Source organism: Prosopis cineraria, unplaced genomic scaffold (assembly GCF_029017545.1).
Source record: "Prosopis cineraria cultivar Desert tree isolate PC_DT_omini unplaced genomic scaffold, ASM2901754v1 PC4, whole genome shotgun sequence".
Classification (NCBI taxonomy): Eukaryota; Viridiplantae; Streptophyta; class Magnoliopsida; order Fabales; family Fabaceae; genus Prosopis; species Prosopis cineraria.
In genome coordinates, this window is record NW_026555335.1 from 36,095,731 (window position 1) to 36,167,819 (window position 72,089).

Sequence of the window (72,089 nt, forward strand, 5' to 3'; positions counted from 1 at the left end):
ACAAAAATATAAAATTATTAATATGAATTTGTTTCAAATTTGTGTAGAAAAGAAGGCCTTATAGAGGAAAGGATAATGCCCATTTGATATGTTAGAATTGAAACATGAGGAATGAGAGTGAAAATAAAATTTTTATATTGCTTGATTGCTTTGCAGGAACTCAATTTCGTCCAAAATTAGAAAACTCACTTTCAAGTTCTATCATATTTCATTACAATTCAATTTTATCTCTCTCACTTCAATAATTTTTTTTAAAAATTTTAAATTTATATATTTTATTCACATTTTACTATTAATCTTTACATTTTTTTAATGTTTTAAATCCTTATACCAACCTAAATATTTTTTTATCTCAATTTCACCTCTATTTCTACTCTCATTTTTATTTTTACTTTTATCAAAAACTCGCCCTTATGCCAAACAAGGTATGAAGTGTTGGGGGAACATTTGCAAATTATATTGTTTTGAATTTCTGATCCATTATGAATTATATTATATCCAATTCTTCTCAAATATAATTCGAAACTGATGATATGTATCATGTGGAATTTTAAAAAGAAAGTTTTGCAATTAACCAATGGAGGAATTAGGTTAAATAGAAACAGTTAGTCCCTTATAATTTAATAAATTAAGGTTCGAATATTCTCAAAAAGAAATGTCATGTTTAGTACCCAACTTGATGTTAAATAAGATTGTCTCAAACAAAAAGGCAAATGTAAACAAGTTAAAAAATGTTGCAATAACCATCTATGTTATTTAATGGATATGTTTTTTTAAAAGTGATTAACTTATAAATAGTGATAAAATTTAATGAACATGACTTGTATTTTTATTTTTGATTAAGTTAATGAAATATTTATTTTAAGAATAAAATACACTGACCTCTCATCTAGATTATTTAAACACCATCTTTATTCTTAAAATTTAAAAAAAATTAATCTTTTAATTATTTAACTTTTAACTCACCTGTAACTCAGTTCCACAACTATAACTCGTTATAACTCAATTCCTCAGCTATGACTCGATACAATTCAATTCCTCAACTTTTATCTCATCTATAACTCGGTTCTTATTTTTTAATTTCCTTATCAAATAAAAAGAATAAAAAATGTTCATATTTTGCTCTAAAATACTCTCCTTTTGCTCTTTGATGTGGGATCTAAACTAACATAAAAAAATAGAGCTAACAAAAGTTGAGGGATTGGATTAAAAGTGAGTTAAAAGTTAAGAAACTGAATCATAAGTGAATTATAACTGAAGGACTGAGTTGCAGTAGATCATAGTTAAGGAATTGAGTTATAAGTAAATTAAAAGTTACAAGATTAAAAAATTATTTTTTAAAAAAATCTATATCAGCATATCTTGAAATAAAAAAATCAACATAACAAAAAAAAATTATTCCATTTTAATATTTTATTTGTATTTATTCGATTGTCATTTGGCAGTTAAATAATATATTTTGGATCAAAATACTCCTTTTTAACATAATGATTTTTAAATCAGGCCAAAAAAAAATTATTTTTAAAAACATTCCAGTTACAAAGCATATTTTTAAATAAATTTAATCATGCTTTAAATACTTTAGCTATGTAAACTTATTTATATCATAGTTTTTAAACTTTTAAATACATAAATTACCTAAAATAATATTTCCAGCACAAATTTGAAAAACTTGATGAATTATAAACTAAATATTATAAGGGATAAATCAATCAACAAAATTTAAAATTATTTTACTTTCAATTTATTAATTTAATATAATATTATATATATATATATATATATATATTTTTATTGCTCACAGTTGGTATCCTCCTATTTAAGTATGGGGGAAAGAGTGAAACTTATTAGATTAGGGAGGGGAATTAATAAGTTTTATTTTTAACATAATTTTAATTAATAAAGTTAAGTGCAAGAAAATTAATTATAAAATATTATTGACGTTTTTTTAAAATTGAATTAAAAGGTAGGTTTTGAAATCAAATAGAGGATCTTACTCAATCGATGATTGTAATTTGTTGAGTCAACGGTTTCATTTATGTGAGATCACGTAAACCAGGCACCCACATGCACAAGCTAGCGTTTCATAATTCACGCATTAAACAGGCAAGTCGGCATTCTATTGTATAGTATATTTTATGTTCATAATACAGTAATCTAATTTGTAAGATTCTTCTTAAAAACTTTTTAGAGTCCTTAATATAAAACTCTTACAAATTTTTATTTACTCCGTATTTATTTTTCAGTTTAAAATATGTTGGCACATTTTTATAGAAGTGAAAATATAAGACAACTCAACTCATGTGGTTTGGATGGAAAATAATTTGAGTTAAATTCAATTTATTTTTATGTAGATCGAGAAAATATAAATAATGTGGGATGGTAAATTAAATGGGTCAACATACTATGGCACCTAACTTTTTTTGCTTTCATTGATTACAAGAATTGTTTTATACCTAAAAGAACACATGGCACTGTACCATGCAACTTAAATTGTCTTCTTCAAGTTCCTGCTTAAGGATATGCCCATATTTAATATTGGATAAAGAGTAAAAATATTTACAAAGTAATCAATCATAGACATTCAATATATTAAAGTGACAAAAAGGATAAAAATACTTATAACGTTATATGGATAGGTCAGTGGTGGAGCCAGGACCCCATGTCGAGAGGAGTAGGTTAATTTTAAAAAATAATAATTCAAAAAAAATATTTAACATTTTTTTAAAATAATCATATATTTTATAATTGTCCCCAACTTATTGTTAAATGCTATTAAAAATATTTCCTTCCATATAAGTCACTAATTTATGATATTATTTATATATATAAATATATAATAATTAACTAGAGATTTGAAAAATTTAAATAAATAAGTATATTCTTTTCTAAAAATCATGTTGGAATTTTGAACTTAGTAAATTCATAATTGAACTTGAGTTAAAATATTCACCAAAAAAGGATCTAGTTTTTAAGGGGTTTAAAATTTTGTGGCTAAAGAAGGTAAAATAGTAAAATATTTACTATTCATTTGTAATTTCTTTCAAGTTGAGGGGTGCATATGCCCCCCTCAAGTACATGTGGCTTCGCCACTGGATGGATGCAAAAGTAATCAAATCATTAACTTTGATCTAACATCGTTAATTTTGACCGTTGAATGCCGAATGTACTTGCCATGTGTCAATTTTTGCTGACGTGGACTTGAAAAGGAGCAAAAATACTTACGAAGTCATTGGTCAGGAGCAAAAATACACATAATGTTACCAGAGTTGGTGCAAAAGTGACCAATACATTCAATTTCTTAAATGTTGATCGTTTAGTTGACACCTAAGCAGAAGTTAATTATTTTTCACTGATATAAACAAAAAAATTCCAAGATGAATTTTTACAGATGTTGATCGACCATTGTATGAATACCTAAAATGTTACTTTAGTAAGTATAATAGTGATCAATTCGTCAACCATATGGTTTCTTTCCATCACTACGTATTTTGCCTCCTTTCTTTCTCCCTCTTCGTTCATTTTTCTTGTCTATAAAACCTGAAATTTAACATAGTGAGATAGATTGTTCAAAATCAAAGATCGAGATTGAGCACATCTAGTTTAAGGATATTATCACAACCTTAAACAATTGCATTCATAATATATTTCAAAATTTTTAAATGATTTTCGCCACTGCTGCAAAGAAATAAGCAATTTAATTTGATATTCAGTCAAGAAGACATTTTCTCACATGAGATTCATATAATAACCGATTAACTTCTAGAGAATTTTATCTAGGAATATTTTTTATCTACACCGGTGAAAAAATAGTCAACTTGTGCTTCGATGTCAGCTAAACGGTCAATATTTAAGGAATTCGATGGATTGATCACTTTTGCATCAATTTTGATAACGTTATGAATATTTTTACTCATAGCCTATAATTTTGTGAGTATTTTTTCTCTTTTTTTAGTCTACGCCAACAAAAATTAACACGTGGCATGTACAGTCAGCATTTAACGGTCAAAATTGACGGTTTACTTGCTTTTGTACCCATCTATGTTACGTTATGAGTATTTTTATCATTTTCATCACTTTAAGATACTGGGTGCCCGTAGCTAACTATTTTATGAGTATTTTTACCTCTTTACCCTTTAATATTTGATCATACGTTAAATAATATTGTCTCGAATAAGATGACATTTATAAACAATAAAAAAAATCTCATTATAATGTAATTATCTATATCAACAAAACAAAAACTGTATTATAACAAAAATATAAATTCATCATCATAATTCAAAATCTACTAAAATGATCAAAATAAATAAATAAATGAGCAATGTCATGCCCATTGAAGATCATGCCACCTCACCAAAAAAAAAAAAAAGAAAGAAAGAAAGAACTCAATCAAACACAGAAGGAGGGAGGTTGGTGATGATGGACTTTCCCTTCTTCCCTTATAAACTTTTGCTTTTCTATTGTTTAAATTAGTATGTGGCCCGTACGATGCACAAAACCTACAAAAAAATAAAAATAATTTAAATAAATAATAATAATTAAAAAATTAAAAATCTAAAATGATATTATGTGAAAATAATTTTTTTACTAATGTTTAAGTAACTTGAAGGAATCAATACAACAAACAATGTTTAAAGATAAATTTAAAAAGAGACAATAAAGTAAAACACATATTTCTAATATCAAAAATCCATTTCTTTCTTTTCATTTATGGCAAAATATGTAGATTTTTTTATTTGTTTTTCTATCTTAATGAGCAAAATACAAAGCTAACAATCACTTGGATAACATGTAAATCAACAAAATAAGCACATGAACAATGTTTGTAAAAATAATATGATCCATGACCAAAATACAAAGCTAACATTCACTTGAATAACATGTAAATCAACAAAATAAGCACATGAACAGGGTTTGTAAGGATAATATGATTCAAGCCCAAATCTTCAAACTCATAGTTGAATGAAAACAAAACCAAAGTGATAGAACAAGATAGACTCATGCTCATGTGATGCAGAGCTTGAGCACTTTCTCTGCCATTTTTATCTCCACCTTCAATGCATCAACAACAACTATAATTAGGAAATTTTCATATAGATTTTAGAGGAAAATGGTGAAAATTCACAATAAAGCTTGAGAAATTATGACTTTGGCATCTTTGGTTCAGTCTTTACGGTAGAGGATGAGATCTCATAACAAACTTTACTTACAGTAAAGCAAAGTCACTGAGAGTAAAAAATAAATATTATTTGATAAAATTAGATAATTTTGAGAATTCAAATAAATTTTTTTACCTTTGAACATGTTGAAGATGGCTGGTATGGTCACAAAAAGGAAGGCATGTAGCCCGTAACCTTCAAACTGTAAGAGTTATAAAATAAAGATGGTAGTTATAAATTTATGATTTGCACAATAAGTAAAAATTAGTGCAACCGACCCATATTAGTAAAAATTGAACACCATTTAACACCTCGTTCTGCAACCATCTTATCCTATATAACTACACTACCCACGTTAGATATGTTAGTGTTAATTAAAAAATTTAAATTCAATTTTAAATTTAAAGCAAATGTGGCTTGACAAGTTGAGATAATGTAGAGATTTTTAGAGATAAGGTAGTTTTATATTTATTTTAAATTATGAGTAGAATCAAAATTAAAATTATGCTAATATTTTGAAAAATTAAATTTTAAATTATGAGTAATTTTGTGAAATTTCAAAATATAAATTAAAATTTCACAAAAAATTTTAAAATAAAAAATTTTAAAATTAAAATTTAAAATTATGGGCAAGACGTTTGTCTGTTTGGATAATGGATAGTTTTTTTGGAGATGAGAAGGATATACATAATTTCGTTGTTATTTTATATTAGAAAATAAAAATTTTAAATAAATAAATTAATGAGAAGTTGAGGTAGTGTAGATATATTAGAGAGGTCAGGTAATTTTATTTATATTTAAGAATTAAAAATTGAATAAAGCAAAATTATATCAAAAACACATGTCATTGAGAGGATGCTACTCGTGGTTCTACTAATATTTGTAAAATTTAAATATAAATTCAATTGTAATTTCAACCAATGTTTAAAATTAAAATCTCAAATTTTCAATAATTTTTGAAATGAAAATTTTAAAATTAAAATTTATAATTATGAGTAAGATGTTGTAAAGTTTGGATGATGGAAGGATTTTTCAAGACGAGGAAGGTATAAATAATTTTTTATTATTTTGAAGTTAGAAATTTTGATATTATAAATAAATTAATTAATAAGGAGTTAGGATAATATAGAGATATTTTGGGAAGGTAGTTTTATTTATGTTTAAAAGTTAAAAAGTAAATAAATCAAAATTGCATGAGGGACACGTGTCATCTCCAGGACACTAGTTGCAGTTCTTCTTTTATATATATATATATATATATAGATAAGGTAATAAGAAGTTGGGATAGTGTAAAAATATTTGGAGGTGAGGTAATTTTATTTATTTTTTAAAATTTAGAATTAATATAAATAAATTCACTCGAAGAACTTAAGGTACTGGGGAGATATTTAAAGGTGAGATAGTTTTGTCTATTTTTAAAAATTAAAAAAATAAATAAATAATATACTTAAGAACACATGTCATCATTAAATCTGTGTGTGTGTGTGTGTGTGTGTGTGTGTGTGTGTGTGTGTGTGTGTGTGTGTGTGTGTGTGTGAAGCTTTATCCAACTGATTGAAGAAGTTCAATAAGATTATTCTAAGGTTTCCAATTTGAATACTAAGGCATACAGTTACGTTAAATAATTATATCAAAGATATTTCCTATATATTTGTGAGGCCATCTATGTACTCGGAGGAAGTTCAAACCCGCGTTGATAGACACTACTAGCATAGACTTTTGAAAGTTTCCTGAATTTCAAAAGTGCCCACGAATTTCAAAATTCTCCTAAAATTCCAAAGCATGTCTTAAATTTTTGAATTGATCCTCTGTTTCGAAAGCTCCCCTTGGTTTGAACTTTGACTTTTGCAAACTTCGAACGTTATATTTCAATATTCTTTCTCTGATCCTTTTTCCATCAGCCCATGTGAACTTCGAAAGTCCTCACAAATTTTGAATTCCTCTATTTATTCTGGAAATATTTTGAATTTGGACTGAACTTTAAAATTTCTCTCAGCCTTTCATTTTCCAAATTTTGTGAATTTTGAAAGTACCTATGAATTTCGAAATTACTCCTTTGTTGCCAAATTCTGAAGCTTACGAACTCATTTGACTTGTGATCTCTGTTTTTAGTCTCAAATCTGGATTTAATTTCTCACTCGTTTAACTTGTGATTTCTTCGAGCTTTTCTATTTAATCTATATTATTCAAAATCACGAGAAGTTTGTATATTTTGAAAGTGTTCCTTTGAGTTGAAAATAAACAAATATTTTTCTCCTCACAAATTTAAAAAATATTCATTACTTTTGAAATTGTCTCAATGGTAATAATGCCATCATAACATTAAATGTATATTTTGCTTTTCAATTGTTTTATACTCCCTCCATTCTAAATTATAAAATACTTTTAAAAAAAATCTCACATATCAATAAAATTCATTAAATAAACTTTATAATTTATCTTTTTAAAATAAAAATATAATTTTTAAAAATACCACTCATTTAATATCCCATCAATAAAAGAATATTAAAGAGAGAGAATATATGAGAAGGATAATATTAAAAAATATCATTAATAAAAATTTATTTTAATTAATGTGTTTTATATTTTAAAATGTTAAATTTTTATGAAAAATATTTTATAATTTAAGATGGAGAGAGTAATTTAAAATGTATAAGACAGTCAACAAAATTTCTTTACTCTATCTTTTCTAGGGTAACTCAAGACCATTGGCATTGATTATCATCGGATAAAGCAACACAATTCACAACATATAACACTATTAAATATAAATAGTACATACAATTCTTTTCATTTTAAATTATAAAATAATTAAAAATAAAATTATATATAATAATAAAGCTCAACAATAATATTTTACAAACTTATTTTTTTAAAATAAAATTATAAACTTTAAAAATATTTTTCATTTAATATAAATTTATATCTATATACTTAATTATTATATTACAATCATTTTAATTATTTCCTCAATTAAATGGTATTATTAAAAAATGTTATTACTAAAATTTTTTTTATTAAGTTATTTTATATTTTTGAATAATTAAATATATTTAAAATAATTTATTTATAATTTAGAATGGACATAGTAACTTTTTAGAATTTTACATGAGCATGTAATGCCTTTTTTTGTTGTTTTATAATGTAATATATTCACCCTTTCCATTTTTTTGGGGGAGACGGGGGACCATACAAAATGATTACTGCAGTGGGACCGAAAGATAGACGGGTTCCTCCGCGCCGCAGGGCCATGAGACATCAATAGGCACTGAAAAATGGCGGCAAGCTATCAATAGGGTTTTTGAATGAAATATCAAGCAAAATTACAATTTTTTTTTAAACTTTTTTATTGCATCCATGTAATTTTTTTTATTAAAAGAAATTACATTTAAAACACACTCTGATTACAAACACTTCTCCCGAAGAAATTCCTACTTTGATTCATCACAATATTTAAGACATGTTTGGACATTAAATATAAATATATTTTATAATAGAAATTTTAATTTATTGTATCATGAAGGACTAACTTCTTTTATTACACTCAACCCTATTATTTATTTTTATATCACTTCCATCCTAAACTATAGAGTATTTTAAAAAAAATTATTTCAAAATATAAGATATTTTAAGTAGATTAAAGTTTTATTAAGTATATCAATTTCAATATAATCATTTCTCTTTCTATAATTAATTTTTATCTCTTCTCTTTTCAATATATTAAATGATGGGTATTTTTATAAATTTATATTTTTTTTTTGAAAAGATAAGGTTGTTAAGTATATTTAATGAGGTTTATTGATATATGAAATTTTGTCTAAAAGTGTCTTATAATTTAAGACGGGAGAGTATTTTTTATTAGTAAAAAAGTGAGGTAAAAAATGAGGGAAATTTGGGCATAACACAATTGATAATAAAATACAAGGAAAAATTTCATTCAAGACCTATTCACCACACTTAATGAAAAAAAGGCCCTTTAAACTCTAAAAATTCACTTTAGACCAAGGGTACTAAGGTAAAATTAAAATGCAAAGTAAAAGACCTCATTATCTTGCATCCCCTCTAATTCTCTTCTAGCTTAATATTTGTTTTATTTCAAGTTGTTTATTGACTTATAGGAGTTATTTATGTCATTATTAAATCTTGATTTTATTGCAAGCGTTGTAATCATAGTAAAATAAGTTGTTCATTACCCATACTGAAATTATTTATTTTTTATAAGAGTTAGTTGTGTTATAATATATACCTTGACATTACCACTATTCACCACAATACAATCACCATGACAATTAGAAAGCATTAAACTTACCTAAGCTAGTTAAAATTTCAAAAAGGTGTAAGTAAATAGCTTAGAAAATACTTTTCAAAATCTCTAAAATCTCACAAACCCTTCAAAATAGTCATTTGAACTTAAACTTAATGTTTAAAAACATCATAAGAAGCAAGGAAGCAAAGCAAAAGGCAAACCACAAAAACCAAAAAAAAAAAAAACTAAACTAATCTAAAAAGGTCAATTTTGCACGTTCTAGAACATGCCAGTTTATTATTACTTTCCAAAAACCCTTTTTTACTTTGTAAAGCATATGTAAAATGTAAATTATCTAATATATACTCATATTTGTAAACAACTTAACAAGTTAATAAATAATATAAATTATTCAGTTATCTCAACCAATTTGTCACTAAAAGAGTTACTTGTGATATAAATTTGCTGTTACCACCTTTTAAATCTTAGTAAGGTTTCACACACCTTAATTTACAATAATAAATATCATATATTAATTTCTTAACCTAATATAAGTAATTTTTAGCTAAAATTCACCCCAATTCACCTCTCTCAACCTATAACCCTCATAGTTACTCAAAATTACAACTAGTTTACACCATCTTCTCTAATCTTCACTTAGCATAATCACAACATATCTCACTTTAACAAGTCTCAAAACCCTAAAATTAAACCAGGGCTTGGGCCAACTCCCCTCTCTAATCCTTATACTTTCTAAAATCACTTGCCCCAAGTCTAAGGAACTTAGGTCAAGCTATTACACATGCAATACTTAAAATATGAATTCTTATCTTTTCTAACTCATATAAAAACTTTCTCATTGCAAAACCTCTTGAAACCAAGGTGTAGAGGTAAAAGAGAGGGAAGATAAGCTTACCTAGGTGCTTGATAGTCAAAACCAACTCCTAAGGTTACTTCACTTCTTACCCTAGCAGCCCTTTTTCTTTCTTCCCTTGATCTTTCCCAAAAACTAAAGTTCTCTTATGAACTCGACACTTGAATCATGACTTATTAATCTGATTTAAGTGTCATGTATGTGCCACAGTACAACATGCACATGTAGCAACTTACGGCACAATAAACACAATCTAATTTTTACTCGCCTGTCTTAACTTAATCCATTATCATCTTCGCCCTAACCCATCTTTAAAGATGTCTAATGATTCAAAACACCAATTAGTAATCTAGAAACATAATTAGTTTAAATAATTTACTCATTCACTAATTCTACCCTTAATTAGCACTTAAGTTCTGAATTAGAAACCTAGGATGTTACATGTGCCATTATTGAACCTTAATTTTATTCTAAATGTTGTGATCATGGTAAAATGAGTTGCTCATTACCTATACTGAAATTGTTCATTTTCTTATATGAAGTTGTTTACTGACCTACATGAATTGTTTGTGTCATTACTAAACCTTGATTTTATTCCAAGTGTTATAATCATGGTAAAACGAGTAGTTCATTTCTCTAAATCAAATTATTCATTGATCTACAAGAGTAGTTTGTATCATTACTGAATCTTGATTTTATTCCAAGCATTATAATCATGATAAAATAAGTTGTGTATTTCCTAATGTCAAGTTGTTCATTGACTTCTAAGAGTTATTTGTGACATCACAACAAGTCATCGAGGAGATTTCTCTCTAAACCCCAAAAAATTTCAATGAAATTGATTCTATTGATCGTCAAAGAAACAATAGTCAACTTTAAACACGCACAGCAATGCAATTTAAGCTCTCAAGTTGATATTCTGACAAAATTGACAATAGCAATCCATAATAGCTAAAGGATTAACTCTTACGTATAATTAATTACAACCAAGGATTATTCATCATAATTACAAATCTTAGAACACAAAATCTCCAAATTTCTTGAAGATTTGGATCTATCACAAGAACTTTTTGATAGCTTGTTGCAAGAAGTCTTTGATAGAAGGTCACAAGAAGTCTTTGATAGTGGGTCACAAGAAGTCTTTGATGATTAAAGCAGCAATGCGATCACCATGAAGATGATAAAGTAGGATTAAAGGGTGAAGGGAGGCAGGGTTTTTGATGTTCAAGATTAAGAGAGGGTCCCATAATGATGGATCTCTCTACAACTTCTTTGCAAAGTATGAATTAGAGTGAGAGAATGTTTTGAGAGAGAGAGAGTATGAAGGAAAAGTGAGTTTGAAGATTTAAAAAAAAATTGAAAGAAAGTAGTTCTTGTTATTTTCTTCAACATTTTAATTTCACTTCACTAATCATGAAGTGAAGTTTCAAAATTTAAGGGGCATTTGTTCTAAATTATATTTGATCAAGGGATCTTAAATGAATTTTTTCCAAAATACAATATGCATATATTGCATTTTCCAAATATAGACCCTATGTTTCAATAAACAAAATTAAAACCTTGACATTTTTTTTACTATGCATCAAATTATCATCAATAATAATATCAATATAAAATTTAAAATTTATATTAAATTATACTATTTATAAATATTAGATATTGAGACCCATTCTATATTATGATACGGTAATTTAAAATTCAACAATGCGGATCTTATAAGTTCTATTTTGTTTGTGTCTTTATGTGTGTGTGTGTTTTAAATGTTTGTATAAGTTTTTTGGCAAAATTTTTTATATAAGTTGAGTTTGTGAATTTATGTGATTAAATTTGGTCTCAAAATTTTTCAAGGATTATAATTTACTCTATCCAACCTATAAGGTATAATAAGTATCTTGAACCCTAAACTATTACTCGAACTCTTAAAATGAGTAAAAACTTCTCTCAACTTATAAATTTTAAGCAAACTATCCCCACGGTTTATCCATGTCCATGTGCAACGTTGATCATTATATAACCCAATTGACATGCCACGTGTCAAGAGGGGATTAGTTTCGCATCAGCTTTTAACTGGGCCCCTAAAGTCAAAAGTAATGATGACTATATAAGAATTAATGATGTTATGGTCTAAGATACTTATTTTAAGAGTTTAGAATTCAAGATGTTATTCGAGTAACAGTTTAGGATTCAAAATGCTCATTAACCCAAACTACAACATAAGCCATTATTAATTAATTAATATTTTTTAAGTTGGTTAAAAATCTTGATTTTCACATCTTTCTAATTGTGCCCTATGATAAAATAAGTATAACACTTGGCTTATTTAATACACTTTCATTAATTGCTTGAATATAATATAATTAAGGTTATAATTAGAAGAATGTGTAAAAATCATCAAATGTTCTATATTTTTAATCAAGCAGGGCTTTTAAAAAATAACTTATATTGTGGCTCGGATGGAGCATTCATTAATATTTTCACATAGCAGTGGTATTTTGAATTATGAATTTTCTTGCTCATATTTTCAATAAATTTTCACATCATTGTTTGGATTAAGCAGAGTAGCATTGTGTCATGAATATAATAAAGGGCAAAGGGATAAAAATATTTAAGAAGTCATTGAGTAAGAGCATTCAATAATCTAAAGTGAGGAAAAGCAAGAGTGTCCACAAAATTATTTTTTTGATGCATTTGTGACTAAATTGTTAAAAGTCAACAACATCGACCGTTAAATTATAGATATGAAATTTAATGATTTGGTCACAAATGTAAAAAAAAAAAATTCATGGACATTAGTGTAGTTTTCCTCACTTTAGATTATTAGATGTTCCTAGCCGATAACTTCTTGAGTATTTTTACTTCTTTATCCTATAACCAATCCCATTTAATAAGGAAACTTTTCTTTTCTTTTTCTTTTTGGAAAATATCATCTAACAACCCTTGGAGGTTTTTATGTTAAAGAAAAAATTTAAAAACTTGAAACTTCACTACATCTTAAGGTACTTATATGAAAATAAGATTTTATGAGAAAAGAAATAATTACCCCTATGATTTTATGATACATAAATAAGTATTTATTCAAGTTTTGACAAGTAACTATATGTAATTAACAACAATCCATTTAGAAATGAATAAGTTGCAAAAACTAATATTACATGTTTAATTGTATAAGTATTGATTTGCATAAATAAACATCCGTTCATATTTTGACAAGTAATTGCACGTAATTAACAACTCCTCATTCATAATTAATTAGTGACTACAATTGATAGTACATGTTTAATTATACAAGTGTTGATCTTACATAAATAAACATCTATTCAGGTTTTGACAAATAATCATATATAATTAACAACAAATCATTAAATTATTAAATTTTAGGGATATCTAGATATTTTCTTATAAAATTTTATTTTTAAAGAGGTACCACAAGAGTGTAATGATATTGCAAATTTTTAAAGTAATTTTTTATATATAAAAACTCTCAAGGAATCTTTAGATAATATTTTTCCTTTTTATGGACATTGTTAAAAAATAATACTGTTGTATATTTTCAAAATCAATACAATTTTTTTAAAAATTAAACTAACATGAAAATTTGTAATGATAATAATATTTATAAAATGAAAGCCATCATAGAAGGTGCCTTAACAAAGTGCATACATGCAAAGAAATTTGCCTAATTTTGGTTGACCTGTTGTCTATCGTTTACACGCTTCGAAAAGGGAAAAAAAAATCTGGTAATTATGAAGAGGAAGAATAAATAGGAGAGGGACCGGAAGCTGCTAAGAACACGTGCTGGTGTCCAGAGTGATGACGTGGCCCAATAAGACGGAGGGTGTATCCACCGCCATCAATCCCTTCGAACTGTCGCTGTTACTGTTTCATCACTGCAAGAAGATCATTTCTATACACAATTAACTAATCTATTGAAAATATAATTTAGTTAAAAGCTTTTTATAATATTGGATGGAGAGTCTGTTATTTTACAAATAATTAAGTAATTTATCGGAGATGTAATGGATTAAAAGTGCCTTATTAAACGGATGAAATATGCAATTTTACATACAATTAATTAATTTATTACTGGTGTTATTTGGCTGAACATATTTTTATAGAGTAATATTGAACGAAAGAGTAATTAATATTTCATGAAGACTTATTATAAAGGTCATTCATCTCTTTTAATTTTTTTTAAAACACAATCTTTGTTCTTATATAGTTTTATCGTATTTGATTTTTAGTTCCTGTAATTTTTTTATAATATTTTTAGTCTCTGTAATTTTAAAAAAATTAGGTGACTTTTATTTTTTATATTTCTATAATTTTTTAATAATTTTATTTTTATTTATAAAATTAAAAATACTGAAAAAAATATCAGAATTATTACTTAATAAAATTATAGGTACTAAAGATTATATATTTTTAAAATTTTTATAATAAATATAATAAATGTTTGTGAGTAATTAAGACGAATGAGGGAGGTGGTGTGAGTGGAAATTATTAGTAGAATTTTCATGATAAGCAATTAGGAGGATCATCAATGAGAGGACACCACACGTGCACATTCACGCGCAGCAAATTATTGAAGGCTCTGTGGGACCTACTTCAGTATAATGAGACGGGCCCCACATTTTGGTCCATTAAGTTCCAAAGCAAAGAGCCACCCCTTTTTTCCTTCTAAAACTTTTTAACTTTCCAATCAAAAATATAAAAATAACAATTCAACTGGCACTTTTTTTTGCATGATAAATTAAAATTTTAAAAATAATTAACTTTATTTTTTGTGTGCATTTTATAGTATCTGAAAAATAATTCATATCGTTCATACCCGTAGAATAATTTTACCGAAAATAAATAAATTACAGAAGTTTGTCTAACAACCTGTTCATCACTTCATTAAATGAAATAAATGAATTAAGAAATTCATGAAGACAGTTATTTTTCAGAATTTAGAATATTTAAAAAAATAAACATTACTAAGCAAGACAATTGTGGTGTTGAGACATATTTTCAAATTGATGCAAATGTAGGGGTGAATCTGTAATTATGAAAAGAGAAGAGAAGAAGAGGAAGTGTGAGTTAGATGAAAGAGTTAATGAAAGAGGTATGATTATGATCCGTTGCTTTTGTGATGGTTGTGAAAAAAAGCAAGAAGAAAGAGCCTTCGCTTGGTGGGACTCACACTCTTTTTGGTCTTTCTTTGGTTCAAAAGTACAATCTCTCTCAATTTGAATGCCACCCGCACGAAGGCTATCATCCTTTTTTACACGGGACAATTAGGTCTCACACAAAAAATTATAATTTCTTTTGATAATAGATTCTGAATATTGATTTTGATCGTTATAAATTTAGGAACTTCAATTATAAATAAAACAATTAAAATTTCAATGCAACTCTCAGCTGGTGATTCTTTAAATCAATATTTATAATTTATTTTATATATATTTTTTAAAAAAACTAATTATTATTGATCGATGGCTATTTTCTAATTATTAATTTTAAGAGTGTTCAATTATTCCGGTAGCTTAGTAAACATGGTTTTGTTTAGTATAGCTTAGGGCATGAACGAGGTGTTGTCCACCTGGCTTGGCTTGGCTTGGCTTGGTTTTTGCGCTCATGTGTTTTTATATATATATATATATATATATATATATATTTTATATCTGTTCGATATATATATATATATGTGAATATATATATATAACAAGCAATAAATTGGCTTTGTGATTATTATGAAGAATTTTTCAGATTTCAATCTTTCAAATTTATTTTAATTTTAGTTTATTTTTTAACTTAAATTAGGCAAAAATAGTGTATAATTAGTGAGCATTCGAGATTTTATAAAGTATTACACGTGATCCTAATATTATTTCTGAAATAATTTTTTTTTGCTTAACATTTAATTTTTAAAATGATCTTATCAAAATATTTGGTATCGAGACAAATTCGATCTTAGGTGTTCAATATGTTAGAATTTTAATATTATATATTACCTGTAGAGTACTATAACAATACATAATTTCAAATTTCCCACCGAAAAGTTAGGGCAGGTGTAGGATAGGCTTTTGTTATTCTTTTGGAGAGACGAATTCAATAAAGTGGGACCCCGTTGCAGCTATATTTAGAATTTAGAACCTAACTTTTGGAAAAAAAATTTCGTGAGCCGAATTATCTGAATTATTTTATCTAAATTTTCAACCTTTTTTTTTATACCTTAGAATCTTTGAGAAATCTCAGTTCTATTGAAATCCTTATAATTGTAGCCACACATGTGTGCTAAATTAATCTTCAAGGACTTCCCCTTTTGCTATGACCAAATTTGGCAGATATACTTAATCCTTTGTTGCAGGAAAGCAAAGGTACAACAAAATCAAGTCATGATTAGGTCATTATGTTTGATTTATTGATCAACATTTTAGACTTGATACCATAGAAAAATAAGACAAAAAAGACAAATTAATACATTGTTTTTATGTGTATTTTGTCCCATATGATCTATGTGATATATTTTTTATTTTATTATTTATATATTTAAAGAACAACAAATGTATTTTTATAATTTTTGGTTTTCATGAATTTACAGGGCAACTGCATGATAAAGAGTAGGTTGGAACAAACGAGTGAAGAAAATGGGAGAGAAAAATTTAAGAAGCAAAAGAAAAAAGAGAGAGAATAATATCAATATCATCATGAACATATCCATATATAATCAATCATCATCATTAAATAAATTTTTTAAGGAGATCTATGAGTTATAAATAATGGTCTAACTTAATGAACGAGATTTATATTAAGTTTTGTATTTAGTTGTTTGTATCATTTTTCAAATATTAATGGATTGATTTTGTAATGTCAATAGATTCAACGCTCTAGAAATTTCATGAGCTAGTATTGAACTTTTTTTCTGATAGATAATGTTACAAATACTTACTCGTGACAAACAAACAACTAACTAATTCACATAAAAAATTAAGACGTCACTACAGTCAATTGGGGATTGCATTGAGAAAACACTTTAACGCACAAACAAGCTACTACTTAGTATAAATCATTTTTAATTATCTAACCAAAATTAAGTAAAGATAGCTAAATTATTGATATTGTCTAATTTTTTAATTTACTTTTATCTAAATGCATTTTTTCTTTAATTTTTTTTCTCTACTCATAAAAAATATCATTCTCTTACTCATTTGAGATATAAGCTAATATAAAAAATTAACAAAAGTTAAAAGATTAATTTGTGAGTGATTTAAAAGTTGAGTAATTGAGTCATAGATAAGTCATAATTAAAAAATGAGTCACATCAAATTATAGTTGATAAATTAAATCACATTAAGTCATAATTAAAAAATTAAGTTATAAATAATTTAAAAATTAGATAAATAAAAGATTAGTTTTTTTTATTATTATTTAATAAACTAGGAGAATGACTAGTTTTAAATCTGTGGTACAACATATTTGCACTCCACCTAACCATGGATTTGACATTATGGATGGGCACAAAAGAATCAACCAGGTGCTGGCGTGTTGCTGCAGGAGAAGGTTGGAACCTGAGGTCTTAAATGTCAAGATGATAATAATAATAATAATCATTAAAAAAAAACCTAATTTTTACTGTGTATGAGAGACTATGAACGCATCATTCCCAATGCCTCAGTAGAAATTCAGGCTTTTTTATTGCAGGCTCTGCTTCTGCCGTGTAGCTTAAGTGTAGTGTTGGGCTTAAATATGCTTATGTATCTCTATTTATCCACCTGTCTTCTTGTTTCTTTGTTAGTTGGGACCATCGCACATTAAACTTCCACAAAGCCACTTCAATTATTAACCTCATATTACCCAAAAAAAAAAAAAATTGTTCACCTCATCTCGTTTCCTTCAGCTCCACCCAACCCCTTGTTGCCACATTTACTTCCACTGTAGCTGTTGTCGCTTACTTTCTCTTTTATCTAAATTATTCATACTGATAAAAATATCTATTTTCTTACTTGCATGAAAAAAAATACATGCATTTCCCTTTTTGTCTTTACCTTTTTATTATGAAAAGTGAAAGTGAAAAGAAGTGTTTAGTTAAATTATATTCCTTGATGGTGTATTGATTAATATAAGGATAGATTTAAAAAAAATAATTTCAAAAATTACCAAGCGTTTTATGTTCTAGACTGAAAAAAAAAACAGTCTCATTACAACCTTTTTTCAGGGTCCTAGCCACTGTCCTGTGATTCAGATTAACGTTTCGTTTGAGAGCAATTCACTAAAATAATTGAAAAATAGATATTCAATATTTTTTTATTTTCTTTTTCATATTTTCAGTTCCGGCGCTTCAAATGTAGAAGGAAAATGGGCATAAAATGAGGAAGCGGTGGAATGAGATTGGATGAGATCGGTTTCGGCCGTGTTAGGCAAATGGAGACAGTTTTTGGAGATTGGACTTTAAAAGAAATCTTGTCATATGTTTGAGAATATATGGTCATGATATGATGTAACATGTTGATACGGTTAAAGATTTTGGTATTATTCGAAGATCTAACGTAGACACGCTCAAACAAGGATGGGTTCTGGTGACATTTGAGTAAATTGTTTACCACAGCTCATAACTTATACTTGATCATGCCAAATGGTTTGTCTTATTCTTCTTTCCCAGGTGATTCCTCTTTGGCTTGAATTTTCAAGATGGATTTGATTCTACCTCAAATCAACGTAGGCAAGAGGGAACTGGCTAAGGTTCTTTCTTTCTTTCATAGTTTGCTCTGGAGATGTCTAAGGTTTTCTGGTTTCTGCGTTTGTTTGTTTGTTTATACAAAAGTATATCCTTCGGCCCAAGAAGAAAAAGACAGGCCACAGCTTGCAATTTGAGATCCACATTTTGCCATGGGCTTTGAGAGGTTAAAAAATGCTTTGACCCTTTTGCCCCACAGTCCGTTTGAATAAAGAAAAGCATTTTTCCCCCTTCATCTATTAAAAAAAAAAAATCTTGTTTTACGGTCAACATTAAATTTAGGCATTTCTCAAAGAGCATTTTATTAAAAGAAGAAAAGGTGTAACATTCCTTCTTTTTCTGTGCAGGAAAAAAAATGGAACATAATGGAGACTACTCATTTATCTTTTCCTTCATTCTTTCACAGGGGGCTGCACGCTACAGACGTGTCCTTCCCTCAACTCAAGAGATACATTTAAAAAAAAAACAAATAAATAAGATTTAGCATCTATAAATAAATAATAATGGTGGGATTCCATTTTGAGAGTAATGAAAATAAAAATGAATCAGCTGATCCAGAGTTTAATCCCCTTCTTCTCTCGACCTGTTGCTAACTGCTGATGACTATACCTTTTCATCAGGTTCGGATGAAACTGGAACTGCACTATAATCTGGTGATTTGGTGGTGGGAATTGACAAGCTACGACGCTCCTTCCCTCCAGGCTTGGAAGAGGCATTTCCATACCAGATCATTCCCAGAATTGCAACTATCATGCCTAGAACTACTTGAAGATTGAGACCCTCCTTTCCAAACAGAAGGAACCCCAAGATGAGGACCAGAATAGTTTTCATGTGGCCAAGGACTTGAAATGACACCGCTGTAAACCGGCCGATGCAGATGAATTGGCTGAGGTTTGTCCCTACAGCGATACAGCATGACAGAGTGATGAAGAACTGCAGGCCACAAGAACAGTTCAAACTTTAGGAGCAATGGCAAGATAGATCTGGCTAAATTATTGAAACTTCACAGGACGCCTCAAAAGAAAGTGCCAAAAGTTCAAAGGAATTGATTGTGAAAGTGAACTAAAGCTAACAAAAGGTACAAGATATCAGTGAAAGCAAAAGACATTTTGTATGGAACTTCATAGAAAATAATTCAGGGGATCCAAATTGAAATAGACCGGGCACATTTTTGTTAACCCTATATACCCATGTAAACGGAAAAGGAAAGTGAGGAAAACTTACAGTGGATGCCAAACCATAGTTGTAAGCATCAACTCGTTTATTTGTCAGCCAGTAGTCCACAAAGGGACCTAATAACAGCAGACTTGATGCCTGTGCTGGCGCAGTATGGCCCAACAAGTTAAACGATCCAAGAGAATACTTCCTCTGAAGAAAATGTACATACTGCATAAAACAAATGAAAAGAATCAGCTTCCATCAACCTAGATTATGATGCCAAATGAATGATAAAGTTGCCAATGAAATGAGCTACAAGCTACACAGAAATTGTATCTGGGGATCCTTTCTAGTCAAAACCCATATGTTGAAGAAGAAATTTCATATAGATATTTTAAACTTACTTAAAACTTCAGTGCACAAATTTTTAAACCATAATATTAAATAAATTCTAATGTAAGTTTTAGCATGTGGTTATGAACATGCATGTCAAGATGCTACATGAACCTAAAATTTTGCTTCCACCAACTCTATAAACATGAATTTTATTTTCATCCAATGCATATCTCGTAAGATTCTTAATATAATTAAGTGTTACTTACGTATTGCTGCAGTGCGGTGCTCCAAACTGCCACTACAGCAGCTACAAAACCCTTAGCATTGACGCTTACATCAGTGACTGTACAGACAGCAACACCAAGGAGAACCAATAAAATGCTAAGCTTTGTGTCCCTTGAATACCGCACATTGTCCAAGACAACTTCCAGAAAACAAGATACTGGAATCATACTCAGCTTAGCGATCTGTACAATTCAATCAGAAGGCAATAAATATTTTAAGTTCTGAAATCTGTCAGATTATCCAAAACTTATAGTTCACCCAAGTTACCTGATAGAATCCAACAGAGTTCCACATCAAACTCACATTCATTCCAACAATGGAGAAATTTGCAAATAAAACAAATTTGATAAGATCGGGTAATGGAAGACTAGAGGTCTGGATATATCCCAGCCACTTAAGAAAGGTTGTCAACAGAGTTGTCATGGCAAAATGCAGGCCAGTCAACGTAGTAGCTGCAAAATAGCATTACATAAAATGAAAGATTAGGAATGGTGCAGAAGTCTAGAACTTATAATCAATTTGTTGTCCTCATCAGTAGAAACCATGATTCATGCTTCAAAGAAACGATTTTGTATAATCATACATCTCTTCTTTTCACCGCAGTTTATGCCTTTTGTGCTTGTGTGTGTCATCAATAATATTTTTGTCCTTAATCTCAAAAGCAAAACCATACAATTGAATAATTGCTTTAGTATGGATTTCCAAGTGAAACCTTTAACATGTCTCTCACATCAAACAAAATTTTATAGAAGCTTTGCTTATACTCACAAGCCACATGTAAAATCTGATAAAACAGACTTCTGAGCAGTACACATTAATTTGGAAACTGAAAGCACAAATTATTGATGTTTGATTCAGCTTGACACTCAGTCTATCTTTTCCGCTTAAGCAGCATTGTTGTTTACTAGCATTATTCATACATTGTCCTCTGTTCAACTACCATTAAGAAATATTGCATGTTTATTCCAGATTATTGGGAAAAATTGTATTGGGGCCAGGGATTCAAGGCTAGACACATCAATTCATTTTAATTTGAAGCAGTACTTTCATTTGCACCGAAAGGGTAAAATCAAAACTGAGGAATAAGAACTCTAGAGTCTATGCGTAGTTTGCCATACATTTTTATGATCCTTCTTAGTCCATTTCTATGCTTCATCACATTTCCAATTCCAATTAGTTGCTTTATGTAGTTAGGATATTGCACAACAGCGTCTCACCCACAAGTGTCAACCAAGCCCAGCAGGCTAAAGTTTAACCAAATAAAAGAGGTTAATTGCTAAGACAGAGGTGAAATTCAAACTCAAAACCAGCATTGCCTATTGGATGTTTTATGCCAGAAACAAGCATATTTTATCCGAATAACACATTGATAAGAAGCATGCAACATGTGAGGACAGCCATGATCCATCAAATATTCAAAAGAGGAATTAAAAATGGAAAGAGTTGTAATGGGAACATACCAAAAGTAAAACCGTATTTAGCCATCAGGGCTTTATTCACCATGATTATTCCTACAGACGTGACCACATTGAAAAACCATGACGCTGCATCAATGGCAGCCTTCCTTTCACCCTTGCTTGCGGAAGACATGATGAACTGGAGACTCTAATATGTAATGTGGATTCTTCACTCGTTTGTCTTCATGCAAGGTATACCCCTAAGCTTTAAACCCGATGGCCTTATCTGTATTAAAAAGAAGATATTAGAGTTGATAATTCTATTAGTAATATTCTCTCACTAATCCGCTGCAAATTAGCCATGTTAAAATTCCACTAATTGTCAACAAAACGTAAAATTAAGCAATAAGTCCTGTACATGATCAAGGTAAATAAACTATAATAGCCCATCGGACCATGTTGTTTTTGTCTCATATTCAACGAGGCTGGAACGTTAAGAAAACGGAAAAAAAAAAGTAGAAGAAATATATGAAATCTGATCCGCCATCCTTCATTGCCAATTCCATGCAGAGGTTAAACAAAACCATATGCTAATATTGTTTTGGATCAAGAGGATGAGGGAGGGAGAGAAATAGTTTGTGGCCACAAGCACCAGGTCATCACCATTAGATACCGAATGATCATTAACTGCAACATGTAGTTCTAATAGAGCATCCTAACATTAGCTGAATCTTCATAGTTTAAAGATAATTATAAAATGAAAAAGAAGAGGAGGAGAAGCGATGAAATCAAAGCGGGACTGCACGATCCCCATCAGATCCAGTAATCCTATGTACAGTGAAGAACAGTAGATTCCAAAAGTCAGAACTCAAAACCATCAAATCGTCATGATTCTCCGCTCGGAAATGACTTACAGAAAAGCAACTCCCAAACTGAATTCTAACACGGATCCATAAAACCGCAACCAAGAAATACGGAAACAACACACCATTAACAAAAAAAAAAAAACTCAAAGCACATGAAACTTGCTAAATACGGCGTTCTCACAAGAAAAACAGATCGAATCAAGAAGCCAATGAAACGCGTACCTCTCAGAGATAAGGCAGACTGTAACGTGAAAGCAATGGACGAAGCAGATATCAAAGATGAAGGAGGTAGGCAGTAACAGAGAAGAGAGAGAGGCAAACGATTCCTCAGAGGGAGAGAGGGAGAGAATCTCGAGCTGAAAGGTTTTGGAAGTGTGGTTGTTGGAGCGATCGATTGAGGGATTGATGGTTGGATTTATAATGGGGAAGAAGTGGCCGGTTTTACAAGGCGTCCAGATTCAGAGATCGCGAGAACTAGGGACGAAGGTGTGCGCGTCGCGTTGGGTTGGGTTGGGGAAGAAAGCAGAAAATTGAACACACCACACTCAGTAAACGGAATGTCACGACGAAAAGTCGTTACACAACTCACAACTCAAATAAACATTCCATGTTTTTTGAATTTTTTTTTTTGCCAACTGAAAACGGATTTCCAAATAATTAAACAAATTCTATATTACTATATTGTATTTTTCTTTTGTAAAAGCGCCTCTTATTAATATGATTCTCTCTTCTCCCTTCCTTGTTATCTTCCCTTCTTTTTCTTTTTTTAATCATTAGATTAAGATTTAAACCGTTGATATTGTATCTCCTTTAAAATTATTATTAAATTAAGATATTAAATTATAAAGATATAAATAATAAAGTTTGAAACTGTTGAAGTTTAATATAAAAAAATAAAAAATACAATAAAAACAAAACAAAAACAATATTTTATAAGAAATGATTGTAATAATCTTGATTTAATGGTTGAACATTAAAAAGAAGAGAACAGAATGGGAAGGGAAGATGAGAGAATCTTCGCCCCATTAATGTATGAGCATATCTTTAGTATTTTGGCAAAAAAAAAAAATAAAGTTTTTTGGCAAAAAATAAAATATGATAATTGGATAAATTTTATATGAGAAATTTTTTTACCAACAATTTTGTATGAGAAATTGAACATTAAAATTCAAGTAATGAGAAAGTAGAGATGGAAAATAAAATAAAATAAAAATACTCATGATGGGATAAAGAGATGTAAAAAACCAATTTGAGGAGAACTATTTATATAAAAAGAATTTTCATTACTCGTTGATTATAGATACTTAAATAATGAATATAACATCTTAATTGAGAGAAATCTGCCATTCACTGTCACTATCTCAGAGAGATTAATCTCTAGTATTGCTAGAGTATATATTTTTTCAAAATGAAATAATGTTGTCTGTGCGAGATTTTATTGATACATAGATAGATCATATACATTATTTCTGGCTTTTTAATAAGGTTAATAAATAAAAATTACTTCCATGTTATAACAAATATAAAATTTATTGATAGATTCAATAAAAAATTCTTATTTTGGACAATAAAATTTTTAAAAGTCGACTGTTTTATAATCAGAACATATCATTATTCTTGAAATCAAAAGCGACAGTCAATTTTAATAACTCTGCGAATATTTTTCTTTTTTCAAAAAAAGAAAGTTTGGAAGTTCAAATCCTGTTTTGAGAATTATCGATTTAATGTACAATTGTGTTATGAATAAGAATTTTTCAATAAGAAAACATATGCGTGTAATAAAAAATGTTTGTCTAATCTTTTTAAAATATAATTAATTAAATTATAATTATAACTTGTATAAAATTTGGTGATGAGTCAGTAATTTTCTTAACAATTTTTTATTATTGAGATATTAAATTTGAAATTTAATGCAAGTTTCCTAATATTAACACGTGGATCCATTGAATTCAATGAACATTTTGATGTTATTCTTTACTCTCGTGCAGTCTGAGAAAATGATTGCCCAGCTGGAATGGAAAACTCAACTTGCTAAGGCCTTTTTTTTTTTTTTTTTTATAAAAACTTGCTAAGGTTTTTAAATGTGCATTTATGAGCGTCCTTTTCTTTCGCCATTAAAGCCTTAAAATGTCAATATTAGGTCATTTTCTGATTTCCCTTGCCTTTCCTTCGAGTCCACGTGCTCTTTATTATCAAAAAGAAAAATTTCTTTTTCAAAAAATATATATTAAGTAGCTTAAGTGAGTTTTTCCTATAATTGATAATGAATTTCGAGGAAAAAAAATGAATTTTATGGTGGTGTCAATCATGAAATTATGTTGTTGGTTTTGAAATTTTAGATGCAGTGACATAGTCGGGTAGCTCAAGGAAAACTATATGGCGTCAATAATAAATTGACTGAGGCTCTGTAAATTATTCATTTGTAGTGATGGTGTGAATTTCCTTTACAAAAGGATTTTGTTAAGGAAAAAACTAAAGTACCTTCTTTTTTTATATACTTTAAAAAAATTAAGGTTCACGGAGCTCATTAAGTCTCAGCAAATTTTAAATTAAAAACAATTGTAAATATATTTACGAATTACTTCTTTATTTTAAATTATAAGATGTTTTTAGATAAATTTTCATATATTAATAAATCTCATTAAATACACCTAATAATCTTATCTTTTTAAAACAAAATATAAACTTTCAAAAACATCCATCATTTAATATATTAAAAGAGAAGGGACGAAAATTAATTACAGAGATAGAAAGGACAATATTAAAATTAGCGCATTTAATGAAACCTTAATCTATTCAAAGTTTCTTATATTTTGAGATAAAGAAACTTCTTAAAAAAGCATTTTATAATTTGAGACGGAGGGAGTATTTTTTTATATATGATATGTACTCTTTCTGTTAAAAATATAAAAATTTTTAAACTGAATTTCATCTCCAATAAAATAGTTTCCTACTTTTAAACAAACTCTATTTTTTCATATTTACCCTTATTAAATATCCTACAACAACTATAAAGTCATATTAATAGGGTACTTTTTTAAAAAATAATGATTACGCTTCAAAAAAATTAAATATTTACATTTTTTAATATCAAATTTCTTAAAAAATCTTATATTTTGAACGGAAAGAGTATGTATTACCAAATTATCATGATGGCACTAGAATTACTTTTTAGTATAGAATAATACAAAAGGAGAGATTAGTTAATAATACATAGCTTATTAGAGTATAGCTAAAAATTACTTAAAGTGAGCTAGGAAGAGTTGTGATGTTATCACGCAGATATATCTTTAATGGGCAAGTCGATCAGCATAATTGTTAGTTATTTTAAGCATGCTGTAGGAATTTATTATCCTTAGGTACTGATTAATATATTAGTTGTGAAAAAAAAATAAATCTTGGATTATTTCGTCTCACGTGCCCCATGAGTCATGATCTTAATTATCGACCTATAGTTATATTCATTCTGTTTTGCCCACCAATTCCTAGTTAGGTTTAGATAAGTGAATTTTTTTTTTGTATGCACGTTTATACTACTACCAACTTTTGTTTGACCTTTTTCATGTGATATACCGTAAATTAAGCCATATGTTAGCTTCTTATAGGTTACTGCAATTATTAAATAACATAGAGTAAACTACACTTGCATTTTTTTTTGTTTTGTTTAAAATTACTCATACCTCTCTCATAATTTTCAAAGCTTACGTTTTAATTTAATTTCTAATACCATTAGGAATATTTTGTTAAAAATTTTAAAATCTTATTTTTTATTTGTAAGTATGTCAAAATTTAACATTATTATATTACCCTATATTATATTTTATCTACTCTTTCTCTCTCCCTAATTTAAAGAACTTTAAACAATTAAGCATGACAATATTTAAATAAAGATTTTTAAAATTTGTACTGAAGTTATAAAAATTAAAGAAGATAGACATAAATTGTATTTATCATTTATCTTATATTATATTAAAAATTTACTTAATTAATTTTTTATGTGCACGTTAAAAATATTATGTTTTATCACATTATGTATTTACATTAAAAAATTATTAAATAAATATTTTTTCATAACAAAAGAAATTAAAATATGAATAAAAAAGGTTAACAATACAATCACAATTTTTTTTATTAGAAAACTATAATGGTTTTTTAGATATGTGTGTGTGTTTGTTTTAGAGATGGGTATTTTGGTCCAATATATACATGACTTAATGATCAATTATAATTATTTGGATAAGAAGGCAATCTTAAAGTAGAAAGAAGATTTTTGTCGTTATATTATTAATTTTAGGAGAATTTGTATAAGTTTTTAAAGAAAATTTTTGCATGGATCCAATGTACCAGATCGTCAACCGCCTATCAAGTAAAATTACCTAGTTTAATTAAATAAAATTTTAGTTTTGATTATTTTTGATAATTTTATTTTTTGGAATAGAATGCCACTTCAACTTATTACCTTTTCTCTCTTTCATATAATCAATGGTCTAATTAAATTATATTTATAACATGTAAATTTATATTTTTTTTGCATAATGTATGGATAATTGATGTACAGGCCAAACAAAATTTTCTCATTTTTAATATAGAAGGAAGGTACTTCATATTTGTAATTGTAATTAAGATCAAAAAATAGGAATGTCGATATATTTTGTTCATCATTATAAGGCACACGAATATTGATGATCTCTAAGTTTAAGTATTTAATATATTAAATAAATGGATTTATCGTCAATTCATTCCTATTCTAACCTTTTTTATGGTTAACGTAATTATATAGCTATATGTTTGCTTCTTATAAGTTCATGTAATTATTAAATCATATAAGGAAATAAATAATGATGATGTTGAAAGCTAGAGACCGTCGTCCATATTTCCAACCGGGAATGAGTGCATATAAGGTATAAGCTTATCATTGCTTCCTGAGAATATTCTTAGAAATTTTGTTCAAGAGTCCATTAAAAAAAATAGCACAAAGTTATTATTAATTCATCCATAGATCTTCAAAATTATCATTATACTTATAATTTTTTACAAAGAAATATTTATGTAAAAAGTAATAATGTGTCACTTAAGTTTTGATATTCAATTTAATCTCTAGAACAATTATAATACTTAAGATCCTATAATAAAATTTATTTTTATTCTGAAGGCCATGGAAGCCCCATTATGTCAAGGCTGAAATTTATCATCATCTCAGTTTCAGTGTTGATCTTTTTTGCTACTGAGAAAGCCAGTTTTATTTTTTATTTTTTAATGTTTTGGCCGAAGTAGAAAGATCACCCATTAATCAGTCAATATCATACCTAAAATTATTTTGATGCGACATTATTTATTTATTTTTGGCCAATTGATCCGACATTATTGACAAGGACTAAAATTAATTGCATCCGCTAATCTCGTTAATATTATTGATGTATTCTCGTTTTCGTCAATTCCTAAATTCATTAACATTCCTGTCTCAGGAAAATGGGAAACAAACATAAAATACTTATAAAATGCTCCCCTCATCTTAAATTATAAGATATTTTTAAATAAAATTTCACATATCAATAAATCTTATTAAATACATTTAACAACCTTATTTTTCCAAAAAAAAATAAACTTCTCAAAATACCCATCATTTAATATATTAAAAAGAGAAGTGAAGAAAATTAGCCATAGAGAGAGAAAGGGTAATATCAAAATTGATATGTTTAATAAAATCTTAATTTGCTCAAAGTGTCTTATATTTTGGGACGAAAAAACTTTTTTAAAAATATCATATAATTTGAGATGGAGAGTATATTACAAGCTGTGCAATTTACAACAATTAATGAACAACACGTGTCTTTCTTATGATTTGACGAAATATTTTAATTTCTTTCTATTTTTTTTTTGTCTTCCATCAAACTCCATATAACTTTATTTGCTTAATATAATTGTGCATAGGCATGTCCTCCCATGCCAAGGAGGATGTATCTTTGAGTCCCAAAGAGGCAATTGTGCAAGGTGCGTGGATTTTCTTCCTATAAAAAAAAGTGTAAATATGGGTGGTTGGATATTATTGGGTAATTATTAAATACCAAAAAAAAAAGTTTGCTTAGTACATTCATGAAAAAATTGTTATACTTTTCAAAATTATTCTTACTAAAAGTCAAATGCTATATATATTTTTTCAGATGAATTAACTGCTCGTAATATTTAATTGTATATAAGGGTCAAATTTGAAGGAAAAAATAAATGCTGTAGAATATAGACAATACCAAATTGGACTTACATTGTATGCCTAGAAAAGCTTAGAAAAAAAGAGTTACATTGTGGATGGTAGGAGTTTTTACTTTGTTAGAATGATAAATATTTATGATCTATGAATATTCCATGGTTTTAAAAAAGGACTTCATGATAAACCATTCAAATTTCAAGATCCCAAAGTTTCGTGTTTAATTTGGTTCGAATAGAATTAATTCATCTTTTCTCAATATACGTATTCTTGCTTTAAGGCACATGGAAGTAACCTAATTGTAGGGATAGCACAAGGAAAGTACATATATTTCTCATCTTGAAGCAAACCGTACACGTGGATACTTAGTTTTGGATCTATTGTGTGTGTATTTTTTTTTTTTATTACAGTGGCTTATTAAACATGCCACATTGTGTTGCTGATTAATTAATTAATTGCTAGCTAGAGCGTTAAGCTTCAGTCATTAAAAGTTTTCCTCAGCTTAATTTTCCTCCTCAATAATTAAAATAAAATCTACGTGTGGCTGATTTTAAAAAACAACTACAAAGACACTTACCATTACACATAAAGAGATTCTCACCTGGCTTACCTAGGACTAATACTTTATGTAAATTAAATAACTCAGTTAAAATTAGGTAAAGATATTAAAATTTTAAAATTACTCCTAGTGATATCACCCAAAAAAAATTCTAGTGAAATTTATAAATGGAAGAGGTTGTTTAGTTAGTTAAAAATTTGTTTAGCTAGCTAGTTAACAAATCAATGTTTTAAATAAAGAGAAATTCTTATTATATGTTTAAAGTGTTTTTTTAATTAAATCAATATATATATTTATTTATTTATTTCATAATAAATTATTATTATATTATTATTATTAATATATTAAAATTTATTCATTTTGATTTGACTAAATAAAATATACTCCCTCTATTAAAAAATGTAAGGCATATTTAATTAAACCTCATCCCTAATAAAGTAGTTACTTGTCTTCAAACTAACTTTATATTTTTATATTTATCCTTATTTAATTGGTATTTTACTTTAAAATAATATAAAATAATTTATTCAATAGGAGGCACTTTAAAAAAAACAAAAATTATATCTTAAAAAATTAAAAATATTTTATATTTTTAAATATTTAACTCTTTAAAAATATTTTATTTTAAATAAAGTATTAAATATATAAAGATAAACCTAGACAAGTTCATCTCTTGAATAAAAGGACTTATATTAAATGCACGTTTGGTTGGAGGAGAAGGGATAGGGAGAAGGAGAGATTTAAATTGGTCCGATTTTAAAAAATTAGGGGAGTTGAGGTTAAAGGCTTTTAATTAATTTTTAATATTCTTTTATAAAATATTTTTTTGATAAAATTACCTTTATCGATAAAGTTGATAATATAACAAGGTAACAAGGACATAAATTTATATCTTGAAGTACTATGGTTCTAAAAGTGTCTCATAAATTAAAATAATTTTTTTACTAAAGTTTTACAACCCTTACTTATCTATTTTTTTTATGAACTCATTAGAATCTCTCCTTAATCTCTACCGAATATCGATGAGCGTGTAGTTTAATTGGTAAAAAAGTTGAATTAACTTTTGATAGTTTGCATACATATTTTTTAATAAAGACAAGAAGACTTATTAATTAACAATATCATCAAGGTTGATTAAGATTATCCACACCCTTGTGACTTTTTGACTTCTTGGTCTATATATTCACTTTTTTGTTGCAGCCGATACGCCGTAGGTCTAATATTGAACTTCAAAGAAACACTTCTAATAAAAAATAATATAATCTTTAATCTGTCTCAGATTTGTAATAAACTATCAAAACTATGTCGCATTAAATATCTATGAAAGCCACTGTTAAATTCCCGGAGGCTAGACGTCTAATACATCTCCACGTCACATGTCAGATGTCGCGTTTAATTTTTTTTTTTGGGTAAATACAAGAAATAACAGAGAGTTTCTGTCCAAGGTATCAAAAATAAAAAAAATAAAAAAATGGATAGACCTCTCTCAATTGCATACACATAAAATATAAGGTCTGTGATTTCTGTGTTACGTTTAAACACTGCATTTTCAATTATAACAATGCTACATTTTATAAAGTGAAGACAAATTTGATAAGTTAAGATTCTCAAATGATCTTGGCTATTTATTCGATTAGAAAAAACATAACCATTAATCTTTATAATTTTAACGTACTTTGGCATAAGTTATTATAATTTTTTTGTTGCTCCAGGTTTTTTTTTAGTTAACCAACTTACAATATTAGTTCCTCTAGTTTTGGATATGCCCAAAAAGGTGATGAAATGGTATTAACAATGTTAAATATATTGGCCTGTGACTCACACTGTTAATTTATACTGAGTGAAATTACGATTTAACAGAATAACAACGATGTCCGTCTTGTCTTGTTTCAGTTTTAGGTTTCAATATATTGAAGTGTAATTCCATCTGGGTACAAATATTAATGATGCTGGTCGAGTTATCATATTTAATATTATTAGTGTCACTTTATTATTCTTTTGGACATATTAAAAAATAAAAGGACTAATGTTACCACATGAATAAACCAAAAAGATTTGAAATATAAAGATCAATAGTTATATTTTTTTCCTTCTTTTGATTATCATGTCGCTGGATGGATCCTATATGGTCAAAGTTAAACAGACACCATTTCATGTCAAAATCCACCTCGTGATTTAATAACATGAGTTTGAATCTTAAAGCAAGTACAGAGGAAAGCTAAAGGGAAAAAAAAAATTGATATTCTCGTAATCTTCAAGCAAATGCAGCGATATCTATCAAAAAAATCTAAATTAATCTCATTAGAATTATTTCATAGTCGTATTAATTAGTTTAATAGATTAACCAGTCAAAGATTGTTCCGATCGCTTGAACTTTTATAATCCTACTTCTGTTGTAAGTATAAAGCTTTTTTCCCCCCTAGAAAGTTCTATGATCCAATATATTCCTTCATTGAAAAATATAATAAATTTTTAACTAAATCTCATCCTTTAATAAAGTTATTATTTATTTTTAAACTAATACCATCTTTTTATATTTGCTCATATTTAATAGAGTATTTCACTATAAAAAAATATAAAATAATTTATTTATTAGAAATACTTTTTAAAAAAAATATTCCATTCGTTCAAAAATGTAAGATATTTTTAATCGAATCTCACTCTTCAATAAAGTAGTTACCTAATTTCAAACTAACCCTATAGTTTTATAGTTACTCTTATTAAATACCGTATAATAAATATAAATTTATTATCAAATAGGGGCACCTTAAAAAAGGTAATGATTACACCTCAAAAAATTAAAAATATCTTATATTTTTGAACATCTAATTTTTTAAAAAATGCCTTACATTTTTAAACGGAGTGAGTAATAATTATACCTTGAAATAGTAAAAATGTTTAATATTTTTAAACAGCTAACTTCTTAAAAAAATATTTATATTTTTTATGGAGTATGTAGTGTATAAGGTTGGCAAAAAAAAATGTATAGGGTATTTTGCAAAATTGTAAGTGCGATTACTATTTTTTTAACTAAAATAAATTGTCCTCCTATTTCAAGAATGTATAAAAATTTAATGTTTTAAAAACTAAACTGAGGAGACTGTGGGCCTCAATTTTTTTTTTTGGTTCAACTAGTTTTAGGGTGATTGAATCGATAATGTAATAATTAAATAAAAATAATATTAAATAAGTATTATATATATATATATATTCACAATATGTTTATTTGTAACTAAAATAACCCAAATGCGCAGCAACATTCTAATTATAAGTTATACTTTTATAACTTGTCAAGTGAATTTTTGTTAAACCAAGTATGGGTAAGTGTGATGGTATTTGTATTTGTACTGTTGTGGTTAACATTTTTTCTAAAAAAATAATTTTAAATTATATTATATATATGTGAATGCTTTTAAAAAATGAAGTGGCCTTTGTAAAGGGGTGGAGCTAGGAATTTTATTAGGAATCAAGATGATAAAATATATATGACAAGATGAAGGAAGGTTAAATTTATATATGTTACTAACATAAAATAAATATTTTAATATATATATATATATATATATTCAATTTTATAAGTATATAATAAAAATAAATATATACATTTATTTTTTAAGTTTTGCATGTCAATTTTTTATGATATAAAAATTATTAATTATCATGTCTGCGATAAATTTTTTAACAATTTTTTTTCAATATAAACTATCATTAAATTAGTAAAAATTTTATATCTCCTATAAGCATTAAATTATTTAAATCTATTATTGAGATATAAATTTTGTTTAATTTAGGAAGCTCTATTACTTACTTTCTAAATTTACTATTTAATTATTTCAATTGATAATCATAATAAATAAATATATCAATACGGGAATGAAGCTCAACTGCGACAAAATATTTATGTTGATGAGATCAAATTATATAGAAATAAAAACTATTTATATCAGATTTTAATAGCTTGGTCATCGCCAAAAAAAAATAGAAGAATGTCTTAGCCATGACCTCCTAACCCTTGATTTTACGATAGAAATCAAGCATGTAATATCTTAAAATTTTTGTTGTAATGTTTGACAAATTTTAATAATAATAATTTTTATAATTTGTTCTATCTAATATAAAATCAAAGCAAAATTAAATAACATTAATATTTTAAGAGCATGTGTAGGCATGTAGCTTTGTCTTGGTAAAAATAAGTATTATATCATATAACAATTATATCTTCAAGTTATTAAAACAATTGCACTATACATACACAAAATATTATATATAAAATTGAATGAAAATTCTATTTAATATCTCAAAGCTTTTATAATATGGGGCTGAAAATATATAATTTTTATATTTTATTAAAAAATAAAAAGTTAGAGGTCATGTGCCCCCTTTTTCCTTGTCTCCATCATTGCCTTTATAAATAATCTAATGTTTTAATTTTTTTGATTTTTAAAAAGTTTTTTTATCTCTTTTTTTTTCAACTTCAAACCTGCCTTGATTTTTGAAAAATTGTGTTGGGCTCCAGCCCAAATCCAGGTTCTGGCTTAATGGAGGCTGAATCATGAAAATGATTTTTTTAATCAAAATTAAGCCGTTAACAAATTGACAAATTCGGTGGAATGGCCTGATCAGGTTCTGAAGGCATTGTTAAAATGACTTGCCTCCCATTAAAAACAAATAATTAGTCATTGATATTTAAAGAATGAACGGTAAAATGGGAGAGAATCTGATTTCGCGACGGGACCTAATTTACATGCTTTTGTGACTCATGCGGAATATCAATGTGGAACGAGCCTAACCTGATACCGAATTACCGACAATCACGCGCTTTTACGGAGCCCCACAAATTGGCATCCAATTAGTTATTTGCCGCCCTTTTTTGATTCGTTCAAACGAACTTTCAACATTCAATTTTCCCACTCGGAGACGGCTTCTTCAGTTATCTTTTCCTCACTCTCTCGTCGACTCGGCCTTCGTTTTTCAATCACTCCTCTGCTTCTAGAACATTCATCCAACCAGCAGCTAACTTCTAGTTTATGGATCGCGTTTCGCCTCCTCGCTTCCTAGGTAAAATTTGATTTACTTTTCGCCGGCAGATTATCATTGATTGGTGATTTCGATAACATTGTTTGACTCTCTTGAATTGATCGTATTCCTGTACCTTTCCTGTTGCTTCGAATCCTGGCCTCTGATTTTCTCAATTCTCTGGTTTTACGCTATTATTAATCAGATTTATCATTAATCTGGGTTTCCGAGTGCAGAGGATCTGTTTTTGTAAAACTTACCCTTTTGAATTTGAAGTCGGCCTATTGATGGATAAAAGAAATCCCAAGCCTATCTGCTTATAACTGGCCTTTTGTATCTCAGAAAATAAAGTGATGGTTGTAATGTTGATTTCATTGAATAATGGTTAGTATTTCAGGAACGCTGTAGGCACCTGCGATTCTTCACCATTCACTGTGTCATTTCAAATTTCGTTGATGTTTGGTATATCCACAAGACCACAAAAATGTTTGTTAGTCTGTCCTGATACATCTAATTATTCAAGTTAAATGCAAAATGTAAAGAAGTTAAATTCAATTTATGAGTGTGTTGAACTGTTTTATTGATTACATTTCTTTTAGTGTTATGTTGAACATGTCTTTTTATGGTCATTTTATGACGCAATTGAGTCATCTTTTTTGGTAGTTGACTCTGAATTCTTATAAGACAAACTTTTAATTTGTCAGTCGCAATATTGATAGCTTTCCATGCAGAACAATTCCAGCACGTGTTGAAAATATTTGAAGTGGGAGAAGTATTAAATTAAGAAAAAAATTTAGAAAAAGAGAGAAACTAATTATATATTTTTTACCAAATGAAATAAACTTTTATTGTACGTGCACCCTCAACTTAGGGTCTGCTTCACCTACACATTCCATTATAGAGGCTTAGTTTGGATTGAGAAAAAATGGGAAGGAGGAATACTTTTTTCTTGGGGGGGGGGACACTTCAAAAAATAATAAAAAATGTACTATTCTTAAGAGTGTTTTTTTTTGTTGAAAAAATAATAATAAAACCTTTTAAATTATATAAATGATAATTTGATCTCTCAAAATGTTATAATCTCACTGAAATTTTTAAAAACTTTTATGTTAATAAATTTTAAAATAAAAAGATCATTTTACCTTTATTGAAAATAACAAGCTCAATTATAATTTTTATTTTTTTGAATTGCAAAAATTGAATAACAAATCATAACTTGTCAATTGTAATTTTTTTTTGTTAAAAAAGAAGAGTCAATTACAACTTTAGTTTTGTAAATCGTAAAAGTTAAACAAAAAATCACAACTTGTTAAGTGTAATTTTTATTATAAAAATATAATTTATTAAAATATCAAAAATTGAATCACAACTTTTGTTTAAAAATAACAACTTTTATTCAAAGAATTGTAAGAATTCAAAAAGAAATTACAACTCGTTAATAAGGATAAAAATTATATTTTCAATTTAAAATTTATTGACATAGAAGTTATTAGGGACTTGAATGAAATTATAGTATTTCTAAGGATTAAATGTCATTTGTATAATTTAAAGGGATTTCATTGTCATTTTTTCAGTTTTCTTTCTTATTATTTTTTTTTCCTTTCTAAATTTCTTTCCATCCAAATTAAAGGCAAGAGCAACCTGACATAGTTATTGTTAGTATAGTTTGATGGCCCAACCTATTATGAGAATTAGGAGCCTCTTGTGGGTGTCTTTTGCCTAAAGCATCCTTATGGGGCAAGGTCAGTAATTTTGGCACAACTCATGCGAGAATGCGGCCAAGTCAAATAATACCTGATATAGTGGATGCTTTTATTACATTGCCGTTCAAATTAGTCGTCCTCAGGTTTCAAGGGAATTTATACAGGATGCTGAAGAAACATATCATGCATTTCCTCTTCAAAATTCTCTTCCCTGGGAAAATATGTCCATAATGTGAGCTGGAAGGTTTGCAATATGAAACTTTCTTCCAACTCTTTAAGTTGCCGAACGCTGACAATGTTTCATTGCTGATATTCCATAGCTAGAATCTGTTAGAAAATCATATGATATAGTTTCATGAGTGGTTCGAATCTGCTATACGAAAGTCAAAATTATATGAACGAATCCTCAAATTGTACGAGGAAAAATAGTTCGTTTTGTTTTCATCTCAAACACACTTTTTCATGAACGACAGAAGCAGTGAATAGTCATGCTACCAATAGCAGAATCCCAAGTCTGATCAGCAGCTAAGCATTAAATTTATACAGATTGAAAAATTTCACATGATTTTCAAACTTCAAGTGGAGGGGAAGCACTCACTGACTCGGGTTATTTTCAATTCATCAAAAATCATTAAGATTAGACAATTAGGCTAAATACCTCTTCTGATTCAGAAAAATACATTTTAATATACCAATAATTAATAAACTATAACAGTTATGCGAACAGGACAGCAAATATGAGGAGTCTGAGAAGTGAGAAGTTACCAAAGCAAGCAATATACCCTTGAGCCTCGCAGAAGAGTCCATGATGTGGATGCAGTCTTGTAGACGCAAGTTTGGAGAAGCTTTTATCAAAATGTCCCTGTCGATAAATAGGTTTTCTAGTGTAGCATCTGTGAATCATGCAAAGTTTGTTGAACATGTGAAGTTTGCTAAGGAAATAGTCGAACCACTTAAGGCTACATTCACACAGTCTATTTATGTTATCACTGGAAGAAATCAACTTGGGTGTCAAGGCTATGAAAAAATAATAATAATAACAAGCATAATGAAGTTTCTTGTGGATGAAATGGATTTGTTTTTGGAAATTAAGTGAGCATTTTTTGGGAAAAAATTGTGGTCAGATTTCAGGAATATGTTTCTGAGTCATTGAACATGTATCAAAGTCAATCAGGACTCAGAACACATGCCAGGCCTCCAATTGTTGAAGTGCCCTGCATCAAATTGTCCCTTCAACGTTTTGTCTTGATGTCATAGTGGCTTCATTTGAACCTGCAATTTTTGGGATAATGCTTTCTGGCTTTTAAACCCATTTGAAGGTGAATACTTTCTTCATGTTAATATTTTTGTATCAGACACTTGTCCTTTTAGCTGAGATTCCATAGATACCTTCCTGTTGATGTACCATGTAGAAAGAGGAATGAAAATATTACCAAATAAGGTAACAAGAGGAAGGAAAACTTGAACACAATGGATTTATGTTACAAACAAACAGCAAATAATCTTAGCTCCCTAAACGAAGAAGTCTATTGGGGTTGAATGATACCATTGTTTTCTGTGAACAACCAACTCTTTGAATATATTGTTAACCAAAAGATTTCTTCCAACCAAAGAATGAAATTATGTTATTGAAATTTTGCTCGGTACGTTTTAGATAAAACAGGAATATTTCCTTTCATTATTGTATTTTCAGAGTAGAAATGTGATAAGACTAAAAAAAAAAATAGCAACTTAATAAATTAAAATATCATTAGACCCACGTTTTCACGTGACATATGAGATTAGTCAGACCATGTCATGACTTTCTATCATAAATTTAATTTAATATATTTGATCTATTGATTGCCCTCAAATAAGCCTCGAATAAACACAAGCAGGAGATACAGGAACCTAAATGAAGATACGCACATTATAGCACAGAATAAGCACGGTCACCTCCACCACAAGAGCTCGAGACATTGTTTCTGGTAAATCCTGATCAATTCGTTATATAGCTACCATTCATACACTCGCAAAACATTATATATTATATATAACATTCATATTTCATTTTTATATTTTTGTATTATTCTTCTTTATATCTCTGCAAATGCAAAATAGACATTCACGCTTTTATGAACCTAAATGGTTTGAATTGCTCAAAATTATTACTATACAGTGGAACTGACATAACGATAGCAGTGTTGGAAATCATACTGCAATTGATTTAGTGCATCATAACGACTCTGATGCTTGATTTTCTCTTTCTTTTTCTTCCAAATGTTCTCAGTAAGTATATTTTGGTGGGTAAATATGATACAATTTGGAAATGATAGATACAAGAAAAATTTTGATTTCTCAAATTTGTATCATTTGTCAGTTTTTGAAATCTAATCTTTATAAATCAAGACTCTTGAGTTTCAAAGCCATATACAATTAGTCATTTTGATTGGAAGGGAAAATAACATCATAAAAATTAATTGTATATGATTATAAAACTAGCAATTTAATTGATTGATCAAGATCAAATTTCAAAGAGAAAATCGATAACTAAAATTAACTTGAGGGATCAAAAGTTTCATTGTCCCAAAATGATAATATACATTCTAACGGTTTGCATACAATGACGAAGCTATTACGATGATTGACGTCCAAAGAAATCAGCGCCATCCTCGACATCATCTGTTCTAATGCTTCCCCTTTGAGCCATTAAAATCCTGTAAACCCTCTTTGAACAAACCTCACCAAGCCTTCTGTCACCACCAGTTAAACCTTCTGTTTTCAAATCCTTGAGCAGAAATTCCTTTTCATGTTCCTGCCAAGCCCATTGATTAAAAATACACACTTATTTGATACGCAAAATCTATCATGATAGAAAGGTCAAGTAATGATGGCCAAGACAATCAGGAAGATCAAATCATCAAAGGGGAACAAAGGCGGTAACGGATACCGATTTATTTGGGTCCATATAGACAGTCAACAGAGACTTCATGGTTGGGTATTTCTTCCAAATAGCAATAGCAAATCGTGGCTGAACCTTGGGGATGGCAACCAAAGATTTTAACCTGGTCATAGACAAACCCAATATGAGGAAGACAAATATGATAAAGTAGAATGGAACAAGATCTTGTACACTGATGTCCTATCTGACCTCTTCACGAGTAAAGTATCATCTATTTTTGCCGTGTTAAAATTAACTTATATCATCACGCCACAAATTCAACAGATTATTAATCTGAATATATGATTCTCATTGGAAATCAAAGTCTGAAATTAGATACCTTACTGCCTGTTATTTATAGGTATTATTCTCCAATGAATATATATCCTAATCTATCTAAATCCTACTAATATAATAATAATAATAATAATAATAATAATAATAATAATTAAATATCAAATCCTATCTGCATACTGTTTAAATCATAAATCATATTTACATCTATTTAAATCCTAATTAATTCTTAATTATTTTCTTATTTATTATAATTACATAACAGTATGCAAACTAAGAGCAAAAGCTGTCTAAGATCATGTTCAATTTTCAACGTGACAATAGGAAAATGAACAAGAAACAAGAAAAAGAAAAAAGTAACCAGGGAATATTTCACACTTACCACACATTTTTCTTGATTAAATTGCGGTCAAAAGTGTCCTTTGGGATAAGAGATCCATTTGCATTTACAGACAATCGCGTTAACTTCTTTCTGCAGTTTAAATGCATGAATAGCTGTAGATTCAAATGAAATAAACTATAAAGGGAACAGCTGATATGAAACATATTCATAGTGTTAAAACCATGCATGATATGTTTCATTTGATTTGACACAAAAGCTTAGTACGAGTCTTCAATAATCTTGTAAATCCTGTTGGGCAGGTAATTGTATAGCTATGTACAACAGTTAAAACAAAAGGTAGATAGAGTAAACTGGTTTAAAGGTGGTTAATAAAGAGCAATTCAGTGCCAAAATTTCAAAATTACAGTACAAGTGAACTGTGACTTTTCCTTTTAAAGTTATGCATTCCTTAAATACAAAGGAAATGTCCGTACAATTTCAGCAAAACTTTTAAGAAGTATCTATGTAATTTGATCTTTAATTATTAATTAAATATACTCTATAAGTAGTATATAATTCCTACGGATATCTTTCTTATAATCATTTTCTAACAAATAAAAAGAGCTTTGCTTCGTTCAATAATTCTATAAGTGGTAAGTAATCGCTTGATAGTCACTCTCAACTGATTAACCACAAAGCATAATTTACTTTACAGTTAAGGGGAAAAAAAAAAAAACCAATTGCTTCAATAATCATTGAAAGAGAAGAATAAGATGTACATGCCTTTTTATTCCCCCCCCCCACCCGGGGTTAATAATCCTATGGATTAATTTTGTACGAAACAGAGATGCTCTTATGCATGCTATCTTCTAGTTTTGCATAAAGTGTATATTCTTGCAAGCATTAACATAGTCCAAATTAAATTTCAAAAATAAAAGCTTCAAGTACCTAAATTGGCAAGATGCCAGGCTGCATGTCAATCCAACAACATGTTCAGCCAGTTCAGCTTCATCTACACACTGCCTAGAATGTACTTTAGTGAAATGAGTCGTTAACTTTGCCAGCGCCTACAACACAATTCACAATACAAATTAAAGCCGTTTTTCGAGAGAGACTAAAAGATTATAAAGAGACACATTCCAGATAACGTTAAATATGTAAGTTATTTAACCTCTTCAACAGGTGGACGCTTCCAACAACTATTATGTTCTGGGTTCTTGTATTTTTCCTGTTCCCTAATATATCAAAGTCACTGTGTTGACTGAAAAAAAATTAATGCAAAAAATAAAAAAGAAAAACTGACAACTGATATACTACCCATAAATCAGTAGGATTGCCAGATGCTGTTAACACAAGATAAACCAATTTTGAATTGCTAGGGAAGTCTAAAGATATTACCTACCTTTTATTAATGTAAGCCATCAGCCTGTTGGTGAGGTAACAAGCTGTATAAGTTGGATAAAGACTTTGAACGCTAGAAAGATGATCGAAAAGACATTCATTGGTGATTAGGTCGCAAAATTTGTCTGCCTCATGAACAAGTAAGACATACGGAATCTTTACTCTATCAGTCGAAAGCTGCAATTAATAAATGACAATAACCGTAAATAGAAAATACTTGCAGAAATTGATCAAGATCAAGTCAAATAAAGACTTCTGTCCAAAAAAAGGTCAGATAAATATTTTATGTGTAGATGCCCACTGCACACCAATGAACCACAAGCATTTCTCACCTGTAAAATGTGTTCTGGAACTTTCATAGACCACAAAATTGACCTCTCAATTGGATTTGAAGTTATATGATATGTAAGCCCTTTCTCAGCAAACCTAGTAAGTAAATGCCCTGAAGAGAATAGGAATGTCTTCTAAGAAAACAACCATAAGAAAGAAACCAAGTAAAAGACTAGCACTTGCTTTTCAATAAAGACAGAGTATGGACACTCCAGAAAGAGGTGTCCTAGTGCTTTTGAAGCGCTGTGTTGTTTATATTAGGTTGTTCAACATATATTAGACACAGACATGACTTCTTTATGAATAATTCATGCTTTGTCAAAATGACAAAGGACATACCCCCAATTGAACCTGATTCAACTACTTTCGCATCAATTTCAGCCACAACGGATTTTAGTGCAAACTTTCCCTTTTCCCATTTTTGCTTTTCTTTCTCGTTTTTCTTCAACTCCGCTGCTTCAGCCTTTAGAGCTGCTTTTCTCAACTTCTCTTCCTGTACAACAAATATCCCTGAACTATTGAGTTGAATGACATGGACACTAACCAATACTATAAGTTTAAACATACCTCTTTCTTTAGTTTCTTCTCCTCCATTAGACGAGCTCTTTCTTCTTTTGTTATCTTTGTTCTCCCCATTGGCTTACTTGTGTTCTTTTCAGAAACTTGGGATCTTTTCACTTTTTCAATATTCTCTTCCTGCTCCATGTCCACGCTAATATTTTCCTTACCAGGATAGTCATGCACCTGATAACACATTATGAGATAATCCCCTATGCATAAGATAAGGTTGAACACATAACACTTACAAAACTTTAGGCAAGCCCCCGTTTCATGTTAATAACAGAAACAGAATATGCATAAAGAGAAGATTATAGACAGAGTCCTCAACTCTAAATAACAAAAACAGATGAAAACAAAAAATAGACAACCAGACAATGGAAATAACTTGGGATGGATAATACTTTTATGGAATAAGTAAATCAGATCACGAGGGAAATAATGATTCAAGCCAAACCCATATCCCACATACACCCTGATACAGAAATTACAATCACATCACAATGACAGAAATTGATAAGATTCCAGATAGATTTCCTATAAAGACTTATTCAAGAAGGAAGCATCAAAAGATAAATTAGAATTGATTTACATTAGGAATGATTTTATCATTTTATTTTAAGAGATATTTTATTTAGATATTTAAATTAGTTTTTTTTTTAAGATAGATATTTCTTTAGATTTTATTTTATTTAGATTTGATTCAGTATTTTGTCTAGATTTAGGCGATAGGGGATTTAATTTGATTATCCAGTTAGTTAGATTTATTATTTTAAATTGTATTTGGTTCTATAAATATGACTAGTAACTTAGAAGCTAGCATATTATTTCCATCAATACAATAGTCTTTTAAACCATTTGGAGATTTTTCTAAAGTGTGACTGTTGAGATAATTATAGAACAAGATTCTTGTTTTATATTATCTTAACAGATTTGTTCTTATTATTTCCTTGATTATTCGAGCACCTATCAGAAATACAAGAGACAGAACAAAATACACGCACACAAGGCAATGGTTATGGCTTTCAAGAGGCTCGATCACCCCCCAATCCTCACTATACTTTCAAAAGACTGAGCTTAACTCTCTCCAGATGAAAGGGAAGATTTAAAAACCCAAAAGTTATAAAAGAACGAATATATACAGATATACCCCCCAATCCCTACTCATATATCACCTCATTTACCTTACGGCCAGGAACCTCAGGATCATTCTCTTATCCGTTAGTTACTCTTTCCTACACCATTTCCCTTCCCATAAATTCTGCCATAGGTCCTAGGAAATGATTTGTAAATCTGCTCTGAATCTTCATCTCTATCATTATATGATTTATATAAATACAGATAAAGAAGAAAGAAAAAAAGAAAAACTACGATGGAGAGAGAAAAAAAAATTACCAGATCACTATCCATTAATGAAGATGTTGGATTAAGAGGGTTGTCCCCAGCCATTTCAGTTGATGTAGCATGGACAGATGATAGATACATCTCTGCAATTTTTCAATTACATAAACAAATAAACAAACCATTTCATATGATAAGAAGAAGGTCAACTAGTCCAGAACCAAAAGCATATACCAGGAAAACTTCTGGAACCAATAAACTCTGAAGTCCATCTTGAATCTCCAGAAAAATCCAGACATGAATCCCTGGTTTCAATCCCAGTCCCATTGTCCATTCCAGAATTTTCCAACTCATTGTCAGATTCCAAACATATCATCTTGCTAATTCCTGGATAATAAACAGTTAACAAACATGCTATCAAATAGATGTTCTCGAGGAGATGACTAGATGACTAAACTCAGTCAGAATTAATTTGTATTCATAAAAAAACAGAGATAAAAATCAAACTAAACTGAAAAGAAACAATATTCTCACCATAGCAGATTCCACCATAGAACCGAGACCAAACGGAAGCCAGAACGTACTTAATCGTATCTAATTATCGAAGCCCGATATTTAAGACTTTAAGTTTACAGCAAGTAACTGAGAACGAGCACAAATTCTTAACATGCTGATAATTTGCGTAAACATAGAGCCCGGGGGGGACAGCATCGAAAGGAAATACGAAAAGTGCATTGCATACTCTTTCTAAAAGGCAAAGCATAAAAAACCAAGTTCAATGTCCCTTCGAAGTGAACTAAATTAAAATACTCCTCCAACAACTCAGATTACCATATGTTACTTCCAACAAGAAACGCAAGTAAACCAAATTCAGCAAACAGAAATCACATTCAAAGCATTACTGCAGTTGGAAAAGCACTCTGCAAGTTTGCATCCGCTTCATTAACACAGAAAGAGGCAGAATTACACAAAATATCCAAAATACGCAAAACAGAGACATATAGGTACTCAACATCATATTATTACCACACAAAAAAAGGCAAAAAAAAAAAATGAAAGGAAATTAACTGACCCGTGATGTCAGGTTCGGAAGTTGAGGCCCTAGTGTGGGGATCAAAATCAGATGAAGCTCTTGTGCATTTGACAATTAAGACGTCGGAATTGGACGGCGCAGACATAGGAGTCTCAGCAACGAAAGAAGGTGTGGACGAAGAACCAGGCTTCTGGGGGGTCGGATCATCGTCCAGGACGAGAATGGTCCGGTTTGGATCGGGATCGGTTCGGCGTTTCTTGAAAAGGCTTGTGAAAGGCGTTGCGACGTCGTAGTGGTCTTCTTCGTCGGACAGAATGATCGGCTCAGACATTCTGTTGCTACCGAACATGCAGTGTAGGGCACCGTTATTCCTCCCAGAAATGGTGAGGTGCACCTTCGAATTATGCGCGGGATCGTCGACGGCAAGGCTTGTTTGAATACCGACATAAGATGTCCAGATTGAGAGTTAGCTGCACTTGAATTGAATCAGGGATTTTCAGTTTCACCCAAAAAAAAAAAAAAATCAGGGATTCAGCGGGAGCACACCTTCGGTTCTCTCTCTGTTCTTTTAATTTTTTTTGGGTTTAGTGTTTTTAAAGGCCCACATGGCCCGTAAAATTTCAAGGCCCAGACTACTGCTGGTTGAAGAACCTGGGGGTGAAATTTGAATTTTTTTTAAATAGAATAACCATTAAAGTTTAAAGGATTAATTAATGAAAATTGGATCTTAGATAGAATTTTTTAAAAAATAATTTAAAAATATCATTTAAATAATAAATTCTAAAATTTCAAATACAAATGGTGCATTTAAGTTTCAAATACAACTTTTGTATCGTAACATAAATTTTTATTTATAATTATTTGAAGTGATATATATCACTCTTATTTTTAGAGTTAACAATTAATGAATAATAAATAATATAATTCATGTTATCTCAGTTTTCATACAAAGCATAAGTCAGTAATCTAATTGGATGAATATTTTGTTGATTTCTGTTACACCTAGGCCACTATTTTTTTCAAATATGATCTGCCTTAAATTTTAGATTTGATATTGAACTATATGAGGAAATGCATTAAATATTAAATATTATACATGAAGCATGAAGGGGGAAGCTTGGGACAACCTGTAAAGATTAGGGATGGCATTCACAACATCTAAGCAAAGCATTAAGCCGATTAAGTTTTAATTAGATCATAGAAGTATGTTTGATTAATTCATTCAGTTCTATCTTCTTAAATAGACAGCTTGAAAGAAAGTATTCAAATTTTAATACACATGTGAAACATTGTACAAACATATATGAGAAAACACAATTATTAATCTTTATAGTTTTATGAAGTTTTACTTTTAGTCATTGTAGTTTTATTTTATTTTTTCAGTCTCTATATTTTTAAAAAGATTGGGTGATTTTTTTTTTAGATAAGGCTAAAAACACTTAAAAAACTATAAGAATTAAAAATAAAATTTAATAAAACTATAAAGATGAATGATTATATTTTTTTAATATATATACAAGCAGGGACCTCCAAAAGAGGTACATACAATGATATTTGATATGCTTTCCACTTGAGAAAGGATGCTGAAATGAGGTTGCTGTCATGTTGTGGAAATTTATTAAAAAAAATAAAAGGCCCAATTTTAAACCCATAACACAGACCCAAAAAAATCCATTCAGTTTTAAAATCGTAAATTGAACCATTTGCTGGGCCTGAAATTAATGGGCTCCACATGAGTCTCAGGCTCTCTGCCAAACACCCTGAGGGGTGAATAATTCCCGTGCTCCAACGGCATCGTTTCCTGCGCACTGTGCTTTGATGCATCCAGCTTGTGAGCGCTACAGCCAACAACACCGTGGTGAATTTTTGTTGACATTAACAAATCACGCCAAAACCATATGGCCGTTTAATTTAATTTTTAAAAAGGATTCAAAAGAGAAAATGTCAGTTGAGTTATATACGTTGGCTCAAATAATGTTATATAGGTCGAACTGGGTTGCGAAAAACTTGACCCAAACAAAGGCCTTTTTTTTTTTTATTAATCAGACCATTTAGGTATTGAATCAAATGAATTAACCCATATGAGTTAGAATTTGCCCACTTAACTCACATTAACAAAAAAAAAAAAAAATAGGTTATGAGTGGAAAGGTAGAAATGATCAATTTCCTAGCAACGCTCAATCAGAAATAAAAGAAACAGCACATAGTTGAAAAATAAAAAGTAAAAAAAGAACTCTACCCTGATTCTTAAGTTGCATCTTCCTCTCCTTCCTCTATTATTCAATTATTTGTGCTCTTAGCGTCCCCGGGCCTGAGCTTTAGGTCATTTTCGACTTGTGAATTTTGATAAGTATGTGTGACAACTCATTTATTTTGAGATCATGGTTGATGGATCATAAATTATGATGAATCATTATATTTTCACTATGATATATTTTATTTTTATCTTGGGTGAAGGGACAAAAATACCAACAAAGTGATTAACCAGAGGCACCAAGTATCCTAAAAGAAGGAAAAAGGGTATAAATATCCATTATATTATATAAATGGGTTTAAAAGTGATCAAACCATTAATTTTGTCTTAACGCCATTAGTTTTGACTGTTAAATGTTGGTTGTCCATGCCACATGTTAGTTTTTACTGACATGGATTAAAAAGGGACAAAAATATCTACAAATCTGTAAAACAAGAACAAAAATGCTGATAACGTTATTAGAATTAGTGCAAAAGTAACCAATCTATCAAATTTCTTAAATATTAATTGTTTAAATAACGCCTAAGTAGAAGTTGACCATTTTTCGCTGACATGGACAAAAAAATTCTTAGATGAAATTCTTTGGAGATTAATCAGTCATCGTATGAATATCATGTAAAAAAATTATTTTGTCAAAATATCAAATTAAATTGCTCGTTTCTTTACAATAGTGACGAAAACCTTTAAAAATTTTGAACTTATCGTGAATAAAATTGCTTAAAGTTGTGACAATATTCTTAAGATAAGGCGGCATAAGAGGTGTGCTCAATCTCAATTTTTGATTGTGCACAACCTGTCTCACTATATTGAATCTCAGGTTTTGTAGACAAGAAAAATAAGTAGAGAGGGAGGGAAGAAGGGGATAGGATATGTGGCTATGGAAAAAAAAAATCATGTGGCATAAGTTTTGATGGATTGGTCACTATTGCACCTGTTAAAGTAACATTATGGGTAATCATCAAAAGATGATTGATCAATCTCTGTAAAAATTCATCTAGAAATATCTTTTATCTACATCAGCGAAAAAAATAGTCAACTTCTATTTATGTGTCAGCTAAACAATCAACACTTAAAGGATTTAATAGATTGGTAAGTTTTACACTGATTCTAGTAATATTATGAGTATTTTTATTTCATACCGACGACTTCATGAGTATTTTTGCACCTTTTTTGTCCATATCAACAAAAACTAACACGTGACATGCACAGTCAAATTTAATGATAAAAACTAACGGCATTAAGGCAAAGTTAATAATTTGGTTACTTTTGCACTCACTTATATAACAATATAGGTATTTACACCATTTTTCTCACTTTAAAATATTGAGTGCCCCTGGTTGACCACTTTGTAAGTATTTTTGCCTATTTATTCTTCTATTTTTTAATATATTCCCTCTGGATCAAATATAGGACAAACTAATTCACGATTCTAAAAAAATGCTAATTAAAACCTTAATTTCTTTTTTTAAAAATACATCTTTTTAATTTTATCATCATTAAATACCCATATGAGTGTTTTAATAATGATAATTAAAATTTTAATGCATCATTTTTTAAAAAAGTAATAATTAAAGTAGGGGTATAGTTGAAAAAATAATCATAAAAGTTATCTAATATCTTATATTTTGGACCAAACAAGGCTTGTAGAAGATGTTATATATTGTGATTCGGAGAGGATAGTTAATTATTATGATGTGATTTTTTTTTTGGTCTAGAATGTGAATTTTAAGTTGCATATAATATAGACATATATTATTTAGATATAAAATTTATTGTTTCTTTTTAAGTTAAATGAATTGGTGAGTTGATCTATTTAATACACTAACTCACATGATTTGGGTTAGGTTAGGTTTTTCCTAATTCATACGAATATGAATTGAACCTAATCCAAACCAATTTTTCTCCAACTCATGTAATTTAGGTTAACCCACATTTTCACCTATAGAAAAGGATATGAGAATGAAATGTATTAAAAAAAATAAAAAAAATGAACTTTTCATTTGAGCATGATAAGTTTGTTTTTTGGCTTAAATCAGCATGATAAGTTGATTATAAATCTCATTGAATCATGAGGTTCAATTTGATGAACTCAATTATTCCTTTCCAATATAGTTAACATAATAACTTGGTTGAACTAAAATTACTCAGACCCCATTTCAAATCAACGATATTACAAGATAGATTAAATACAACACTCCATATGCTTAATTGATAGTGTCGTCAGGTGATGATTATTTAATTAAGATACTTTAACATTTGATTTTGTAGCTTGAAAAACTAACAATAAATTTAAAAGCCTTTCATTTAAATAAAAATAAAATTGAAAGTTTATTTTTTTAACAACGTTAATGACTTAGCTATTTGTTTTATTTCAATAAAATTATTAGAAATGTCTTATAATATAAATAGGGAATCATACTTAGGATAGGACTGGAGGGAGTAACATTCTGATTCTAATTAATGCCATCAACCGTGCTGGGATATCAAGAATGGTTGCCAAAAGAAATTACTCTTGAATTAATCAGTTTAGAATTTCAATACGTGAAACAGAATTTTCTAATTTTTTTTTTTAAATTCTTATAACAAACCATCTTATATGTGGTGCTATAAGCTAGAATTTGAATCAGTTCGAGCCCTTTGATCAAAAAAATCAGTTCGAGTCCGAATTGAATTAAATTTCTTTTTAAATGACTATTTTTCATTGGCAGAACACAGATTTCAGACCATATATTCATGTTCATTCAATTCACCATTAAGTATTAATTAGTTTTTAAACAGTCACCTCAATTTTAGATTTGCTTACAAGCGAGGGGATCAATCTCTCTCTCTCTCAAAAAAGTTTAGTTGAGTTAGATTTAAAGAACTTACAGAATTAATGCATGTCTTCAAACTCAAAAAATATTTATAAAAATATTTATAGATTACTTATTAATACAGTCCACACATTGATAGTAAAATTTTAACTTATAACATTAAAGGTTATGGACCAAATTTTTACTTTTCATTTATAACAATTCATTAATTTGAGTTGAAGAGTTCTAATTGAAGAAGGATATTTTAACGTGTTTGACGTTACTGCAATTTATTTTTGTTTACCAAACTTGAACTCAAAATTTCAGTCAAGAGCCAATGATCCTGCATGTGATCACTTAATGGTAACTATTTAGCTCACTATCGCATATGGGAGGTCGCAAATTCTCCACTAGCTTTTTTTTTTTTAAATTTTTTTATAAAAGAACAAATAATTTCAAATACATCCGAAAGTAAAAGAAAAGTAAAATTAAAGCATCGCAAGCTGGAAGCTTCTAAACGTTTCAACTTGCCCCTAGCACTCTCTCTCTCTCTCTCTCTCTCTCTCTCTCTCTCTATATATATATATATATATATATTATTTTTGATCTTAATTATAGAATAAAGTTTTAAAACTCTACTTGATCTTAATTATATAGCAAAGATGTGATATTTATATTTTTTTCCCAACCTTACACGTTTTTAATTGCAACAAGTTGCTGTCATGCTTTTAATGTCTATAAAATACGTTATTATTGTCCTTAATTTTTGAAGGATAACATTGGAAACTCACACCTTTGTTTTTTTTAAAAAATTAATATATCAACTAGTAACTACTGCTCTTTAATTAGAATCCTAAAATTAATTAGTTAACTTGTCGCATGATTAGGGCACTAGTGAAAAATAGGATATTTAAACCACATTATCTACACCGGTTATAGCACCTACGGTGTAGGAATTAGAGGTGGTGGCATTTTTGTAAATAAAATTTTTTGAGTCAATATCTACACTGATTCTGATACGTAACTGGTGTAGATATCAACATCTACACCGGGTTTACATCTATCCGGTGTAGGTATTCATTTTATTTTTTTAAAAAAATCTTTTTGACATATCTACACTGATTAAAAAGGACAACCAGTGTAGATATGCTGATATATCTACACCGGTTACTTATGTAACCAGTTCAGATATGATTTTGTAAAAAAAAAAATTTTGACATAACTACACCAGTTAATTATGGTAACCGGTGTAGATGTGCTATATATATATATATATATATATTTTTAAATATTTTAGTCCATATCTACATCGATTATTTTTTTATAATCGATGTAGATAATGTTTCAAATTTCAGACTGCCCTTTTTCCTCATCAATCCGCCTCTTCTCCCTCTCTCATCTCACAGTCCGCCTCTTCTCGCTCTCATCTTTGTCTACCTCTTCTCTTCTCGATCACCGTCTTCCTCTATTTATCTCTATCTCTCTTAGTCTCATTGTGCTTCATTCTTTGCGGCACTCTTCACTATCGTCTCCTTTATTGTCGTCTTCACTGTCGTCTCCTTCTCGCGGTGCTCTCTCTGTTCATCGAGTGCTCATCCATTGAAATTCGTTCAAGTTCATCGCATGCTCAGCCATTTGTCCATTGTTGGTGTTTTGAGTAGTCAGAATCTTCATCCTTGTTCCTCCTCTATCTGTGTGTCACTGTAGTTGTGGTCGTGGGTAAGATCCTCTTTTTGCTTCCATTGATGAGTTCTTTCTCTTTTACTCCATTGTCATTGCTGATTTAAGCTTGAGGGCTTCAAGCAACTTGTGCCCTTCAAATTTATGCTATGTTTGTTCAAGTTGTGAAATTTAATGGGTGACGTTGTGAAATTTGCTTATTTGCTAAATTTGTGCTTGTGGGTTTGAATTAATTGCTATGAACATGATAGAAATTCCTTCTTGATGATAAATATGCATTTGACAAACATGCTTATTGATTTTAGAAAATTATGAAAAAAAAAGGTTTGAGGCGAGTAATTTTAAGAATGACAAATTTTGTATCAAGTTATACTCTCCATGAAACTATGTGATCACAAAGTTGAGGGGTTATTTTCATAAAACTAAAGTACTATAAGCATTTGCATAAGTTTTTGAAGTTGAAATGAACTTTATTACGTTTCGTAGCGTGAGGGGTTATTTTGGAAAGTGTTATTAATTTATTTTTCAAAAATAATATTTGGATGCTTGGAAGTTGTTACAAATTACTGTGAATTAAAAATTAATACAAGGAAATGGGTTGTGCTTATATAAGTTCTATTAGGTTAGTTTATTTTCTGTAATTAAATTATTGTTTCATCATTACTAGTTTATTTTTTGTATGCTGGTGGAGTGTTGATGGAGACATGAGGCCATTAGGAATTGCATGCGAGTTTATTTAGTTTAAATAATATTATTTCCTTCTTATATTTTTTCAGTTATAAATTTAGTGAAAAGTTCAACCTTTAGGAAAACTCTGTCCAAAATTTCTTTAAAAATTATTGTTTTACCCCTTCTTTTATGTGGAAAGAGCCAAAAAATATAAAGTTGGCTTCGTCTTTTGTATACTTATTAAAAAGAGGGAAGCCAATTCTAAAAAATATTCTTAAAAATTAAAAATTTTTAAATTAAATTAAAAATTATTATGTTAGCATGCTTGTTTCTTATTTTTTAATATATAACTTATTGTTTGGCCCTATCTTAATGATTTAGTGATAATACATGAACTGTGTCGTGTTTTAGGAAGACAAATTAAACATGGATTGTGATTGGATAGATGCCAAACGAATGAGCTTAGAGTATGCTAAGGGGGTTAAGGGGTTTCTGGAATGTGCTAAAAGTAATGTCGAAGATGATAGTGGGAATTTTATTGCCCTTATAGGGATTGTTTAAATGAGAGGCGGCTAAGTACAGATAAGATATATGAATACTCAATTTGTGAGGGGTTTCTCAAAAGTTATAGAGTATGGATATGGCATGGTGAAAGGCTGAATATGCCGATACCGAGTACATCTTAATCGTGGGATGTTGATGTTGTTGTTGACGATGATGATGATATGGTTGATCGGTTGGAGGACATGATCCGTGATGTTGGTAAAGAGGCTTTTGAGCAATCTCAAACGTATAATAATATGTTCAGTGATGCAAAGACACCTTTGTAACCAGGGTGTGAAGAATTTAGTCTGTTAAAAGCAGTGTCAAAATTAGTGAACTTGAAAGCTAGATCCGGTAGAGTGATAAAAGTTTTACAGAAATGCTTGAGTTTTTTAAATTAATGCTTCCAAAAGAAAATGTATTGCCGATTCGTTACTAGGAGGCGAAAAAATTTTTATGCCATTAGGTATGAAGTTTAGGAAAATACATGTAAGCCCAAATGACTGCATCTTTTACAGGAAAGAACATAAAGAGGAGTATAAGTGTCCTGTGTGTGAGATACCAAGATATAAAGAAAACAAAGCTCCTGCAAAAGTGCTATGGTATCTTCCAATTATACTAAGATTTAAATGATTGTTTACTAATGAAAATGATGCGAAGAATCTGAGATGGCATGTGGATGAGAGGATTTCAGATGGAAAGCTGACATTCAATTGATTCAGAGCAGTGGAAGAAAATTGACACTTTATTTCTCGAGTTTGGCAGTGATCCAAGAAACCTCAAACTTGGACTTAGTAGAGATAGCATGAATTCTTATGACAGCCTTAGTAGCATATATAGTTCATGGCCTATTCTGTTGGTGATTTACAACTTATTTCCTATGTTGTGCATGCAATACAAGTATATCATGTTGTCTATGTTCATTTCAGGACTGAAACAATTGGGAAATAACATTGATGTTTACCTAAGACCCTTAATCGAAGACTTGAAAAAGTTGTGGGAAGTAGGCATGGATTTGTTCGATGCAAATTAAAAAGAGGTATTCAAGCTACGTGCGATGATCTTTTACACTATAAATGACTTCCTTGCATATAGAAACTTGTCAGGTTACAGTGTTAAGGGGCATAAAGCATGTTCGATTTGTGAAGCAGGCACATACTATCATCAACTTTGTCATGAAAAGAAGACGGTTTATCTTGGCCACAGGAGATTTCTTTAAGAGGATCACCGTTATCGTAGAATTAGGAAAGCTTTCTATGGTGGTCAAGAGTATGGAACTGCCCTAAAACTTTTGACAGGGGAGCAGGTTTATGAACAGGTAAAAGACATCAATGTTACTTTTGGTAAAACTATAAAGAATAGTGAAAAAAATATATGAAAAAAGAGATTTATCTTCTTTGACCTTCCATATTAGTGCCATCTTAATTCGAGAGATTGTATTGATGTCATGTATGTGGAGAAGAACGTCTGTGATATCATTGTTGGAACGCTTCTTGACACATTGAGAAAGTCTAAGGACAGTGTGAAGGTAAGATTGGATTTGGTAGACATGAAAATTAAAGAAGACTTACATCCAAGGTCGGTTGGTAAGAGGACTTACTGTCCTTTGGCTAAATATACTTTGTGCAAGGATGAGAAAAGAAGCTTCTGTGAGTACTTACATAGCATGAAAGTTCCCTCAGGATATTCTTCAAATTTTTACAAGCTTGTGTCAATGAAGGATTTAAAATTAGTGGGCCTCAAGTCTCATGATTGTCATGTTTTAATGTAACAACTGCTACCAGTGGCTATTCGAGGCTTCTGGAAAGATGAATTGCAAGATATCATAACCAAAATTTGCTTTTTCTTTAATGCTATATGCCGTAAAGTCTATGAGCCTAAAAAATTGGATAAATTAGAAAATGAAGCATATCTTATCTTGTACCAACTTGAAAAGCTCTTTCTTCCATCATTTTTTGACATTATAATACATCTAATTGTTCACCTAGTATGAGAGATAAAATTGTGTGGCCCTATTCATTTATGATGGATGTACCCAATTGAAAGAACAATGAAAGTTTTAAAAGGGTATGTGAAGAGTCCACACTGTCTTGAAGCATCTATTGTTCAAAAATATGTCTCTGAAGAAATAGTGGAATTTTGCCAAGATTACTTGAATAATGTATGACCCGTTGGGTTGAGACAACGTGATGCCAAAGATCATAGACGTGGCATTTTTGTGAAGACCACTGATCTTTATGAATTGCAATAAGCACACTTACATATCTTGAATAATGTTGATCAAGTTCAAGACTATATAGATGTGCATAAAGAACTTGTGAGGAATCAAAACAGTCAAATTATGATGAATGAGTAAAGACTAATTAAAAAGCATAACAATACTTTAGCTAAGTGGTTCAAGCAGAAGGTTGAGAAGAAAGATTGTGTTTTTGATATTGTTAAAGGGTTGGCACAAGGTCCTGAGTGTGATGTTATATGTTGGACTGCATTTGATATTAATGGCTATTTGTTCTACACAAAGTCTCTAGACAATAGGAGTAATGTGCAAATAGTGGTGTGACGCTAGTGGCCTCAAGCATGCACTTCTCAAGCTCAAAAGACCCAAATCCTTTGTTTGCATCCATGCCTTATTACGGGGTTATTGAAGAGATATGGGAGGTTGATTAAATTTAAAATTTCTATTTTCAAATGCAAGTGGGTTGATGTTAAAAATAATTTTTATTAAGATATGATGGGATTTACATTAGTCAACTTGAATATTTTAAGTTTTGGTGATGAACCTTTTATTATGGCAGACCAAGCGAAATAGGTGTTTTATATCATAGATCCGAGAAGTGAAACATAGTCAGTGGTTCTTGAAGAAAAAAAGGAGGTTAATATTGATGAGAAGAATTGTTCAAATTTTAATATTTCTGAGACTCCTTTCTCAATAGGCTTGCCTATACTGAATGTAGAATATGAAATGGATGATGAACATGGCACAAGAGATGATTATCATGAAGGGAAATGGGAGAATATTACTATTTAAAAATATATTAAAAGTTAGTTATTTATTTAGAATATGTATGATTTATTAAATTGATTATTTCTTGTGTTTTATTCATACTAGAACATGCTTTATTATTAGTTATATCACTGATGGTTTTTACTTATTGTTTAAACAGGAACATGGTGGATCGAAGCATTAATTAGGACCAACGTGAACCTTCTACTCCGATCGTGTCTAACAGTAGTGAAGATAGTGTGCCTATTAGTTCCCAAACTATGGGTGGCAGCCAGTCTACGAGATCTAAGAGACCTAAAAGTGGCACAAGATTAAGAGAGTTGGCTCTGAGTCGGAGTAGAGGTGAGAAGATTCCGATCCAATTTGATGACAATTAAAGCCAATCGGCCTAATGGGGCTAAGTTTATCAATTTTTTCAACCTCCAAGCTCGCAGCAAGCCAAGTATATTAGCATCCACATGGGATGATGTCCTAGAACGAGTGAAGGAACAAATATAGGAAGCCATCGATGTATGAAAAACTTACTTTTATCACTTGTTATCACTATTTGTTACTAATTATTATCACTATATCACTAACTATGTCAATGGCATGTATTGTAGGTCATATATGATGTCCCTACCAATATGGACTTTAAGCATAGGTTGATGACCTAGGCTTGTGATCGTTAAAGGGATTTCAAGACATCACTAGCTAAGATATTTGTGCATATTGAGGTGCCAGAAGGACAACCATGGCTTAATCCTTGTACTGAATACATGTTTTTTGATGCAGTTACTTTTGAAGAATTCATTAGGCTTCAGACTACGCCAAATGCTCTAGTAAGTTAGTTTATTTTAATATATTATATTTTATATATTTTAGTTATATATTATTATCTTTATTATATAATGAATATTTTGTAATTCTAATTCACAGAAAGGAGGAGAAAGGCACAAGAAGTTGGAAGGAAGAATAATTGCCCCTAAATAAAGTCTCGTGGCGGTTATGTGTTGGCCGATAAGGAATTGATGGATGCTAAAAGAAGGAAGAGAGAAGAACAAGCTCAATCAGATCATTCTATTATACTATCTTTGCTATCTCCAATACGTCGCGATGAGAAATGATCTTTGCTCACCAGAAGAAGGATGGCTCCTTTTCAAGCGAGCATGCTCGTGAGGTTGCTCAAAAAATTGTAAGTACATTGTTATTTATAATCTTATTTTAAATATGAAATATTACTAATTAATTGTTATTTGTATGTTATAGGATAAGCTTAAATAGAAGCAACCTGAAGGATCATTCGTCCCAGAAGGAAGAAATGATATCCTCATTGTTGCTACTGGGAAAGGAGAGCATCCTGGACGTGTTCGAGGATTCAGATTAGGGGTTAGCATAAGAGATGTATTTGGACCACCTCGTCAATGCCATTCTTTAAGACTCGTGATTAGGGAGGAGTTGGATATTATGTTAGCTCAATCAAGGGCTGAGGCTACTCTTGAAGCCAGGCTGTAAATGATGAAGGAAGAAATGATGATGATGAATGAGCTCAATCAAGGAGCCAAGTGGTCTACAGACCCACTCCCCTGCTTGTCATCCGAGCATTAAAGGGAGTAACATCATTTCACTTTCTTTAGAGGATGACCCTGATCCGGAGAGTGAACTATGCTACTTATATATGGAGGATTCCGATAAAAACTTAGTAGCACATGGTTGCATCCACGAGGGGTCAAAATGCCACTTCAGGAAGTTTAAAAAGATGTTGTCAAGGTTACTATTGAAGAGGTAAAAATTGATGATGCTGCTGTCCCATTCCCCACTGATGAGAAAAAATAGTGAAAGATGCCAACGGTGCTTTTTGCTTATGGCCAAAGAGACTTATTAGGAAGCCTCAAGATTCAATAACAAATTTTATTAATTAAGAATTCTTTATATTTAACAATGTATTACTAACTTTTTTATTTAATAGGAAACTCCATCGTCCCATAAAGTGGGTCGAAGGCCACAATTGTTCGAGCTAAGTCCGCAGGATCGATTTGTATTGATGGCATATGGTGTATCATTTCCACCTCGATGTTTTAAAGCGATTCCTGATCTTGCTAGCGTAAACAACTATGAAATATTTATTGAGAATGATGATCTTTGTCGGATTCTCATTGATACCGACCTAACCATAGCGAACATTCAAATTAGGATGATGTAAGTGTCTTATTGTAAATTTAAATAAAATTAAACAATTGAGCTTTTCAAATTAACTTGTTTTCATTTTTATAGGTTTTTGTATCAATTGTTAGTTTTTTCGAGTAAAGATAAGCAATATGGATTTCTTTGCCCACGTTACATTAACGATAAGGAGACCACAAAAGAGGTAAAGGAGACATATATGAATCAGAGGCTTAGTGAAGGTAGAAAGGAGTGTTACTTTTTCATGTTTCTCCATTTGTAAGTAAATATGTTTGAATTTATTCATAATGGTATTGAATATTTCCTTAAATTACTTTATTTTTTTTGCAATGCACACTGGCAATTGATACTATTTTCGATGAAGAGTAATTTTATAATCTTTTTATGCTCTCTACATCATAAACTTAATCTAACAATGAAGAAATCTTGCGAGCAGTAAGTACGCTTAAGGAGTCTTATAATACATTTTGCTTAGTAATTAAGTTACTCATTATGTTATGTTGATGATAGGGCTATGAAAATTGGCTTGCAAGTTAGGTTGGGCAAGGCCCCACGTGATGTCAAGAATCCTACATAGATAACACCAAAGGTAACAAGTTGTACATGTTTTTATTTTATGTAATTTTGATGATAGGGTTTTCTTTTAGTATAATTATGACAATATTTTGTTATTCTGTAGAGCCGTCGGCAACCCCTTATTAATTTGTGTGGCTTTTATGTGTTGAGACATGTATACAATATCATCACGGCCAGCTTGACTAAGTTCACTAAGGAGATAAATCTAATTTTAGGTGTTATTTATTTTTTTTCTTCAAATTGCTAATTTAATTCCTTTATCCCTAATCTTTTCAAATGTTCAATGATCCATCTCCATTTCTAAATTCAGAGATCCATCAAATTAGGCAATATTAGAAACTCTTCATGTTAGATCTTCATAACAATCATCCTTTAAAAGAGTAAGTTGTGTAATTGTAAACATTAGTATATATAGTTGTGTGTAGGATTACTTAGTTGACAATTTATGTTTTAAGCATTTGGAATTGTACATAATTTCAAATTCATTCCATTTGAACAATATGATTTTCTGGCTAGCTAGCATTTATCTGGCTGTTATATGTTTGATTAATACATGATTTAAGTTGCAGCCTATGGCTGGGGTAAATGAAAAAAACAAGAGTGATTTTTTTTTTCAAAATTCAATATCTACACAGGTTCTGGCAATAACCGGTGTAGATATCTAAGTCATCTATATTGGTTATAAAAAATAACTGGTATAGATATGTTTTAATCTACACCGGTTATTTTGAGAATCAGTGTAGATATCAATTTTTTTAAAAAATATATTTATAATTAATGCTATCCACACTGAATTAATAACTGGTGTAGATTGTCCCATTAACTACACTAATTAGAAAATTGATATAGATGTCTTCATCATATTTACATTGGTTAAATAACTGGTGTAGATAAGCTCTTTTAACCAGTGTAAATTTGCCCGTTTGTGCTAGTGGGGCTTAGGGCAAAGTTTTAAAGTTCTATTTAGTTTTTTTTTTAATATTATCCCTCCTAAGTTACACCAAGTTTTAATTTTAAAACACATTTTACTGTGATCATTAATTTTAATAAAAGCAAAATTGAAAAGTCAAACATTTTTTTACAAGTTTTATGATTTAATATCATATATTCTTTAAAAATTATGAAGTTAGTTAGGTTTACCCTGTATAATGCATACTCTATTCATTTAATGTGATAATATATTTTTAGTCAAATTATATTTCTAATGAGCTAGTTAATTATTTTTAAAATTGTATATTCTTTCTAGGTCTATCCTTATTTAATAAGATGTCTTAATTAGAATATCTTATTAATTACACATTTTAATTACAGGTATTTTTGAAAAAAATTATTAATTACACATTAGAAATTTAAAATGTCTTATATTTTATAACATTTAATTCCTCCATTCAAAAACATAAGATATATTATTTACTTTCTCTGTTAAGAAATATAAAGTATTTTTTTTTCAGATGAGATAGTAAAAAAAAAGTCATATTTAATTTTTTAACATATAATTAATGGGTTTTTAAAAAATAATTTTATTGAATAAATCACTTGATCCTTCACTTTTAGAGACTGTAATTTGATTAAAAATACCTCCCTTCAGTCCTATATTTAAGACATTTTTAACTATAGAACCAAAATTAATGAGAGATAATTAAATTATTAATTTTATCTAAAAATCAAATAAACTTCAAAATTTATATCTTATTTAAATGAAAATTTTTCAAATTTGTATTACACTACCTTTCATAATTAATAATTTTAAATATGGGTAATATTAAAGAATATAACTAATATTTCATTAAAAAATTTATAAAATTTATATTAATGATCAAATTATTATTATAAAAGGTATGTTATAATAGAGAAGAGGGAAACTAATTTTGAGGGGAGTACATAAGTGTATGTATGCTCGGTGCATGTTTGGGTGTGGGGTGAAACGTGGGAAGACGATGTGCCAGTGTAGTTTGTGAGGAGGTCATGAAGTTGATTGGTTGGTTAGGCGTATTAATTAAATAAGTGGCATTGAGGTCCAAACAAATCGGGAACAAGGCGTGATTACGCGGCTAATCAAATCAAGTCACGCGCAATTCCGGAAGCCAAACATGGCAGGACGCATCAAGCACGTGACGGACGGACCAGGGAGGCTCCGAAAGACCCAAACCCAGACAGTAACCGGAGGGACCACTGATGCAGGGTCCGAATAAGCCAAAAAAGAGGGATCAAACGTGTCGGCGGGACACGTGGCAGGATAGACGAGGGGGACCCTACCCGGAAACTCGGACACATAAATGGTCCCGGACCCAAGAGACATGGTCACATTCTGGACTAAACCGGTTGTTGCGTCGGGGGTTCCCTGTGGTTCGGTTTTGGCTTGTCATTTGTGTCAGTGTATGTGCCTCGTCATTTCCCAACCTTTTTTTCTTTGCAATTTCCATCAACCTGCACTTTTAGCTTTTGGACCATTTCACCTACTTACTTCTAGTGTTTAAGTTCTTTTTTTTTTAAATAATTATTATTCATTATATATAGTGTTAAAACATACCATATGATCATATCCACCTTGTTCTTAATATAAGGTAAATTTAACTACTTTTATGTTTATTAAAAAATATTAGTTAGATTCTCAAAATTGTATAGATTATGTAACTTTTCAATTTTTATCCTTCTTTATAATTAATAAACATAAATCATCTAATAATTCAAATCATAATAAATCAATAATGAGTAAAATTGAAAAATAAAATTAATTAATCTAACTTTGTCTTATAACAAGGACAATAAAAGCTTTCAAAGTTTGTTTTATATTAAGAGTTAGCGAAAGTATATATAATGAGGCTTAAAATTAAAATATCTAAATTATTGATTTTGCTTTTGGCATTTCGATTGTTATTTATCATCATGTGACGCAGAAAGCAACTTGAACACCTTAGCACATGTGACATTAAATTATCACAAGATGGAGAAAGAGAAAGATGAGACTTTTATATTATACATGTTGAAAGGAGATGGATTTTAATTACTACAATATATCTTTCTACCAAAAAAAAATAATGAATTCATTGGTAAAGTCTTGTTTGGGTAAATTAGTATTTTTTTCAATTTTAAATTTATAATGAGATAAAAGATAAAAAATATTTTTGATTACATGAGAATTTAAACGATAAATCCTTGCTAGAACTAGCTTCAAGGTTAAAAATTTGTTTGTAAATTATCTCTCCTAATTCTTACTAAACTCCATTTACATTCAGGTTTGAAGATCTTTTAGGCAAAGATGCAACGTCACAATGCACACAAATAGCTTTGCGTGATCCCTGATGATATAATATTATCTTGACCCAGGCCAGAAGAGAATCCAACGTACTCGAACTCACTACTATTAACTTCACTTAATCAAGATCTTTCAATGCACCCTCTAAATTAATGGGAAGGATATCCAATACCCATCTTAAAAATTAAGAATATATATACCACTCCATTTTCCTATACTTTAATCATGTTTTGTTTGTAATCCATGTAATTCATTTTTGTTATTTTTCATCCCTTTTATTTGATTCATTTCTGATTAACTTCAATCATTCTAATTTGAAAAATACCCATAATGTTATTTATTTGATTAGTTGAGCATTGTCAGACTCAACTAGGATAGCTTTCATGTTAACTCGAACTTGAGATCTCACATTTAATTAAACGGACATGATTCCTTTCATCATGACTAACACCTATTAGTAAACAGTGTCTATTTTACTGACATTGACTTAATACTATTAAACCATGTGATGGTTTGGAAGAAACAGTTCGAGAAAACTGAATTGTGAATAGTAAAATGTAAACTGTATTAAATAAACTAATTAAAAACAAAACACCATTAAAGTGTAGAGATCTAGATATCTTCCCCTAAAAATGACATATCTTGATTATATCACTAACCAGTAATGAGATCAAGAAATTTTGAGTGAGAGAAAAATAGGAACATATTAATGCACTGTGTAATCTCTCTCAACACGTGGCAATTTGATCTGGGGAGGGAGGGAGGGAGGGAGAGAGGAGAGAGAGAGACAGAGATAGAAACCAAACATGGGAAAAGGTCAGTGGGGGTCTGGGGGGTAAACTTTGAGTGACTTAGGAAACTTCATTCACAAAGTTTGGTTTGTCTATTGAGCTGTCTCTAACTTGGCATCTCCATGAACCGGACCGACCGGGGTCCACCCGGCCACCACTGTACCATCCCACTTGATCCACCATTGTCCAAAATCTCAGTGCTACCTCTATGATATACATATGCCTAACATATAAATATTTGGATCCTTCAAATTTGGTCATTTAATGTCCAATCCCATGATAATTTCCACTTTGTTTATAGTCTTCAGTGCTCCTATTTTTATTATATAAAGCTCTATGTGGCAAGTGAGATTTCTGAACTCCATCAATATCAAGACAAATTAGTGCATATAAATATACACTTATAGGTTACGTATTAATAAAATGCTCGCATGGGCACCAGAATTGAAGCTAATAACTCACATGATCCTTATAAAATATGATATGAATGATGCGGATATTTACCAACTAGATTAACGTTTAGCAACTTTATTATTTATTTTCCATGAGCAATTAAGCTCCATGACATGTATAGAATATCATTATGGGGCCACATAGAGACTAAAAAATTTAAACAAAATCTATTGAGGGTGATAGGGTTAGGAATTATATTAACTAGCTACCCGGAATGATTCTAAATTATAATAAATTCAGATGTCAAAAGTGTAGAAAAATGTCCAATATGTCAAACAAGGCGTGATTAATGATTGTCAACAATTCTCTTCTCGTTAATCGTTGTTCTATGTATGGAAATTAGAGAAGCCTTTTTCAAGAAACTTATCACATACAGTAGGTGTTTCCTATATATGAATATGCCTTTTTAGTTTGATAAATCATTTATTCTTAATCATTCTTTTCCATCAGAGACAGAGCTTTCTATTTGGCGACACAAATTGTGTTTAGTTTATGAGAAATTTAGAGACAAAGTAACCCCACAGTGAGATTATGAGCAGCAAAACCACCTCTCCTCCCATGTGATTTTTCCATGCTCAATACATTGAATTGTAAATCGGCTCATCTGTGACAAATCAAATGATGAAAGCCCCATCAACGTCGGCTTATTAATGTATCACATACTATTAAAAATTAAGTTAACCTGACTAATTGAATTAACAAATCATTAAATTTATGTCTTGGTTAGTTTAATGAAATGTTTTGTTTATAATCAGTTTAACCATAATTTTGGTTATTGTTTTAATTATTAACCCTTAAACTAATATTTTGATGGTTTCAATGACATGTATTGTATCTTTCTTTTGGCTTTATTTTTGTTCAACGTTATTTCTTGTGTGTGCGCGCGCTCACTTTTTATGTTTTATTTTTGACTGAAACGATCACTTTCCATACATACTGCTACCGGTGCAGTTGTCAGAGAAAGGTTCGGCTTTTGAACTGTGAAGCTGTACATTATTATAAGTTTCCCACTTTCCCGTTTATTTGCCAGAGTGATATATGTATATGTATATGTATATGTATATGTATCTTCATTTCTTGAGACATGTGGGGGCGTAAGCTTGCACTGTTTCATCAGAAATGCCTGTTCGTACGTGCTATGAAGTTTCAAAATTCTACAATTTGAATGAAATTAGCAAGAAGGCAGTGTTTGAATTCAACTACCACCCTTATATATAGTTATAAAATCTTAAAAGTCTTTTTTTTTTTTGGCGTTAAATACCCAGTATTCTGAGCCTACCTTACGAGTCAAGCTAAGAAAATTTTTAACAGAAACCTAAATTAATCCGGATCAAGTCGAGACTAAGCCCCTTTCAAACATAAGCTCTATACTAACAACATTACTGTATTTAGTATAACTTCTTTATTAGCTAAACTAAGTCGTCTGGTGATGAGTTTGAATTATAGGAGTAATACATATACTAGGTGAACAATTCCAAATGTTTTCCTCTTGTACTTAAAAAACTGTGTCTTTATTCAATAACATTAAATGAGAGAAAGAGATGTGTCATAAAATGTCTGTGTATATGTAGCATCCATATCCGAGTCAGGCGGTCAGGACAATCATGTTTCTAATTTTAATTTAACTATGCTTGTTTGATCCTGCACAGATTCAATTCAATCCACTTTTCATTCTTACATGCAGAGAAAACAAACAAACAAAATGAGAGAAAGGACCTTAAATTATATAATTAATGTTATATTCTCTCCATCAAAAAAATGTAAGAGTTTTTTTAAGAGATTAAATACTAAAAAATGTAAGGTATTTTTCATATTTTAAGATATAATCATTATTTTTTTTTAAAAGTACCTCTAATAATTAAATCACTTTATATTTATTTTAGAGTAAAATGTTCTATTAAATAGAAGTAAATATGAAAAGATAGTGTTAGTTTAAAAATAAAATAACTGCTGAGCATATATTTTTTTCAGTTGCATCAGAGAAAAAAATTATATATACATATATAATATTTATTATATTTTTTTTACTATTATTGTTTAGGACTGCGAGTGTTGTTTTTTATATTTACAAATAAAATTATATTTGATTCTAATATATTTTGTATACCAAAAACTGAATAAGCATGCATGATTGAGAGGAACATGATAAGAAATGGAAAGATTGAGGGTTTATTGTGTGTAAGGTAATTAGGACCCCATTTTCGGAGCAAATACAAGTGTTGTCATTTTCAAAGGAGACACTGATTTGAAACCTTAATTGGCAACTATTTTTTTCCTTTTGTTGTTTGTCATCCTATAACATTGGTAACTACTCTCAATTCTGCCTATAAAAAGAGCCCAATCTATACCACATATAGTATCTATCTATCTATATCTGCAAAGCTTTTAGTACTTCTCCCAGTTATATAAACCAAAGAGCTCATATTATAAGATCATCAGATACATATATCCATGGCCATGTCAACTAGCAAGCGTTTTCTTCTTATAGCCTTTGTGTTGCTTTGCTTCATCTCTCTTACAGCCAAAGGTAACCCTAAATCTCTCTTCTAAGTTCTAACCGTTCTCTTCTCATCAGTTTCTAGCTAAGTCATATTTAAGACAATATATATGCATACACACGATGTTAGCAACATAGTTTGGGATTCTGGTACAAGTCGTGCCATAATCTTGAGTAACGTGAGACTTTTCTTTTAACACACGCATACAAGACTACAACATAGATTGGATATAGAGAAAAGATTAGGTTTAAAAGTGAGCTAGCTAGTTCAAATGGGAAGCGACAATGCTCAAGATTTGAATCAATAATCAGAATCAGAAGAGTGTGTATGTATGTGTGTATAAGTAATCTATATGTTGGTTGGGGAATTTGAAAATCCAAGTTTTGACATGTAGGGTTATTGATTCGTTGCAGCTCGAACATTGCGAGAGAGTACTGGTGGGAAAAATGGAGAAGATGAGGGGCAAAAGAGTAATATGATTAATACGAGCAAAGGCAAAGCTAATGGGCAGAAAGCAGAAGATGATGACTTCACCACAATGGACTACACTCCTGCAAAAAAGAATCCTCCAATTCATAATTAAATCAGTAGTACTGATGAATTTAGATTCTATACAGTTCTTTTTCTTGTAAAGTACTATTTATTATTGAGTTTAGAGAGAGAGAGAGAGAGAGTAAAAATATGGCTAAAAAAGTAGTACTATTTATATATGTGTGTGTGTTGTTAAAGAATTCTAAATGATCTTTTTCGGAGTAATAGATATATAGCTATCGGAAGAACTCATCAACTCAACTGAGTCATGATTGGTATCAGTATTTTTTTGAAGTTGAAAGAGAGGGCCATACCCATAATATTGAGAAATATTAGAATAAGAGCCATAGGAAATTAAGAGTTATGCAAAATTATATATATATATATATGCATGCTTGCTTTTTGCAAGTTCCTGTTTTTGAGCTGAAAATTCTCATAAATAACAAGAATCAGATGCTTTTTTGAAAGTTGGGAACGTAGCACCAAAAGCATGCTTCAGATATATTTGATTGAATATTATTACTTCATCATTCATCTATATGAATTTTATAAGCTCAATACATATTGAAGGTATGTGAAAAGTATGGGCGCGCACCTCTCGGCAAGGCCAATAGATGGCCGCTTATATATATATATATATAAGTGCAATTTGCAAATAATTATATTTGGATAAGATTAATAAAAACTAAAAAAAGATAAAGCAACTGTATCGTAATAAAAAAAATTAATTAAAAAACTGAGTGGTCCTGTTGTGAACTATGTATGAATGGTCACTTATTTTTAGTTCAAGAAGAATATGGAGGGGAGAGAAGGGGAAAGAAGATTTTAAAGAATTTAATTTTAAAAATAATGAAGAAAGGGAAAAAGTTTTTAACTAATTTTTTTTTCCTTTTTCCTTTATATATCCTCTCTATTAAAATTTTATAACTTTATTACTTCTTATTTTAAAAAAAATCAAGCTCATTGAAAATATTCCCTCCCCATCCATTTCATTCAAACCAAACCGAAGTTAGTGTACAGGGAATTAATATGCAATGAGAAATTTGAGAGGACTTGGACAATACTTTTAGTTAATTAATTTATTATTCTTATATGGGGCATTAATTAATTAATGCACTTAATAACATTTCTTGTATATTTGATCTCCATGATTAGCTCATGTATATTTGAATTCGAGGTCCCAAGTTCAAAAGCTAGTAAAAAGAAGGTGGAGATGATTAATATTTACCATATTAAGACCCAACAAAGTTTGATTGGAGATTAATTAAATAATATCAGTTTCGCATGTGTCAAAAGGATAAATCTCTCACTGTTCAAATGAGAGAAGCTCCAAGTACACAAATACTAAAATATTGTGAAACTAAGCTGGTAAATGGGCCAAGAAAAGGAGAGGTCTCATATGCACAACAATTAATGGACCAACATTGGCCTACTCTCAAGTGAAATTCAACGATTCACCCATGCGTGTAAATTAGACATGGTGTCATCAGGCACTTTTCTTGCAATGCATTTGCCATGCGACTGTCAGATGCTGAAGACCGTTGGAGAGAGCACAGTAAGCAAGCCAAATTGGTGGAGCTCCTTCAAGATTGACTCAAATGGAACCTGAAACACCATGCAGGTCGAAACTTTACAAAGAAAATTTCATGGGATATGTTGTTTGGTTATATTTGCTGGGATATCTGGACTAGCAGGTGTAAGAGAGTCTTTGTGCCTGATGATCATACAGAAATTTTTAATAACATCTCTCTAGTTTCTATAGAGCTTATGACTACAGGCGATACGAGATTTTTCACTCTCATGTCAACCAGGCTAACGTGGCTTGCTCTCCCATAGAGGGCTATGCCAGCGGTTTAATGTTGATAAATCTGTGTTAGATGATGGTCGTCCATGGCCTTAATCTTTGTTGGCAAATGGGTCTAAAAAAGATTGAAGTTTGAACAGATTGTGCAGAAGCTGCTAGAATGATTAATGGAGGAATTAGCTGATGTAGTAATCCTTTTAGTGATATTGTTGATGTTGCGAGGCTGTTCTCCCAAAGAGATTGGGGATATATCCATCTTTTATGCTTATCGAGAAGCAAATTAATGTGCTCATCGGCTTGCTCTGTTATCTCATGTTATTGATTGTGTTCTTTAATTTGTACCTTTGATCATCATCCCCTCCATGCATGTTGGGATTTGGCGGATGAGAGGATGAAACTTCATGTCGTAGAACCGTTGTAATCGCTGTTAGTTTTTTTTTTTTTTTAATATAGTGTTTCAGTTTGCATTTCAAAAGAAATTGTGCAGTGAAATAACTCTCAAAGATAATGTTCTCAGACACGATTTGGACTAGACGTTTTGGCCAAAGACATTGTGGTGGTAATTTCACTGAATTGATGAGAAATGCAAACATACCATGTTATATTTGTGATCTTTATGTTATCTTTGTCCACAATTAAGTGAACAAGATAAGATATGTACAGAAGCATTCATTAAATGTATTTATAAAGGGAGAGATATATATATATATATATGTACTCTTTCTGATTCTTATTATGGGACACTTTTAATTGTTTAATACATTTTAAAAAAATTAATTTTTTTCTTGATATCATAAAAAGTAGATGTATTTTCAGTTTTATTTTTAATTTTAAATAATAATACAACTATATATTAAATGCCTTTACGCTAATCAAAAGCAGTAAAATTGAAAAAATAATTTACTTATTACAAAGTATCTTATATTTTGGATGAAAAATTATTTTTAAAAGATCTCATATAAATAGGACCAAAGAAAGTATATATAAATATATGTGTATATATATATATAGAGAGAGAGAGAGAGTATAAAGAATATTGGGTTCCACAACTACATGTATGGTGGAGAGAAGAAAGGATGTTGTATCGCAGTATTTTTTTTTTTTTTTTGGGGGGGGGGGCGCCAAAACTAATTTGGTTGGTTAGTATAATACCAAAAAAAAAAAGATTGATTACTTCAATCTATTTTTTTGTGTAAATTTTTATTCTTAATTTATTCCCACTCTACTTCAACCAAATAGATTCTCTCTCTCTCTCTCTCTCTATATATATATATATATATATTCTTTTATTTCTTAATTTTTATCCTTTCCTTCCCCCCGCTTTCTTCCTCCATCCCTTTTCTACCTAACATAACATGTTGAGAAAAATAGATGAATGAATGAATAAAAATACACAAGTCATGTCTGTGATAGCTTGGAATTCTAGATCTGAATGTTATGTATTAGGGCTCATTTGGTTTATGAAAGGAAATAAAAAGGGAAAGATAATTGAATGAAAAAATTATTAATGAAAAACATACCTTGAATCTCTAGATAATCAAAAATAATAAAAAAGACATAACTACTACCAACTAAAGTTGGCTTGAGTGGTAAAGGCTAAAGATATAACTACTATTTAATAATAACACAAAGAGGGAAATGGAGGTAATAATTTGAATTAATGAGAATAGTTCCAGAAATAGAGAGATTTTGAAGTCAATAAAAGGAAAATGATAATTAAGTCTTAAAAGAATAAATTTAGTAATATCAATTTAAATAATTATAAATTTAAAAGTAATTCTAAATGTAAATTCTATTCAGCTTGCAACTGAAATTTTTAACTTATTTACAATTGTCTAAATTAATAATTGTAGCTCATTTTGTAAAAAAAAAAAAATTATCAAGAATCTAACTGTCATTAGTTTGATCTTTCAGAACTTTACTGTCATTTTCCTTCAATAATAAAAAGTAGATTCAGTGTTTAAGAAACATAAGAGTTTATGTCCATTTACAACTTATAAGATCGCATGATCTTATGAGTTGTAAATCGATAGTCACGTTGGGGAAAACTTTTCTTAAGTCCAGCCATAATCCTTTACTTAGTAATCTCATCGGAAAAACTATTATACTAGTGTTCATTGATTTGAATTGAGAAAATAGAGGAAAACATAAAGCAAGGAATTGAAAATTTAGGAGATATGATCAGATATCATCATATATTGAATAAAAATTAAATTAAACATGTCTAGAAAACATGTTTAAGTTGAGAAAAAAATGATGAAATGAAAAGGCAAAAATTGCTTAAAAATTTAAAATAAAAATATAGAAAATAAAAAATAACACACGAAAAGATAAAGGCATGTGAATAGCAAATTCAATAAGAGGTGGCAAATGCTCATGTCAGTTGTCCATTTGCAACTCGTAAGATCCACGATCTTTATGAGTAGCAAATTAATGAATCGTTGGAATAAACTCTTATAATCTCTGATTTAACTCTCATAAAAAGAGTAAATTGATTCTAAGTTATAAGTTCATGAGCGTTTAGAATCCTAAATTTATTTTTGATATGATTTTTCCCTTCAATTTTTTAAAACAATGCAATCTAATTCTATTGTTAAAAAATTAATTTTGATTGTTATTTGGCTAGAAAATAATAGAAAAGAACCTTGAAAATTACCACACAAAAAAATTTGTTGATCTTTTTCTATAATTTTTTGAGCCATTGTCAGTAATTTTTGAGTTTTTTTACTATATCTTAGACCTACTTCACATTGAGCTACGAAGATTATAACCAGGCCCAAATATAACTAATTTAGATTGAGTCAGGTTGAAATTATTTCATATGAAAGTTCTATCACTAATGCTACTGCATTTTGAAAGCTTGAATTCTAGATCTCTAGAGATGGTACAACTTTCTTATTGGTTGAACCAAGTGTCTAGTGATTAATTATTTGTGATTTCCTGGCAATAGTTTGGCCACATCATCTGGATGATAAATGAGAGCTCAATTCCCACTTGTAGTTGCAATTAATTCCCTCATATGTAGAGCCAATTTAATTAATGAGGATGTTAAGTCATGTTTGGTATTTGCCGAATATGCAAGGGACAAGAGAACCCTACCAAGAAGAAGATCCCATGTGAAGCATAGAAACCACTGTCTATGTTGTCTTACTCTCATCCAAAAATTTCTCATTGTCTTATCTGAAAATGATCCTCCCTCTCTCCCTTGTCGGCCTTTTCTCCCTCCATTCATTCCCTCAATTAATTAACTATTTTTCATAATTAGTCAATTAACCCACCTAATTAATCCCTGTCTCTCTCATTCATACGTAAAAACAAGCAGAGAAAACAACAACCTTTTCGATCCACCTCTTTGAATGATTAATTGCTACTTGCTCGGAAATTATATGTACAGACTTCATCAAACTTGTCAAATCATGCCTCCGTTTCAAACTTGTATATTTTGACATGTTTTGCAATTTTTCTTCTAGGCGCATGTATATAATGTCGATAAACAAAGCCCAAATGTATGTAAATATATATGACACTATATTATGTGTAAGTGGCAATTTTGAAATGATTAACTAGCCTATATTTTCTGAAGAAGCATTATTTCGTGATATTATCCGAAGAGATTATATGTACCATTTTCATGATTAGTTTTTCGATATTTGTTTCGTGACCAAAAAGTATGTCGCAGCACGGCACTATATATTATTCAAATATTAGATATAATTAATAAATGCAAGGATGGAATAAAATAAGTTTGAGAAATCAAATTAATTAGAGTCATGAGTTAAACACATATGAGAGTTAATAGGCTTTGTTTTTTTCTGAACATATCCAGATATTTTCGTGATTGTAGAATATTCGAATTGATTTATTATGTCAATGTAGAAGAGTAATTAAAAGTCAAATATGGACATGGTTAATTAATATGTCTTTGCCCTAGGATGATCTTGGCACCAGATCTGCATGGAAAATTTATGTATAACCCAAATCTATACGTATATCCTTCAAATATGCTGTTTAAATTAACATTAATTTATCTTATTTAGACAAAAGGATGATGAGTGCAGTAGTTGAATAAATGACGGTTGTGAAGTAAATAAAAGGTTATATAATTTGAATTTTATGAGTTTATATATGGGATACGCATTAATAGTTGTTCTACTTTAGTTAAGAAATTGAAAAGAAAAATATTTTCGTTTTGCTTACGCATACGCGCACTTAAAGTTTGACTATAAGCACCTGATTTGAGTCAAGAAAGAGAATGCATATTCAATATATATGCATGTGCATATATATATATATATATATATATATATTCACAAAAAATGACAGTATTCATAAATGATCATCAATAATGTGGCTTTT

General features: G+C 29.7%; 2 protein-coding genes across 2 annotated transcripts; both read right to left on the bottom strand.

The window, feature by feature from the left end:
* Window positions 1-19,354: 19,354 nt before the first annotated feature.
* LOC129307822 (UDP-rhamnose/UDP-galactose transporter 4-like) lies at window positions 19,355-23,583 on the bottom strand. The gene is made up of 6 exons (XM_054948735.1): window positions 23,263-23,583; window positions 22,238-22,460; window positions 21,045-21,229; window positions 20,759-20,959; window positions 20,223-20,384; window positions 19,355-19,931 (listed from the first exon to the last, which is right to left on the bottom strand). The coding sequence occupies exons 2-6, from the start codon at window positions 22,365-22,367 to the stop codon at window positions 19,602-19,604; spliced, it is 1,008 nt and encodes a 335-aa protein (XP_054804710.1). The 5' UTR covers window positions 22,368-22,460; window positions 23,263-23,583; the 3' UTR covers window positions 19,355-19,601.
* A 15,138-nt stretch (window positions 23,584-38,721) lies between these two features.
* Window positions 38,722-45,230, bottom strand: LOC129309397 (crossover junction endonuclease EME1B). Its single transcript, XM_054950969.1, has 12 exons — window positions 44,759-45,230; window positions 43,921-44,073; window positions 43,741-43,832; window positions 42,355-42,531; window positions 42,127-42,280; window positions 41,790-41,899; window positions 41,459-41,634; window positions 41,228-41,291; window positions 41,005-41,123; window positions 40,117-40,206; window positions 39,450-39,564; window positions 38,722-39,314 (listed from the first exon to the last, which is right to left on the bottom strand). Exons 1-12 carry the CDS (start codon window positions 45,066-45,068, stop codon window positions 39,135-39,137), a joined length of 1,740 nt encoding a protein of 579 aa, XP_054806944.1. The 5' UTR covers window positions 45,069-45,230; the 3' UTR covers window positions 38,722-39,134.
* Between the last annotated feature and the right edge of the window lie 26,859 nt (window positions 45,231-72,089).

Coding starts and splice junctions, on each gene's coding strand:
- LOC129307822 (XM_054948735.1), bottom strand. CDS start 22,367: ATGTCTTCCGCAAGCAAGGGTGAAAGGAAGGCTGCCATTGATGCAGCG. Junction 21,230..22,237: donor TAAATACGGTTTTACTTTTG/GTATGTTCCCAT, acceptor GCTATTTTGCAG/CTACTACGTTGACTGGCCTG. Junction 20,960..21,044: donor ACTCTGTTGGATTCTATCAG/GTAACTTGGGTG, acceptor TGAATTGTACAG/ATCGCTAAGCTGAGTATGAT.
- LOC129309397 (XM_054950969.1), bottom strand. CDS start 45,068: ATGTTCGGTAGCAACAGAATGTCTGAGCCGATCATTCTGTCCGACGAA. Junction 43,833..43,920: donor TGGTTCCAGAAGTTTTCCTG/GTATATGCTTTT, acceptor GAAAAATTGCAG/AGATGTATCTATCATCTGTC. Junction 42,532..43,740: donor CATTAATGGATAGTGATCTG/GTAATTTTTTTT, acceptor ATGTGTTATCAG/GTGCATGACTATCCTGGTAA.